General features: G+C 40.1%; 5 protein-coding genes across 6 annotated transcripts; 4 read left to right on the top strand and 1 right to left on the bottom strand.

Annotated features, from left to right (window-relative positions):
- The first annotated feature begins 1,914 nt into the window (after window positions 1-1,914).
- On the top strand, window positions 1,915-3,280 carry LOC120106250 (EPIDERMAL PATTERNING FACTOR-like protein 2). The gene is made up of 3 exons (XM_039119211.1): window positions 1,915-2,540; window positions 2,639-2,673; window positions 2,758-3,280. The coding sequence occupies exons 1-3, from the start codon at window positions 2,438-2,440 to the stop codon at window positions 2,992-2,994; spliced, it is 375 nt and encodes a 124-aa protein (XP_038975139.1). The 5' UTR covers window positions 1,915-2,437; the 3' UTR covers window positions 2,995-3,280.
- Window positions 3,281-6,466: 3,186 nt separating this feature from the next.
- On the bottom strand, window positions 6,467-13,865 carry LOC103713660 (cysteine desulfurase, mitochondrial-like). Of its 2 annotated transcripts, XM_026807180.2 has the most exons (3): window positions 12,325-13,865; window positions 6,689-6,860; window positions 6,467-6,590 (listed from the first exon to the last, which is right to left on the bottom strand). In XM_026807180.2, exon 1 carries the CDS (start codon window positions 13,812-13,814, stop codon window positions 12,459-12,461), a length of 1,356 nt encoding a protein of 451 aa, XP_026662981.2. In that variant the 5' UTR covers window positions 13,815-13,865; the 3' UTR covers window positions 6,467-6,590; window positions 6,689-6,860; window positions 12,325-12,458. The 2 variants fall into 2 exon arrangements, with proteins under 2 accessions (XP_026662981.2, XP_008798885.2); XM_008800663.4 differs by having other exon boundaries at window positions 6,467-6,860.
- Window positions 13,866-25,529: 11,664 nt separating this feature from the next.
- Window positions 25,530-37,223, top strand: LOC103713659 (ergosterol biosynthetic protein 28). The gene is made up of 3 exons (XM_008800662.3): window positions 25,530-26,007; window positions 29,151-29,357; window positions 36,976-37,223. The coding sequence occupies exons 1-3, from the start codon at window positions 25,893-25,895 to the stop codon at window positions 37,044-37,046; spliced, it is 393 nt and encodes a 130-aa protein (XP_008798884.1). The 5' UTR covers window positions 25,530-25,892; the 3' UTR covers window positions 37,047-37,223.
- Window positions 37,224-49,169: 11,946 nt separating this feature from the next.
- On the top strand, window positions 49,170-51,463 carry LOC120106249 (L-type lectin-domain containing receptor kinase SIT2-like). The gene has a single exon (XM_039119210.1). The coding sequence runs from the start codon at window positions 49,294-49,296 to the stop codon at window positions 51,283-51,285; it is 1,992 nt and encodes a 663-aa protein (XP_038975138.1). The 5' UTR covers window positions 49,170-49,293; the 3' UTR covers window positions 51,286-51,463.
- An 18,241-nt stretch (window positions 51,464-69,704) lies between these two features.
- LOC103715728 (L-type lectin-domain containing receptor kinase SIT2-like) lies at window positions 69,705-72,031 on the top strand. The gene has a single exon (XM_026807943.2). It carries the CDS (start codon window positions 69,866-69,868, stop codon window positions 71,855-71,857), a length of 1,992 nt encoding a protein of 663 aa, XP_026663744.2. The 5' UTR covers window positions 69,705-69,865; the 3' UTR covers window positions 71,858-72,031.
- Window positions 72,032-72,089: the final 58 nt, after the last annotated feature.

Below are 72,089 nucleotides of genomic sequence, written 5' to 3'. Positions count from 1 at the left end.
TGCTTGTCAATTCTTACATATTTAGTTACTAAACATCCATAAAAAGTAAAACTTGTGTTATGAAAATTATCAAGTGATTGGAGTAAACGAGAAAGACTTGAAATTTTATGAAAGCAAGAGCACATTTACAATTAGGATGTTTGAGACAAAACTAGGAAATAGACATAGTATCACTTCTCTACTTCTCTTCTATGTAGAAGTTGGGCATTTGAGCTAAACTGGTTGATGTTTCATATAAATGGATATTAACTATAATATGTTAGTATTATTTGGCACATGCTTGGGGACGGAGTTGTAGAACAATAGAAAAGCCAAGTGAGTTTGCAAGTTGAGAATGAAAGAAGAGAGGAAGAAAGTCCTTTGAAATAAAAGGGCAATGAATTATGACTTCGGAGGCCAAAGTAAAATTGCTGTGAAATCCAAACTAGGGCTGAGCTCCATCATGAACTGAAACTTGGGGGTCAAGATGCCCACTTTGAATTTGCATTATAATAACAGGTTTTAGATTATGAATCCTTATAAGATTGCATACAATGAAGGATTTGGTTCTAAAATATAATTTTTCGAAACCGAATGCTCCATGAACAGCTCAATGAAGGGCGGTACAAATTTGTGATGATTAAATACAAAGACATGAGGAAACGGTAAACAATAAGTTCAGAAGTAGTTTAATATTGTCTTTTGTTCTACCAACATAGCTTCATTTTCTCTCAAGGACATTTAGTCTCAAGGACCCTATATCTTTTAAATTTTTATCTTAAAACAACGATCTGTATCAATACTAATGTTGTTTGTCAATGGAACTAAATTTCAAAAGCATCATCCTATCACCATATATATCAAAACTGAAGTTGGTGCTAATAAGAGAGAGAGAGAGAGAGAGAGCAACTTTTTTTTTTTTGGTTTACAAAGAACGATGTATTTTTGTTGTGATAAAAAAATAACGGATCATACCATTGAAAACTTCCACGAAAGTATAATAAAGGAAAAGGTTGTTTGACACGTCGGTTCCGGGAGTAGAGCTGCGAGCTGCCTGGGCGGGTCTTCGATATGTGCGGATGGTGCTACAGGCCAGCTCAATCATTCTGGAGGGCGACTCGGCCACGGTTATCGGGTAGATTAAGAGGGGGTCGAAGGATGAGAGCACAGACCACCCTTTAATCCGCAATATAGAGATGATGATGAGAGATGGGGGACCGTCCAGGCCAAACATGTATTTAGAGAAGCCAATAAGGCGGCCGACTGGGGGCTGCCTACGTGACCCACCACTCAGGATACACCCTTTGGTCAGGGGAAGGGAAGCTGCCACTGACACGCTGCCACTGACACTCCGCCAGCTATTGTATTTTGATTTTGTTGGGTATATTCGTAAACGCACTGTATGAAGCATTTGTTTTAAGCCAAAAAAAAAAAAAAAAAAAAAAAAAAAAAAAAAAAAAAAAAAAAAAAGAAAAAGAAGGTTCTATGCACTTAGCACAGTATTCGATAGCATCTTTGTTGAAGTTTTTTCCTCAGAAAACTGTAATACAACAATTATAACAGTCTAAAATCTAATTGGTGCATGTGTTTAACCCTACCCCCGATGTATTCAAGTGAGTGGCAGTACACAATCCCCATGAATGGAAGGGATGCCACTTGGCTATGAGTGCAGGGAGACAGGAGACTGTGTATTGATTCCACACTCTCCCTCCTTGAGAAGAAGTGGAGGTCACCAGGTTGGCGTGTTGGACTGGGACTGCACACAGCCACGGCCACAAGCATACACCCTCACCACACAGAACAGAACAAGAGCAGTAACAATGGTTACAGTGTGAGGGTAAAGTGACAGCACCCAGCTGCTATCTCATGTCTGTTTGTGGGAAGAATCCCCACACCTGAACCCCAACCCCCCTCCTCTTTGCTGTGGGTTCCAGGCCCTTGGCTATTTCTGGGCATGTGTTCCTCCTCTCTCTTGCTCTCAGACACCCCTATATCTCTTCTCACACCAGCTCCCCTCTGTTGCTGCTGCTAAACATTTTGTATACATTTGTCTGCCCTCTTGCTTCTCCTCCTCCTCCTCCTCTTTTATCTTTTGGTGCTTGGGGCTCATAAATCCATGCAGCTGGTGTTGTTCTATGTTTTTAAAATTTTTGGTCCCTTTCTTTCTTTCAAGCTCTGCTTCGTCTGTTGTCCTTTTGGTGCTACTCTGTCTCGCACTCTTTCTTTCTATGGTTGCCAATGCATTCAATACCTGGCTCTACTCTACTGTACACTTCTCCACGTACCTCTTTGCCCTTCTGCACCACCAGCCACCATCTATTTAATCTCTCCTCTTTCTCTCTCATCCATTAGCCTCCAAAACCAAGAGTTAGAACAAGTTAGAGAACTGAACAGTCCCTCTCCTTCCATTTTTTCCCTTCTCTTTCCCTGTACTCATTCAATCATTTGACCACTTCAGATGGGTCATTTTCTCCACCGCATCAAAACTTGGAGACCTGTTCGCCTTGCCCTCGTAGTGCTTCTTCTTGTGAGCTCCAACCAAGTAAAATACTCGGTTGAAGGTAAGCTAGTTAGCAGCAAGTAAAGTCCTTTTTAGATTTCTTTGCGCTCTCTCTCTCTCTCTCTCATGAAATCTGAAACAAGTGTTTGCTGTGTTCAGGTAGATCATTGTTTAAGCTTTTAGAGGCTGCCAAGGTGGGAAGTTTTTTCTCGTCTTTCTCTTGCTAATTTACATTTCTTTATCTCCAGTTTTATCTTACGGCAATGGATTGGATGCAGGGGAGAGATGAAGAGGTGGTGACGATGAGAGCTTTGATAGGATCGAGGCCGCCGAGATGTGAGACGAAATGCAGTTCATGCGGCCACTGTGAGGCAGTTCAGGTGCCTGTAGTCCCACAAGACAAGAACGGATTTAGGTATTTCTTCGATACAATCACTTCCAGGGGGGGTGACAGCTCCAACTACAAGCCCATGAACTGGAAATGCAAGTGTGGAAACATGCTACTAAATCCATAAGCAAAAGAAACAAGAGAGAATTAGCTGTAATCTTTTCAATTTGTGGATAGATACTTGAGAGGAAGTGAGATTCTTTGATCACTTTTTAGTGCTCATGCTCTGTGTCATTTGCTTGAATGCAAAAATCACTTGTCTCCCTCCACTCATTTCTGTAATCATCATCACTTCCCCTTGTTTTGTTACCAGATCTGGGAAGTATAACTCATCCTTGGAATTTTGTAGAGTTTTTATTTACTCTGGCTGTCAAATTCTAATAACGCATGGTCACTTCTTTCACCTCTCCCTCAACCTTTCTTCTGTTTAATGTTTGATCTATTATAGATGTTCTCGAACTGTGTGTGTGTGAGAGAGAGAGAGAGAGAGAGATGTGACTATTTACGTTAGATTCTCTACAAGCTAAAATCCCTAGTATTTTGTTTAAGGCTGTCAAGTGTCAACTAACACGTTACAGGAGCAAGGCTCGTGAAAGGTGATGACAATGGCGTACATTGTGTGGGCTCGCTGCACGCCATTCCATCTCCATGGCATGTCATATCGATTTAAGGTCCGTAGTAATCCAACAAAATCACATGATCTCACACCCCACATTACAAGCAAATGATGGATGATGGCAAGATTTGGGGTACCACGGTCTCATCCAATACGTAGGCCTCGGGTAAAGAGCTGCCTAAAAAGAGGGATGGTAAACTTTTGTCTTGCTCTCTTACTCCTTTTAGCCTGTCGTGCTGGCTGTTGTCTTGAAGTGATATGTTAAAGTAAGCGCGCTGTTGAACTTTTTTTTGTTATCATATAGAGAAAGATATCAATCATCACCATGACTACTCTTCCGCCAGGTGAACTGAACTCATTCTTGTCCCTTTTTTGTTTTCTTGCTGAAGCAATTCCATTATAGAAAGAGTTGAAGACTGGGCCACTGCATATTACCATTTGAGAGTACCTCATTGTAGTGTGTGATCTCTAACACTATTGATCTACAGATCTCTATCCAATGATCGAATCACCCCACTTCACAGATCTTATGGTCATGACAAACTGGGACTTGGCATATTTACAGACAAGAAGAAGTTTGAAGGGAGGGATAATCTGGTAGGCTTCACAGTGGAATCTGATCAGCCATTCAACACAGTGATTGCGACTCTACATTGTGTTGCCTCCTTCAGTCCCACCATGTTTGGCCCATCTTCCATCATAGAAGGAAAATAAAAGGATGAATCAGGCAATTGTTAGGATAAAGGACAGAGAGATCCATGTGGCACAGTGGCCCCTTGTCCCTTCAAACCAAGGTTAATTTGAGATTATCCACATATAACTTGAGAAAAACTCCAGAAGAAGGTGTACAAACCAAATGGTTGTGCACTATAGTAACATGTCAGGATGGTTGATGTCCCATTGCTCATGACTACAAGATAAATTGGTTCCACTCCCAGGTAGACATGTGACAGTTCCTTGTACTATTTCTGAAGGGAACTGGACCAAATGGTAGAGCTAGCACTATATAATTGCAAAATCACCCAAAAAAAATACTTGGTATGTGGCTTGGACAACAGTCTTTACCTATAAGAAAGTAACTATGTTTGAAGCACTTGATTATGCTATTAAACTTGTTTCTCTTAGGACAGATGTAGCACTAGAAAAGGTGATGAACAGCAGTTTAAGTCCAAGCTACAGATGGAGAATCACATTAGAGCATGGATGACTGCTTGTCAGGCTTCAGGTATCCTACTTCGATTCGGTCGATCTTTTCAAGCCTGCTCGCTTCCCTCTTATCTCTTGGGTTTATTAGTTACATCTGTTATGCATAACCAATAATTCAACCATAGCCTACCTCGAAATACAAATAGCAGATTTCATTCCCAAGGGTTGTGGTACTTTTTGTTCAGCCTGAGAAATACCAATGAGATTATGAGAACAGCAGAACGGTTTGGAAGTAGGAGAAGGATATGCTGTTCTAACCATCTGCTACCACGGACACTAGCTCACAAGATTTCAGTAGATACACTCTCCCTTTTCACATTTGTTGTTAGCCTTCAGGCGGTAACAATTTACCTGGAACTGAGCCTTACAGGATCGTTTTCTGGTAGCATGTCCCACTCCATACCCAGGACCAAAAATAATTGAAACCGAAAGAAGTCTCTTCAACCCACCAGTCTTGGGGTATAGACAGGGTAGAATGCAACTCCCAAGTTTTCCACCTCGGGCACAACAGCCCTAGAAAGGGCTTTATTCCTGCCGCTTCTGATTTAGTTTCAAGTTCCAGCTTACAGGCATCTTCTGAAGTGGAGACTGGAGTGATTGATCTCGTTATGGTTTGAGCCCTGGAGAGTCCACTACCATATACTTGGTCCTTGGTCATAGAAACCATGGCATTCCGAATTGAAGCATCCATGCTTGCCTCTTCGCCTTCAATAACAATGCTACAGCAGTCAAACTTTACAAATTTTGCAGGGAAATGATTACCAATGACCCGAGCTTCATTAGCCATCCTATTCTCATGGCTTCATAAATCCTTGATCATCAGCTCAATCTCCACTGCAGCTGATATCATCGCTTAACTAAAATACTGCAATAAAACTTTCCGGCATCGATCATCAGAGAGCTGGCCTTTGCGATCCTAGATCATGATAGAATTTGTTTCACAATGTAGCACAAATCCAGCATACGGCGGCGTACATCAAGGTTCTGCTTCCACTTAACAGACAACATCAACCTAGAATAAATTTTATCCTAAAGGAATGCCAAATTAACATAACACCGACCGCTACAATGTTATCCAGAATGAACGACCAAGGAAATGAGAGTTGCATTCTCTTACAGCTGGCTACAAGCATACATTCCTAAACTTATTCAATCAAATTAAGGCCATAAGTAAGACAAGTTCATTTAGAATTGAGCATCTTCTATCTGGAGTAACAGTGGTCCAAAGATCCACTCCTCTATTAATCCAGCTTGAGATCCAATATAATTATGATTATCTTCATCAAAAAAAGTGATTGAATATGATAATGCAAGGAAGTCATACTCCCACGGCACTCCAGCCCTATTCGCAACAATATCACAAGTGGAGATTACTAACTGCTAGGTAACTTGGATTAAGAGCAGACTCTACATCCTGCCTTTCTGTTCATTTATATTGGGATGTTAAGAAAGACATCACTTACAAGAATATGATGTTTAAGATCCGTTATGAGATCATGAAAATACTTGGAATATAAGTCTGTACCATCATATGATCCAGTTGCAATTTGGACAGAGCACTACAGGGAGGGTGTTTGATTTTGGGTCAATTGCCGGATAACTGTCATAAAGCAAAATGATCCTACAACTTCACATTAAGAGTACAACTGACTATTAATTCTGCGCCAACTTTCAGAGGCAGATCCTTTCAAACAAACTAACTAGTAATCTAGCAGAGGAACAAACTGACAAGTAATCTCGCAGAGGAGCCAGAGTGGTGGAGAACGGACTCAGGTACTAAATTGAAGTTCCACTTAACCAGTATCATCAAGTCAGACTTTTCTGATTAAATTCAAGGAACGTCCTAGTTACACCCACAAAGTTTAGTAGTTTTTCTTTTTTCACCAAATCCCATTTTTTTCCTGCTTTATTTGTCAAATATCAAATTACGACAAGACATGAATAACTGCATTCTCCAAGAAACAGATACAAAAAAGAAAATTCAGATTATGACTCCAACCTGAATTCGATAAATTCTGCATTCAGAAGAACCGCAAGTAAGAGGATTTGAACCGCTACATATGAAGCAGTTACTTCGACACAATTCTTCTTGAACATAATTTAGTTGCCGCCGCTGAGAGTCAAGTGGTAGGTAAAGACATTAATGGGGAAGCATTATAAGAAGCTGTAGCCTGCGTAGACCATACAAAAGACATAACAACCTGGTCAGGTTTCGGAATATCTCAAAAGCCAAATACTCAGCTGATTGAGGATTGCAATTGAATGAGTAATGATTTAAGTATATTGCAGAGAGAGGTTGAGAAAGATTCAGGGAGAGAAGAAACAATGACAACAGACAAGTTTTCTTAAAATCAATTAAGTCATTGTTAAAATATAATAAATTAAAAATTTAGTAAATGTGTCACAGAAGATATGTTCTTTTATTGTATTTATATTTTAAAGTCGTATATTATCCACTATTTAAAATATGTTCTTTTTAAGCATATTTCCTCTACTTGTATCAAGGTTCCCAACCAAACAGATGAAACACACCAGATAGATATTCTTAAAGTAACCAACCAAAATAATAATGGACAATCTAATAACAAGATCATGACTTTTTTGGTATAATAATAACAAGATCATGATGAAAAGTAAAAAGAATAACTAAAAGAGGCTAGTATGTAAATTCATGTTATTGTTTCAACAAAATACTCTATATTGTAACTTGAACTTCACAGTGATAGAAATTCAGTGATTGGATAATGGTTTTGAGTAGGTGGTTTGTATAGAAGTCCACTCTTTTGGGTAATTATGATCATGACTTTTTTAGTATAATAATAACAAGATCATGATGAAAAGTAAAAAAGAATAACTAAAAGAGGCTAGTATGTAGATTCATGCTATTCTTTCAACAAAATACCATATATTGTAACTTGAACTTCACAGTGATAGAAATTCAGTGATTGGATAATGGTTTTGAGTAGGTGGTTTGTATAGAAGTCCACTCTTTTGGGTAATTATGATCTCAATTTTTGAATCAAGCAGGATACAATTTTCTAGGCCCAGCTAGAAAAGGTTCGTGATGTTTACTTAGCTTATGAAACTCAAACCTGATGTCAATTTATTTTATTACACAAGATGTGTCTAGGAATCAATCATGGAACCAGGACTAATTGAGGCCGCATCATGTCAGACTTATCCGTAGCTTAACTCATTAATTTTGTGTTTCACCTCTGAGAAAGGGTGAATTCAATAGGAAATGGAAAGAAATAATTCAAACATTCATGCTGTATGCTAAATATAAGCATAAGCCTAGGATATGATTTCTACATACCAAAGAACGTACTTCTTATATAGCATGGAAATAAATGTCGTGCATGCTGTTGGTAGGCTGGACCAATACAAACAGCCCAAAGAGCCAGCCGGAAAAAAGTCTGAGTTCAGGAGAAAAAACTCTTTAGTCCAGTATCTTGAGATTGATGTGAAATGAATTACAAATATGAAGTATGACCTAAATTGGCTGTCTTGAGAAGTCTTGGCATGGTTAGGTTTTTGGGTCCTAAACTAGGACTTGATTCATTAGCTGAGTCACATGCAAGGTGTAAGAAATTTCACTGATCTGCATATATTTAACTACAGCAAATTTAAAAATTTCTCACTGATTTTTTAATCAAATCAGACATAACCAAACTCCAAAGATAAAGCCACAATATGAATAGTTTTTGCCTCAGTCCTCTTTTTTCTTTATTTTTTCCCTATTCCAAAAACTCTGAGCATGTTTATTTGAATTATCTGAATTTAGATGATTTTTATTATGAATACATCCAGATGGAAAGACCTTGTTTGACAGAGACTTGAATATGTCTATTAGTATGTACAAGTTAAGGCTTGCAAACTATCAATCTTTAGGAGAAGCATGATTCTTGGATACTGTGCATCGAAAACCATCCATGAAAGCTAGAAAGCTTGCTAAACATCACACTCAATTTGTTTGAGTATCTATACTTGCATTAGCAACAAGCGTGGAATCATATGGTCATCCTCTCCCGAGTACCATTAAATAGGCAACAGATTCTTCCCCTCTTTTCCTAAGCATGAAACCTGATGCCCCTAAGTCAACATCACTTATAGATAAGAAGAAATGTTGTTCTTATTTTTCAGACAGTTAGCGTCTCTTCAAACACAACCTTGCTGCCGACCACCCTACTTCTCTATCCAGACCACCTTGCTTTGGTACAGGTGCAAACAAGCCAAGTACCAGGCTGCTCAAGCTCAGCTTGGTATTTTAAAGGGCTGCTTGAGCTCATCTTGAGCGAAGCTTAACACAGGTTCTTCAGGCATGGCTCACATTAGGCTCAAAGCCGAGCTTTTATCGAGCCAAGCTGAGCTCTCCTTTATTTTATTTTAAAGCCAAATATGTTCGTGCTCGGCTCATTTATAAGCTAAGCTCTGAATGTTCAAACTCAGCTTGTTTTCTAATTGAACTGAACTCAAACAAGCTGCTATGGAGCCGATCTCATGCTGCACATGAGCAGTCCAGATAGTTTGCATCCCTACCTTTGAGATAAACAAAGGGATGAAGGGTACACTAACAATTCGCGGCTCGTTAATGAACCAAACTCCTTTAGTTGCCTCTCCAAAAAATTAATCAACTTCAACACACGGTACCACAACATTCAGCATTCGAAACAAAAGCTCTATATATAAAACTTCTAGTCCCTCACTCATTTTGTTTGGAAAATTAAAATGCCCCCAAACTAGAAACATAGTTGCAACAGACAACTATTTCACTGCACTGGGAAGATCACAGGGAGTCATAGACACAACCCCTAATACCATTACTCGCCTTGAACCATTACATAATTATCAAATGAAATTTGGCTTGAAAGCTATGTAGCCTAATTAAGGATGTAGAAGCAGCCAAAGTAACGATGCAGAAGAGCACTCAGTGTAGAGCAGACAAGTTGGCCTTAGTAATTACTGGTAATAGTATCACATTACAAAGTTGAAACCATGAGGAAGTGGATATAGGATGCTTGTGAAGTTAATGTGCCACTACAAGTAGAAGATTCTTGCTCCACAACAACTAATCAACTTTTCTTTGTCTTTATGTTTTTTCTGCTTTAGTGTTTCCATACGTCCAACAAGAAAGACGGAGTGCATATAAAAACTAATGCCTCTTGAACACAAAAATTATGTTCCTTATGTATAAAAGCACGTTCTCTCTATACCAAGTCTATTCAAGACTCTATATCAGAAAAGAGGGCATTAATTTCTTTAATTTGGAAGAGAGTGCAGACACTGAATCACAATATGCTAGAAAGCTACTTCTTTAAATAACGTAAAATTGAAGTAAAATATTATGGGGACATTGTTGCCTAGGACGATGTGTTTTATAGAAGAAGTATTGTAAAGGACTTGAACAAAAACATCTCCTTTGTGCATGCCGCACCCCCCCCCCCCAAAAAAAGAAAGAAATATTTGCAAAATGACTAGAAATTTCCATCTTATTTATTATAATTTCAATATAATCATTAACAATATAAAATTCTTTGCAATTTTCTCCAAAATGTTTCTTATGACATCCCTTATGTTACTGGCTTCAAGTCCAAAACTTCATGTTTTAGACCAACATGCCAAAGCAGTATGTATGATTGGTCTTGTTTCTGGCATGACCAGAATTTCCTTGAAAACCCATCACACTAATAGTTTAGCATCAAGGCTCATTCAAAACTACAAAAACAAAAACAAAGATAATCAAATTCTATGCTGTAAGAACATTAATGGACATCCCTAGTCCCAACTATGCAAGATAAGCTTTTCATAAAATCCTTTTTTTCATTTCAAGTTAGATTAGGACTACATCCTTTCTCAATGCAATCTTAGTCAAACCCTTTCTCATAACTGCTTTTTGAGGTTTTTCAAAGCTTGTTCTGCTCTGAAACCTAAACACAAATTTGTGCCCTTCAACTTACCAAGGCCTCCCTAGGTGCCATCAAAATTATTTCTAGATTGCTTTACCCTCCTTCAACTTCCAACCTTCCATCAATATACTCAACTCTAATCACACCCTAAACATACGGTGCATTCACTTTAGTTATAGCACATGCAATGATCATATGGCACTAAAATCCCCTTAAATGTTCATCAACCTACTTTAATTTAGATGTGCCTTCACATATATCTCTTCTGTTCAGCAGTACCAAAATAATGGAGAGAACAACATATTCCATAATGAATTGGCTATCTATGTTGTCTAGGATCTCATTTTCATTTTTATTATAAATATTACCAAATATTACCCCTATTTACATCTCATTGATTAATATCTGTGACCCACAAATAACACAAAACAAGGCTCGCCTCCGTAAATAACAACTATTTTTTGCCCATCATATATTGATTTGTATATATAATATGAGCATTAAGCTGGCTTTTTATATAGGCTCAGGCCTATAGCAACTCTAAGTCTCACTTGTCTTGACAAATTGCTAGCCACTGGGAATTGTTCTTGCTTCCTACCATGGGAAATTTCTAATTATTAGAATCCTAAAACTATTTGACCCTTGATATCTTCGGTGATTCATCCTACAGATAAAGGTTGTAAAAAGTTTTATCAAGAATAAGCGATGAGTTTTAACATTTTGTAAAAAGAATGGATCTCTTTACAAGTTACTTGGTTATTTTTCCCCTAGAATTCTGCTGTAGTTAAAGGTGATGTACCTCTCTATAAGAGAGATTGGTCTCAACTGTGCATCAAGAAATCAGACAGGTAGAAACTTATAGCTCTAATGTCACAAGCACTTCCCCCACAGCTTCATCCCCTTATATCCAATTTGTTGTAGGACTTAACAATGACATCAACCTATTTTTCACATGAATAAATAATCTCAAGCACTTTCACACACTTCATTCTTGATACCCTAAGTTATTTCTAATACAGTAATTTAAATTTACTCTTCCACTTTAGAACAAGTCCTTTTCAGCATCATCCTTATCTTCATCTTATACATGGACCCTCATCCACTAATATCTTGATTCATGAAACCTCTCAACAGCAAGCAAGTGGCCTAACTGCTAGCAAAGGTTGCATATGTGATTTAGCAAAAAGTAAATCATATATAGTTCATGCATAAAGTCATGTAAGTGGAAATCACTTGACATTCATGCAACTGGTATGTGACAGTGCGTGATTTTAAGAAAAAATCAAACAAGTTTTACATCAATCACAATTATGCAAGAAGAAACTCTAGGGAAGTTACATCATACTAGCATGCCACTATTGACACCAGAGACCTACTTCCTCATACACCTAACAAAGATGAACTGACAATTTCATTGCCATTGAAAAGATGAGAAGAAACAGAACATGGAGCCAATTCCTTCATCCGAGCATAGCATTCAAATCAACAAGCCCCTCCGCAGACATTCCATGGTATAGATAAACGTACCATCCCTACACTTTCATTACTTTTCTACTACTAAGCAAACATTCTATATTTGTAGCCTGCTCAATCCAAATTTAGACATTTTCATGCAAAGGTGGGATAAAAAGAGAAGATTTTCATATATGTGCAAAGTGATTCATCTGAAGCAGTCATTCTAGTACATAAATATGCACATTAAACCAAAAAAAAGAGGAGGAAGTAGAACCTGGATGGACAAGGAGAAAGCAGTCACATTCAATTAGTTCCAGAGCTCTAAAACCCCAGACTCTTCTTTCTTCTTCTCCTTCCATCTTCTGTCTCCAATCATATCTATGCTACGGCTAATCCAATCCCCTGTTCTCAATGTTGTGCCCACTGGATGCTCTTGAGATCAATCCCTTCCTTTACCATCTCATATAGCGGGCTCATCTCCCTCAGCTTCTCTACTTGCTTCACAGTGAGCTCTATCGCCCGGTCGATCTCGGCCTTGGTGGTGAACCTCCCAATACCGAACCGGATCGAGGTGTGAGCCATGTCCTCGTCCACCCCGAGCGCCCTTAGCACGTAGGACGGCTCGAGGCTGGCGCTGGTACACGCGCTCCCGCTCGACACCGCCACCTCCTTCAGTCCCATCAGCAGGCTCTCCCCCTCCACGTACGCGAAAGAGATGTTCAAATTCCCCGGATACCGATGCTCGACGCTCCCGTTGATCACCACGCCATCGAGCCGCGACCGGATTCCGTCAAGGAGCCGCTCCTGGAGGGCGGCGATGCGGCGACCATCGTAGTCCATTTCCTCCATGGCGATCTCGCAGGCGGCGCCCATCCCGACGACAAGCGGCGTAGGGACGGTGCCGCTCCGGATGCCGCGCTCCTGGCCGCCGCCGCTCATCTGGGGCTCGACCCGGATCCGGGGGCGGCGGCGGAGGTAGAGGGCGCCGACGCCCTTGGGTCCGTAGATCTTGTGCCCGCTGAGGGACATGAGCCCGATCCCCATCTTCTCGACATCAATAGGAATTTTGCCGAGCGCCTGGGCGGCATCGGTGTGAAAGGGGACGCCTTTTTCTTTACATATGCGGCCGATGTCCTCGAGGGGCTGGACGACGCCGATCTCGTTGTTGATGGCCATGACGGAGACAAGGCCGGTGTCGGGGCGGATGGCAGCGGCGAGGCGGTCGAGGTCGACGAGGCCGTCGGGACGGACGGGGAGGTAGCTGACCTCGAAACCCTCTTGCTGGAGGTGGCGGCAGGAGTCGAGGACGCACTTGTGCTCGGTCTGGGTGGTGACAACGTGGCGCCTCTTGTCGCGATAGAAGTGCATGACGCCCTTGATAGAGATGTTGTTGGACTCCGTGGCGCCGGAGGTGAAGAAGATCTCCTTGGGGTTGGCGCCGACGAGGGCAGCGACCTGGGAGCGGGCGGCCTCGACGGCGGCGTCGGACTCCCAGCCGTAAAGGTGGGTGCGGGAATGGGGGTTGCCGAAGCGGGAGAGGTAGAAGGGGAGCATGGCATCGAGGACGCGGGGATCGACGGGGGTGGTGGCCTGCATGTCGAGGTAGAGGGGGCGGCCGGAGATGCGGACGCCCTTCATGGAGATGACGTCCTCCGCCGCTTCCTCCGCCCGGGGAGGAGCCGCGGTGGCGGCGGCGGCGGTTGAGAGGAGGCGGCCGGTAGGGAGGGCACGACGGAGGACGGAGAGGTGCTTCGCGGTGGCCATGGCGGCGGCGGTGCTATTGGAGTCGGGGTCCCACTTAAGTGGACTAGAGAGTAATTTTAGAATCGGTTTTTTTCCGTATATACTCTCTTAAATATATAAAATTACTTAAATATTCTTTTGATAAATTTATTATATATATATATTTATGAAAATATTTCAGTTATTTTAATTTTAAGATGTTTATTTATTAATATTAAATAAAATCTATTAAAGAAAATCAAAACTCGGTTGACATTTGCTCAGTTTTTTGTAATTAAGTTGGATTGATAAATCAAAAAAAAATCGAGTCAAATTGTCAACTTTCTTTTTAAAAATTTTGACTTTGTCAAGTTTGGCATATTAGGTAATCATTTTGGTAATGTTATTTTTTATTTGATTTTGATATAATTATTATTATTTAATGTATGACATTTACCTATTCTACATTATTTTAAAAAATTCAAATATATCAAATTTAAATTAATTATATGCTTAAATTAGTAAAATATTTTTTAGTAATTTGTTAATATTAATTTATTTTTATTTGCATATATATTGATATAAAGTTTTTTTTATATATACCGGTAAGGATATTTTAGTTATTTTAATTTTAAATTATTTATTTTTTAATATTATTAGATAGTATGAGTACATATATAAATATATATATATATAATAAATATTTTATAAAGATATACATATAAATAATAATTTTATGAAAATATTTATATAGTTCTATATATTTTAGAATGTACGCATGCAATATATATATATATATATATATATATATATATATATATATATAAAGAATTTTTTGAAAGAAAAGAAAACCCGAATCAAGTTGAACGATAGACGAGAGGAATGCGGCCACATTGGCTTTGCTACGCGGGGCACCGGTAACTTGATCGTTTCTAGACCATTGGATTAATGGATAGGGTTAGGCTAGGCTCCCGAGGGCAGAATTTGGGTCCACTGCACTCCGTGGAGCCAAACCCGTTAACGAAACCTTGTCTCGATTCAGATGGAACGTGGGCTTCTGGGACTTGGCATGTTTCAGTTACGTATTTGAATAATCACCTTGGAATTGCCTCTATTTTTTTAGTGCAAACCAGGCACAAGCCAGAGTTAAAGAGTAACGGACACGTTCCATGGATATATCTTTCCATAAGACGGTCCCTGTAATGCAGAAAGCATCATTGAGTCCGCCAGTTGCTGCTGCCCAATCAGCTACTGATTTATCTACTCTTCTTATATATGTAGCTGTAAAAGTGAATAGGGTACGCCTTCAAGCAAAGATATCCTGCAATAGTGGGTTAGAGAGAGACTTGTGCTTGTGTGGTGAGTTCAACAGTGAGATTATAACAGCTGAACCTCCTTCAACCCATAACTGTGAAACATGATAAGTCAAGACAACACATTTAATTCCCTCCCATGCTGCTACCAACTCAGCATAAGAAACAGAGCAGGGAGATAATGGATAAGGTTGGTATTGCAGTCCCTTAGCACAAAACTCGCTGCTACCATCAGTCCTTTTAACAACCCATCAAAGTTTAGTTTCAGAACATCCAGGGAAGGGGGAATCCATTTAGTAGTTGGACAAAGAAAATTGTCTACAGACCAAGGTTTTCCCCAGTTCCTGTGTGTTCATAATGGGTTGTTGCAATTAGAAGGATCATCATCCAGCACATAGCAAGTGGAAGACCTTACCAGCTGCATAACAGTATAGTGATGGTCCTGAAAAATCCTGCCATTTTGAGCTTGCCATAATTGCCACGTTACACAAGCTGCAAGAGAAACTTGCCACTTCTCTACCTTGGCACTCCAAGAATGCCGGCAAAGGGACCATGAGTCCAGGTTGGCAGCGGCAGTAGGGTGGCACACCTTCGAGACTTCAGTTCTTCGAGCAGAACTCAGAGCTGCATGAGAGGAAGTCTTCTATGCGAGATGAGTTCTAGAGGCGGGACGCATCATCCAGGAGGGTGACTTAGAGGAGGTGATTGAGCAGATTCTACTGGAGAGGCTGGGGGTGTCCGATCACCCACTTTTAGATAACATCCGGAGGCTGCTGAGGGAGTGCGATGCCTACCAGGTTGTGCATGTGTTCTGGAAGGCGAATCGAGCTGCTGATTGAGTCGCTTCCTTTGCTATTCACCAGTCTAGAGAGATTCTCTAGACCTGCTTTGTATATGTTCCTCCACCTATGTGGAGTATGTTGTCCCTTGACTCTGATGTGCTCATACGAGACTAGTATGAGCTGCCGATGTACCAAAAAAAGAAAAAACATAAATCTTCAACTTTTTTAAGATGGAAACCGGCATCAATGTGGTTGTCATCATATAGACCGGCAACATGATAGAATAGATTGCAACAAGGTTGCCCTACTTGCGAAGGAAAGAGCCTTCCATTGCCACCTTTCAATTTTATTAGCTACCTTGAAAGAGTTGGCGAATTTGGGTCTTCACATGCATGGGAGTCGATGGGCTGAATTTGATAGAAGATTTTCTTAAATTCACCAACTGGCCTGATAGATTGCAAAATAGATCCAACAATAGTTTCAGGCATAGGCCATTTCGAAGAGTGGCTCTAGCCACTAGGAGGCAATCATCAGAAAATAAGAGATGAGAGATGGGGGGACTAGAGAAGATCTTAGTGCACATAAAATTGAAAAAAAAGGTGAAAGCGAGCAGCCTTGACGTAGACCCATTGATGGATAAAACCATTCCCATTAACTAAAAGTGCAATCTACAATGAAAGACACATTGGTGGATCCATGCAATGAAAGTAGGGTGAAAACCTAGCTGGAGCAAGACCGAATTTAGAAATTGCCAAACTGATTTTATCAAAAGCCTTTTCCATATCTACTTTTATGGCCATGAGGCTTTTGGTCCGTGGAGCTCTATGAAAAGAATGCATAACTTCCTGTGCTAAACATAGGCTTCGACTATATTCCTTCCTGGAACAAAGGCACCCTGATTTAAAGAAATAATGGCAGGCATAATAGGTTTAAGATGGTTAACAAGAATCTTGGCAACAATCTTATAGAAGGTGTTGCATAAACTAATAGGCCTATAATCATGAACATGCGAGGGGGAAGGTTTTTTAGGAATGAGGGTGATATAAGTATCTTTCCATGATTGTGGCATGGAGGCATGCCTGAAAAAATGCTTGATGGCTAAGCAAACATCATGGTCAATGATGTACCAAAATTCCGTATAGAAGAAAGGGGGAAATCCATCAAAACCAGGTGCTTTGTCTGGATGCACATCACTCAAAACCTCCTCGATTTCTTCTTGAGTCACTGTCCTGATTAAGGCTTCATTTTGGGCTGAAGAGACGATATTAAGGAGGCTTGGTAACTAAGATCACGATTGTTGAGAGGATTGGTGCCATCTAGCTTGGAAGTGATGAAAAAGAACAAACTTCATCATTATTTTATTCATGTAAGTACATATTAACAACATATACAATCTAGAAAATGAGATAGTTGAATCGGAACAAATAACAATCATAGAATGGATTCCAAAGGTTGGCTTGAAATTTGAGTAAGATGCATACGATTTCTATAATAAATATGCCTATGAGATGGAATTTGGTGAATGGAGGAGTTTGAGACATAATCTGAAAAATTTTATTGAAGTAAAAGATAGAATTTTCTATTATATTCATCAGTCTATTATGGGATGGAAAAACAAGATGAAAATATATGGAATCCCTATTGTGATACTAGGCCGAATTGTTTGCCATGGATAAAACAGCTCTTCTAAATGGTAGTTAGCCATGGATAAATTTTTTTTCCAAGTGGTAGTTACTTTGTATCTGAACTTGTAATAGAGCATATATAATCATGAATTAACAACTCGTAGTCACGCTCATCCTTTAAGATTGCATGGGCAAATAACTAAAGCCTGAATTCTTTAAGCTGGGATTGCAATAAACAATGGAATTAGTCGAAAGGCAATATCTGATTTTATATCTAGACAAACTATGGTCGTTAAAATCTTAATTTTTGCTCAAAGATTTAAGAATCATTTGCATAAAAGCAGTCACTGAAAGCAAATGTAGGTGATATTGAAAGAGTCTTGGAATATCTTGAGACTATGGTATTTGAAGATCCAATTAGAGCCTATTTGGAGGATTCTGTTGAAAATTCTATGATATCCGAATATATACCTTAGGAGGTTTTTTTTTCTTCCTTACGGGATTTGGGCCGGCTCACTCTTAAACTACTCATGGATATTTATGAATATAGACCTAACCCAGCCTGTAATCCTATAATTTTACTGGTTGTACTTGTCCAACATACTAATCCCATAAAATTTTCATCCCAATCATCTAAACAGGCTCTAAATTTTTTTTTTATTCTATTCAAGTTGGTAAGAATGATATTATAACATTAAGCATGAGAGAGATTTGTGAGAGGAGACACGCATCGAAGATAAGTTCAGAGAGGTAGGAGAGAGGGTTTTAAATAGAGTAAAAAAATCGAAAGAGGAAAGAAATCAATCAGAAGGGTTGGTAGCATGATCACTTTCTCCACCTTTCTTTCTCATTTCCTTTCCTGTGCGGCGAAGAGGAAAGTCCTTTGTCAGTGTTGTTAGGCCCTATTTTGGGGTGTTGATCAATAGTAGCACTATGGAAGGAATGGCAATAAATGCCCTCACAGCAGCGGACCCAACCCGAATTTCTCAAGCAGAAATTTCAATAGTTGTGCACATTTTGCAAGAGAGGTCAATAAGATTGATTTCATGTGGTCTTCATTGTGCCTGCACCAAGTATGAGCATGCATTGCATGCAACTCTAGTATGTCTAGTTTGCATAGCATGGTTCTTCTCTTATATTGCTATGCCATTGATGTGTGTTATGATTTCTCGCATCAATATATATATATATATATATATATATATATATATATATATATATATATATATATATATATATATATATATATATATATATATAAAAGTATCGGCGATAAACTTGACAAGGAAGGTAGCCAAGATTAAAAATAGGGTAATTGACTTTCCCATCCCTCTAAAGACTCCACTGTAACAAAAAGTCCTTGTTAATTAAATCTAAAACAACCGGTCCAGAAACTTTCCAAACTGTAATTCCTGGTCCCTGAGCCCCTTTTATTTTGAAATAAGATACCGAAAATGCCCCTTCCCTCATGATCTCCCATCCTTCCGAAGAAGAAGAATTTCAGAGACTTTCCAAACTGTAATCTCCCAGCCGCGGCTGCTGCCGACCGCGGCCTGCCCCCTCCCGCAGCCGCCGCCGGCCCGGCTCGCCTCCTCCCGAGCCCCCTCTCGCGGCCGTGCCGCCGGGAATGCCTCCGCCCCTGCCCCCATGGTGGGAAGGTGCCGAAGAAGAGGAAGAAGGGCGCTGTCCCGCGTCCTGCGGCTGTCGCCGGCCACGGCCCGCCCTCCTCCAGCGTCCGCCGTGGCCCAACCCCTTTCCGGCGCCGCCGGCCTTGCGGGAAGAGAAGAAAGAAGAAGAATGGAAGAAGAGAAGAAAAATAAGAAAAAGAAAAGAAAAAGTTTGAACTGGGGTCGACTCCTGCTCTGCTGGGGTCGACTCGTGTGAATCTTGGGTCGACTCGCTCACTTCTACAACAATTTTCTAAGAACACTTAACTGTGTGCACAGTCCTGTTAACTGTGTTCGCAGACAACTTAACTGTGTGCCGCCAGCTCGCGGAAGGAGAAAAAAGAAGAAAGAAGAAGAAGGGAAGAAGAGAAGGAAAAAAAAGAAAAAAAAAGAAGAAAAAAAGGAAAAAATAAAAATAAAGTTAAATAAGTTTGGAACAATTAAATAAGTTTGGAACACACTTAATCTAACATGACACACGGTTAAATAAGCTTGGAACATATTTAAATCATCCCGGAACACACTTATTCTACCCCAGAACACAGTTATTTCGACTGTGCACACGGTTAAGTGTTATTAGTTAAGTCTTAGTGAAGAGCTGGGGTCGACCCCTGAAGAGCTGGAGTCGACCCCTGAAATCAGGCAGAAAAACAGCTCTCTGGAAAGCCTGAGAGAGTCGACTCCAGGTGAGCAGGGGTCGACCCCAGGTCTGTGAACATAGTTAAGTTGTCTGTGAACACAGTTAACTTGTCTAGGAACACAGTTAACTTATCTAGGAACACAGTTAAGTTGTCTGTGAACACAGTTAAGTTGTCTAGGAACACAGTTGTTTAGGAACACAGTTAAGTTGTCTAGGAACACAGTTAATTTGTCTAGGAACACAGTTAACTTGTCTAGGAACACAGTTGTTTAGGAACACAGTTAAGTTGTTTGGGAACACAGTTAAGTTGTCTAGGAACACAGTTAACTTATCAAGGAACACAGTTGTCTAGGAACACAGTTAACTTGTCTGTGAACACAGTTAAGTTGTTTAGGAACACAGGTATCTAAGAATACAGTTAAGTTGTTTGGGAACACAGTTAACTTGTCTAGGAACACAGTTAATTTGTCTAGGAACACAGTTGTCTAGGAACACAGTTAAGTTGTTTGGGAACACAGTTAACTTGTCTAGGAACACAGTTAACTTGTCTAGGAACACTGTTGTCTACGAACACAGTTAAGTTGTCTGTGAACACAGTTAAGTTGTTTAGGAACACAGTTATCTAAAAATACAGTTAAGTTGTTTGGGAACACAGTTAATTTGTCTAGGAACACAGTTAAGTTGTTTGGGAACACAATTAACTTGTCTGGGAATACAGTTAAGTTGTCTAGGAACACACTTAACTTGTCTGGGAACACAGTTAAGTTGTCTGGGAATACAGTTAACTTGTCTGGGAACACAGTTAACTTGTCTAGGAACACAGTTAAATTGTTTAGGAACACAGTTAACTTGTCTAGGAACACAGTTGTCTAGGAACACAGTTAAGTTGTCTGTGAATACAGTTAAGTTGTTTAGGAACACAGTTATCTAAGAATACAGTTAAGTTGTTTGGAAACACAGTTAACTTGTCTAGGAACACAGTTAATTTGTCTAGGAACACAGTTAAGTTGTTTGGGAACACAATTAACTTGTCTGGGAACACAGTTAAGTTGTCTAGGAACATACTTAACTTGTCTGGGAACACAGTTAAGTTGTCTAGGAACACAATTAACTTGTCTAGGAACACAGTTTTTTAGGAACACAGTTAAATTGTTTAGGAACACACTTAACTTGTCTGGGAACACAGTTAAGTTGTCTAGGAACACAGTTAACTTGTCTAGGAACACAGTTGTTTAGGAACACAGTTAAATTGTTTGGGAACACAGTTAACTTGTCTAGGAACACAGTTGTCTAGGAACACAGTTAAGTTGTCTGTGAACACAGCTAAGTTGTTTAGGAACACAGTTATCTAAGAATACAGTTAAGTTATTTGGGAACACAGTTAAGTTGTCTAGGAACACAGTTATCTAGGAACATAGTTAAGTTGTTTGGGAACACAGTTAACTTGTCTGGGAACACAGTTAAGTTGTCTGGGAACACAGTTAACTTGTCTGGGAACACAGTTAACTTGTCTAGGAACATAGTTAACTTGTCTAGGAACACAGTTGTTTAGGAACACAGTTAAATTGTCTGGGAACACAGTTAACTTATCTAGGAACACAGTTAACTTGTCTAGGAACACAGTTATCTAGGAACACAGTTAAGTTGTCTGTGAACACAGTTAAGTTGTTTAGGAACACAGTTATCTAAGCATACAGTTAAGTTGTTTGGGAACACAGTTAACTTGTCTAGGAACACAGTTAATTTGTCTAGGAACACAGTTAAGTTGTTTGGGAACACAGTTAACTTGTCTGAGAACACAGTTAAGTTGTCTACCCCGGAACACACTTATTCTATCCCAGAACACAGTTATTTCGACTGTGCACACAGTTAAGTGTTATTAGAAAATTATTGTAGACTTATGCTGAGGTCGACCCCTGAAGAGCTGGGGTCGACCCCTAAAGAGCTGGAGTCGACCCCTGAAATCAGGCAGAAAAATAGCTCTCTGGAAAACCTGAGAGTCGACTCCAGGTGAGCAGGGGTCGACCCCAGGTCTGTGAACACAGTTAAGTTGTCTGTGAACACGGTTAACTTGTCCAAGAACACAGTTAAGTTGTCTAGGAACACAGTTAAGTTGTCTGTGAACGCAGTTAAGTTGTCTAGGAACACAGTTGTTTAGGAACACAGTTAAGTTGTTTGGGAACACAGTTAACTTGTCTGGGAACACAGTTAAGTTGTCTAGAAACACAGTTAAGTTGTCTGGAAACACAGTTAAGTTGTCTAGGAACACAGTTAAGTTGTCTAGGAACACAGTTGTTTAGGAACACAGTTAAATTATTTGGGAACACAGTTAACTTGTCTAGGAACACAGTTGTCTTGGAACACAGTTAAGTTGTTTGGGAACACAGTTAACTTGTCTAGGAACACAGTTAACTTGTCTAGGAACACAGTTAACTTGTCTAGGAACACAGTTGTCTAGGAACACAGTTAAGTTGTCTGTGAACACAGTTAACTTGTCTAGGAACACAGTTAAGTTGTTTGGGAACAAAGTTAACTTGTCTAGGAACACAGTTAACTTGTCTAGGAACACAGTTGTCTAGGAACACAGTTCAGTTGTTTGGGAACACAGTTAACTTGTCTAGGAACACAGTTGTCTAGGTACATAGTTAAGTTATCTAGGAACACAGTTAACTTGTTTGTGAACACAGTTAACTTGTCTAGGAAAGCCTGAGAGTCGACTCCAGGTGAGCAGGGGTCGACTCATGCTGTTAAGGAGTCAACTCCAGGTCTGTGAACACAGTTAAGTTGTCTGTGAACACAGTTAACTTGTCTAGGAACACAGTTAACTTTATTTTTATTTTTATTTTATTTTATTTTCTTCTTTTTCTTTCATTCTCTTTTTTTCTTTTCTTTTTCTTTTTTTTTCTTCTCTTCTTCCCTTCTCCTTCTTTCTTCTTCCTTCTCCTCTCGCGAGGCCGGCAGCTACGGAAGGGGGTCGGACGGTGGCGGCCGCAGGATGGGGCCACCGGGGGGGGGGGGGGCAGCGGCTCCTCGATCTTCTTTGGCACCTCCCCACCGTGGGGGCGGAGGTATTTCCGGCGGCGCGGAAGGGGGCAGCGGGTGCGGGAGGGGGCGGGCGGCGGGCGCGGCGGCAGGCGCGGGAGGGGGTGGGCCGTGGCCGGCGGCAGGCGCGGGAGAGGGTGGGCCGTGGCCGGCGGCTGCCTTTTTCTTCTCCTTCTTCGGTGGGAATGGGAGAGGCGGGGGCATTTTTGTCCCATAAAGCAATGTTAAAATATATATGGACCGGTTGTTAAACAACCGGTCAACAAGGATTTAATGTTAAAGTTCGGTCAATAAATGGACCGCTGAGCAAGTTCCCCTTAAAAATATTGAGAAGGTGAAACCAAAATACTTGCTTAGGTCTTGCAAAGAATCGGGTAGGATTGGATTTGGTAGAGTTAAGACGTAGGTTTTAGAGAAAAATTGTAAACTCGAATTTAATCTACTTATTAATGGCCCAAAATCAAAATTTGAACTTGATGCAGTTGATAAATAAGTTTTTCGGTTTGATTCCTATAAGTTTAACAAGACACGTCAAGTCAGGACAAGTGTATTGTGACTTATGAGCTTATTTTAAAACAATTAAATAGATCATAAATGAGCCACAAATAGGTCATAAATGAGTCAAATTAATCTAGTTCAATTATTAAACAAATCTAATTAGGTTAAACAAATCAAATTTTAAATATGAACTTGATCTCTTTGATAATGGATTCAATCATATTGATTTGGTTCCAATCCAATCATATTTATGCAAGCACAATCGCAACTCTATTTGGATTGGTGGGTCAGGTCTTGGACCGCCACCACTGGCTCTAAAGTAGCGTTTGGTGACCCAAACGGGATCACTACGGTGATTTGGGATCACTGATGATCATTATCCCAGAGCAATTTGATCCCAATGATCTAAGATCACTGTATCTAGTATGCTATGTCCTAGTAATTAAAGATTTCTGGTTTTTACGAGTAACCTCTTTAGTATGTCATGGGAATCCAAGATTACTCACCATATAATATCAAAACTATCCCTAATATATTTCATATATTCTACAATTACGAAACAAAATTCTCAAATAAATCATAGAAAAACACATACAAATGGATAGCATCAGTTCCATGCAGTTTATATGTACAATTGTTTGCACAAATTAGTTCTAATTTTGATAGCCAAATTATTAATCCTATAAAATATATTAATTATTATTATAGAATTAATATCTTTTATTTACACTCTTGTACATTACTATTTTGATATTATTTTTTTATTTTGATTAAAAAATAAGGCAAATATAGTAATTTATTAAATAATTTTATAATATAAATATAAAGTAAATAATATATTTCTATTTTGTTGGCGATCTTTTCATTCTGTCCGGACGTGCCGCAAGATCCATTAGCAGAGTTCTATTTGGGTGTGTCGGAAGAGAGTGGTGACAAGCCAAATGGCAAGGATAGATGTGCGTGGGCAAACCACCGATGTTGGATCAGCTAGAAGGATGATGATGATGATCGAAGGAAAGATAGAGAATAACGTAGATCCATGTGCCTTGACCGTTAAGGACTTTTGCCACCGCTATACCACAATTCGAAGGAGATAGATACCGATAAGGATAAGAAGTGTAACATTGGAAAACTAAGTTACATCTACTTATAGGGTACACTCTATTGGTAGATAAAACTAAGATAGATAAAAATGCACTGGATTGATTGTTGAAGAATTTTTACAAAATACAATTTCATTTATTTATACTAAAACATAATAACTTCCCTACAACATGATAGCTACCCCCTTTGATGGTTGTTATCTATGTCTAGCCTCCATGTTTGGTGGTTCTGGTAACTACCGCCAACTATCTTCCCGTTATGCATGTTCACTAGCACGGCCACTCTACAACAATTGCCAGATCGATAATTGTATTTTATCGGCCTTAGCATAGTTCTCATGGACAGTCTCTCCTTTCTCAACCTACAATACTGTTATATACACTTGAGATTGATTTAGTTGCCTCGTTCTTCCATTCACCAAATTTATATACTTTGTAGTTAATCACATCCAACATTTGATCTTTTAGCTTGCGTATCCATGTCTTAATCAAACTCTACTTGTTTGGCATGCGTCTCCACCATTTATGATTTATCTGAGTTGAACTCTACTCAGTCTAGCAAGCGTCCTGTGATTCTTGCCTGCTTTGGTTTGGTTTAATCAAATAGATCCATATGGTGCATGCTCTTAGCCATGAGCTAGATTATTGAGATAGAGCATAAGTACTATTATAATTATAAACTATAACTAATTAGTAATATGATTAGGAATATATTATAATATAATATATATCATAAATACTATATATGTAATATTATTATAATATAATATATAATATTGATATAGTATATTAATGATATAATGATATACCAGGACTAAGATATTTTTGTCCCTGCTCTAAGGTAATCTTGGAAACCTATTAAGAAACCATCATCAAAAATGGGTTTAATATCACTAAGGGCATGTTTGGATAATTGGGATGAAAATCATATGGGATTTGTGGGTTGGGCCAATCCAACCAGCAGGTCATTTTTTTTTCTATGGGATTGGACCGGTCTATTTCAAAGCTACTTCTGGTCCAAATAAGCTCGATTATCCAAATTTAGTAGGTTCTATGATTTTGTTGGTTGCACTAGCTCAATCTACATAGAATTTAGCCCAATTATCCAAATAAGCTCTAAGTTCGATGGTGATTTTAGAGGGTGATTTGGGATCACTATTTTATAAAATCACTAGGATAGAATCAAATAAGATGATCTGATCACCTCCGTCCACCTTCAGGCCGTCGCCCCGTACCACATGCCCCGGAGCAAAACCCGACTGCTGTGGCGTCAATGTCACTGTAGCCCGTAGGAGCAGGGGCCTCACGTGTGCCACTATATAAAGCAACGTGCCATCTCAGCCCTGACGCGTGAAGTGGACGCACAGATCTCACCCTCCGATACACCTACCCCTCCTTTTCTCCGCTCGCTACTTGTTTGCGAAATTCCCTCTGAGAGAAAAAGTGAGAGATGAGGGCGCTGGGTTTGTGGCTGATGCTGGTGGGCTCGCTTCGTCTCGCCTCCGTCTGGTTCGGCTTCTTCGACATCTGGGCTCTACGCCTCGCCGTCTTCTCCCAAACCCAGAGTATGTATTATCTCTATCTTGTTGCCCCCCTCTCACTAATGTAGCTCTTTTTGTGTACCCGTTACATCCATAGCTTGGTCGAATGACTTCTTAGATCTCCCAGATCTCACGTAGATCCGCTACATTTGTCCACTATGGTGTATATTTTGTGTGCTCAGCTTCGCTCTACACTTGCACTTCTGTACTTTAAGCTTTTAGCGAGCAATCTTTGCACAGTCTGGTGACATTTCTGAATTTCTTGCAAATGTGTGCAGCACTTACTATTTTGTAGTTATCTACCGTTCGCCAAATTTTGATGCTATTAAATTATAATCACGGACGTCATTTTGGGAGTATGTGTTCTTATTTTATGACACAATGTGTCAGTAAATACCGCGCAATGAGTCAAGCTACTCTAGAAGAAGGATTTTAAGTTCTGAGAAAGGAGATTGTCAAGTGAAGCATGATATATTTGAGGCAGGAGGAGCATGGGATTGGATGCTTTGGTATAGCTCAACCAACAAATATGTATGAATTTTGGAATGGGAATGATCAAATGGGATGGATAAATTTAAATGCTTGGCAAGGTTCATAAATCATAATCAACAGTACTTTGCTTCAGTTGCCTCATAGAACATGTTCTTTCTATGAACTGCACTTTGGCTATGAACTATGTAATGCTTTTACTTTGCAGTTTAACACAAATTTCAAGGGAGGTCTCTTTGCAAGCAAGGTAATTATCAGCACTTTGCAGGTGAAGTCTGTTTGGAGGAGTTAGTTGAGAGCGTGGATACAACCATGTTCTCTTTATTTAGGCTTTGGAAAGCCATGGAGGAAGATCTTAAAATTAATATAAAAATATTATAGAGGTTTTGTTCAAAGGTTTAATAAAATTCTTATCGCATTTATGACTCTGGGACAAGACTGACAGAATTATATCAGTTATCAAAGTTGCTTGAGGTATGCAATATTGTTTTGTGTGGAGATACAAGTGTCTGTGGTCCTTAGGAGCAGCCCTTTTTAATTAAGCTTCAAATTATATTTGTTTAATTACGTGGCTGCAGATGATAAGAGTGAGGAATCCTTTATTGTGGTAGATTTGAAAAAGGAGAATTAGTAGTAGACTGAAGGTTTAAGGTAGTTAGCCTAAAAGAACAAGAAACTGATGAAACCTGTTGCTCTTTCTAACGCAACCGCGTAAAATGCAGGATGTTCCCTTGGTTACCTGAAGGTAGTTTGGAATGACAAATCATCGGGATTCGGTGATCAGATCACTACTGCATATGCTTTATTTATGACATGTGGACTAACTTCCGAAAGTACGGGTTTCTTGGGTTTAAATTTTATTGCTTCCATCTGGCATATTCTTCTACCTCACCTGACTGTCTTATTTATTTAACAAATGAGTGCAAAATGAGATATACAACATAATGGATCAAATAAGTTGGCCTTGGAAATTATTCATTAGTACTGTAAAACAAATTTGCAGCCAGATGCCTGAACTGTAGGTTGCTTTTTTTTTTTTTTTTTTTTTTGATCATGGATAGAGCAATGATTAGAATGTGAAGAATTAGGTGGAAGCTGTTATACTAGTAAAGTTTATCCCACTTTAAAGAAAGCAAATAACCTTCTGTATTTTGTGAGGTTAATATTGATAATGTTGCTAGTCTTTAATTATAACCATAATGAACTTGCCTTGTTGTCTGCTAGAAGTTCAAGATAAGATGTAATGCTGAAAATTTTATAGCTATTTCTGTATTTCATGAAACAATTTCTCAGGGTGTGAAGAATATCAGGACAAATGGCATTGCATCAGTGTTTTCATGTAAACATAATTAAAACCTCTCTTCTACTTGGATTCGGATTTTGAGTCTTATTTTACTCCAAATGCATCAAAAGCCTCATCTTCAGCATATCAAATTCCACCTTTATTTGTATTATTACAGTATATGAGATATGGACCAGGAAAAGTCAAACTCCTGGACCAGGAAAAGTCATACTCCACCTTTATTTGCATTACTCCAGTATATGTGATATGGACCAGGAAAAGACTAAAATGCTATCAAACAGGAGTCCTTATGAACACAAGGAAGGAGTTGTTCAAGGCATCCTGGTGCTTACATTTTTCTCTGATAAAGAAAAAAACTGCCATATGATAAATGTTGTTACAAACCTCTTGAAAATACAATTTTAGGGCCAGCAATAGATATAACTTCACTAGGATGATGGCAATCTCCAAGATTTTCTTGCATTTCTCTTCCAAGCAACAATCTTCTTTCTGATTGCCTCCCTAATAAGTCATTCAAGCAACAATTGAGCTTTTTTACCTTTCTCAAGGATGAGGAATGGTCATCTTCCTTACTTCTTCTTTTAAAGCTTTCCTACTGGGATGATTTAATAACAACAAGAAGGCTTCACTTATTTGTTTCTCTAATAGGTGGTAATAGGTCTTTGGGGATCTTCTAGGGTTAGACTTGAATTATTAGGGTATTCCATGATACTTTTTGACACTTTATATTGTCAAACCATTATGACATAATCTTTTCATTTAATTGCTTTATGATTTCACATCTACTGGAAGCCCACTATTATTTTTGGTTAGGAGAATTCTAGATTTTAATATGAATATGCATAAGTTTGATGCATTGATTTGTGAGGTTTTTGAATGCATTGGTCTAAGTTGAGAAGGCTTATCAAGGGATTGGGCAAATTTTTTATGACCAGATGTCATGTTGAATAGTTTCATAACTTTTTCTATATAGCACCAAGACATTTATGTATCAATTAACTGTAAAGAATAGCGTGCTTCTTGATACAATCTTCTTCATAGTACTAAATAACAAAGCACCTTTAAATCTTTCCTATGTCATGTGCCTTATTCTTTGGACTTCCAATAATATCTATTTTGCTAATATAATGGTGCTAACTAACTGGTCAAACAGACTGGTAAGCAGTATAACTGTCACTGGTCGGTGCTACATTGGGAAATTAGTCATTCAGCTTGCTTTTTTCTGAGTGCATGACTAAATTTTCATGAAATATTTTCTTCTTGTTTCAGGAAATAGTGTGCATCTGCCTTATAATTCTGTACCTGTTTTATTTCTTTTGTTTGATGAATGATAATTTATAGTCTTTTCTAACTGGCATTTTGTTTTAATTTGTAGTGACTGATGTCCATGGGCGGACATTTGGAATTTGGACCCTTCTGACCTGCACTCTCTGTTTTCTTTGTGCATTCAACCTTGAGAATAAGCCCCTTTATTTGGCTACTTTTCTATCATTCATTTATGCCTTTGGTCATTTTCTCACTGAATATTTGATATACCATACAATGGCTGTATCAAACCTTACAACCGTTGGAATATTTGCAGGTACCTCACTATCATCTTTCCATTGCATTTGCTATCAATTCTGTGTTGAAATCTATAAAATCCATTTCCAATACTTTTTAACATTTTTGCTTTTTCCATGAAATGATAACATTTTGTGTTTTGTGATGCTTAAAAGCAAACCAACTTGTAGATTTGTATGTTTTAAGCAAACAATGGAACTTCATGTTTTAATTCATGATATAAACATATACTCACTGAGAGACTTCATGTTTTTTATTGTATGAAATTCTTGTTAAGATATGCTTACCAACACCTGATAGCATCTTAAAAATTTTACACCTTTAAGTTTTCCAACTATGTATGTTGAGATCTGTGACAGATTCTATTTTCCTTTCTTTTAAAATTTTAATTATTTTTCCTTAAGCCTAATCAGCAATGTGCACTATTCCTTGCATATACTTCAATGCTCTAAGCTAAATATTCCCAATTGACTTGCAGTCTGTAGCCATCTGTTGAAAACATCTAACCTAAAAATATAAGATGAATAAGGATTGCTGAACCGGTATCGGTAGGCGTACTGGTCGGCCACTGGACTGGTTCGGTACCGGTTCGGACTGAACTGAACTGATACCACTGGTTCGGCCTGGTTTACGCATCCAAAAGCCCCAAAAAATTTGGAACCGGTGCGAACAGGCCGGTTTCTAACCAGTATGGGCCGGTTCAGGCTAGTACGGGCTAGTATCATTTTTTAATAGTATCGACTGGCTTGCACCGATTCCTAGCCGGTACCGGCCGGTACCATTTTTTAACGCCGAACTGGACCGGTCAGAGAGGACCGGTTAGGTACGGGTTGAACCGGCTGGTATGGAACGGTTCAGCATTTCTTGAAGACGAATAAGTGTATTTTTGTAAAAAAAACATACTTTAGCTAATCTAGTTGCAGCAAGTTCGATTTTTGTGTATCTTAAAATCCTTCTAAATCTTTCTTATTGATTCTATAGTTATTCTTGAAATGTTTCCAGATGGGCTAACCTGCTATAAATGATAACTAGGCATGAACTTAACATCACCAAATTAGGCAGCTGGCATGAACTTAACATTACCAAATGGTGCCAACAGACATCAACTGCTCTTACTGGCCTAGCATGAAATGCCGGTTAGTATTTTGATACTCAGCTTTGTTTGAATCGATGTGTATGATAGAAGTTAATCAAGGAAGGCCGAACTGGACCGAACTGTCCAGTTTGGCCCATACCGAGCCGACCTTGTGAAAAATTGGGTCGGTTTGCCTATTGGAGTTGGTTCTAGCCCCGAACCGACCGGTATCGATTCTGAACCGATTGAAATCAACCAGAAAAGGCCCGAACAAATCGAACCGGTCCGAACCGGCTTGAACTTTTTGGAACAGGCTGGTTCCGTTCAAACTCGGTAACTATCCGGTACCAGCTTTTTCAACATCGTTTCTAAGCTCTCCGGCTTTTTCCTTCCCCTCACGGTAAAAATTACACCGATTTAGCACGATTGAAGAAAGATCCAAGCCTAAATAAGGCGTGCTTTCTCTCTCCTATCTCATTCTCTCTTTTTTTGGGGCTTGAAAAAATAGCTCGCAATTTGCAAAATAAAGAGAGATTATGCCAAAATTTTTGATTTGGGCTTGATTTTATTATATGTTGTAGATCTATGGATGATCTACACGATGACATAAAATTTTTTAATTTTTGAATTATATATAATTTTTAAAAACTAAAACTATATTTTTAGATTAAAAATAAAAATATTATATATAAAAAATATTTTTTTAAAAAAATTGTAAAATTAGATCGTATTTAGGGTATGAAAGCTACTCTTCAACAAATTTAGTGTCCATTTATTCAAGTTTTGATGCGATTAGCATAGACTTAAATTTGAAAAAAAAAAGAAATAAGTAACTTTTGATGCATGCCCACGGATCTAGAAAAATACATGTAGCATCCATTGTTGGGTCTTACATGGATTTGAGCTGAAATTAATTTTTTCAAATATTAATAGAATAAGTAATGTGATTTATAAGATGAAACCTGATCCAGAAGTTGTGGCCCTATGTCTAAAAGAGGTAAGTTAACTTAAGTGATGTGTAAATTAACTGGTATCTTCAATTATTAACATATTACAATACGATTTTTTCACAGACCAAAATATTTAGAGAGGGCACTGACAACTTTGCAGTCTCGACAGTTGTCGTAAGTAAGAAAAGTATGAATGCAGGTATATTATACATCAGGAGGACATTTACCTGACGTTACATGGTTACTAACATGGCTATCTATCCGAATCCTCTTCGAGACAGTCTCCTTGAATGGTTGTGAGGGCAATTGGTCTACCTTCGCTCTCATCCACAACAAGCAGAGAAACTGTTTGACACAGACGCGCCTCAACAACCTTATATATGTTCGCTACAATCTGAAGTTGAAGCTGAAGTGCATTCAGGAGGAATTGGAGCTAAAGTATACAGATCCGATGAATAGTGCTTTCGTTGACGATGAGAATGATCCTATGATTGGATGACTTGTGGGCCAAAAGCAAGAGCTAGAGTTTGATGAGCAAGGATCGTCTCCACAACCGACTAGTTTCGTAGCCAACAAGGCTAGGATCGATGCAAGACAATAGGCAGGGAGCAATATTTTACGCATCATTCTAGCTGATCAGCTACAGGAGAACCGATTACTATATGACTCTTTGTTTGAGATATCCTCTTAGAGATATGATCGAGAGATGTTTAGAAAAGGCCACTCGCTACCAGTCAATTCAAAAAAGAGGGCGATAGATATCCTTCCAACTTAGCCAGATAGAGAGGGGTACGAAGGGTAAGCAGACAGCGAGTGGCACGAAGGGTAAGAAGGCAGCTTTCCAGCACACCAAAAATGAAAAACAAAAGGCACCTGCAGCCCTAATAGAGAGTATCGAAAAGTCAGTTCACTCAGATTCATAGACCAAAAGCAGTAGCTTTGGTGGTCATGGATCTGCTGGCCAGAAAGAGAGTGGAAGACATGAGTTCACTGTTTATGAAACACAACCGCAAGCTGGTCTTTGATTCACCGGTGAGTTTCTATTTATGCATGCTACACAAGATAGAAATCACGTTGCACGATTTGGTGCAGCTCACAAAGATCCGATTGTATATAGGAGATGGGCTCCTCGAGATCATTCAAGAGGACACGATGCAGCTGCTGATGATTTTACACGTGGAGCAGGATCCATGGACGTATCAGGTTCCGAGTTGTATATTGCATCCTATTATCCACGGCCACAGGCAACCTATGACCAATATGGATACGGATATGGATATGGTGCGTCTGAGACATTTTTCGGTGACTGCTATCCTACGTAGCTCGGAGCATCTTACGAGTCAAATTTTGCTGTCGGCTTACTCGGATGGGCTCCTTCACAGCCGTTTTATCAGCCAGTTTATTAGCCAAAGAATACTTCTCAGAGCTAGAGCTTTAGCGAGAGATCTGAGAGTGTTTATAATCCGTAGTGCGTTTCTTGAAGGATGAACATACTAGACTATAATGCCGCTTGTTTAGAGGGGTGGGCTGATGTGCCTCCTGACTATGCTAATGATGCAGATATCTACCAGAGATATCACTACTCAACGAGATTTTAGATATTGGTATGTATGTTGTATTTTAAATATATGTAATTGATTGTATTATTTTATATTTTTCATCTCACCACTTGATTTGAGGATATTTTATGTTGCTTTTTGTAGCATGCAATATCTCACTAATCATTTTATGATTTGTATCATTTTAAAATAATAAGATGCATGATTTAGGTTTAAACCGGAATTATAAAAATATCAAAAAACATCAAAAAAATATCAAAAAAACATCAAATTAGACTTAAAATCATTAAAAAAGTTTAAAAAGATTGATTACCAATTAAATCAACTTGAAAAATTCCAAAAAAAAGGGTGTGCCGGTACGGAACCTACACACCCAAACATATCGTGTCGGTACGGTACCGAACCAGTATCGAGCTAGTACCGTACCAACCCGTTTCCGACCAGTACAAGTACCGGTACTGGTTCGGCAGACCTTAATAATTAATAAAAGGCAAAAGAAATTATGAGGGTACATATGCCATTTTTTATAAGCATGGAAATTTTTGAAACCAGCAATTCTTTGATCTTATTTGTGACCTATTTGAGAAAGGAATTCTGCTTTATCTTAATATTTGTCCAATATCTTGAACAATTTAACTCACCCTGTAACTCTTATAAAATTTTAACGGATAAAGATAATGTCTTTCTTAATTGAATACTTCTCAAGAGACATTCTTAATCACATCAATATCAAATTTTGAATTTGATTTTGTAGAAAGTGTGCACTTCATGTTAGTCTTTTATGATTACACAATCATGTTTGATATATCTGCACATCCATATCCACGCGAATGAGTTTGCCAGTTACTAGCAATATTAGTTGCTTCTCAGTACATGTTCTGCATGCACGCATGCATTAGTTACAGGCATAGATAGGTGCTCTACTTGTGTTAGTTACAAGCATAGCTCGATACTTTATGATTGGTTTTGTGCAAAGGATGGAGTCATTTCTTCATGGTTGCAACTTACTAGCTGGCTGCACTGTTGTTAATGTTGCTATACCCATATGAGCTTCTTTTCCTAGATCACTTGTAGATAAAATGTGAAACATATCTCCTACTTTTGAGTCATCGGATTCTCTCTGACAGCTAAAAATGCAAAGAAGAAAGATATTTAATGTAAGGTGTACTTTCAGTTTAGGTTCTACATGTGGATATGGCTCTAGCAAAACTTTCTGAGGGCACCTGAGAAAAAGCATATTTATCAATGTACTATAAAATGAGATCCGACTTTACGGTATGCTTAGCCATTTACCGCTATAATATTTCATGATATGTTCCAAATATCACTGTTAAATGCTAGTTGTGTCATATTTCCTTTCACAAGGGTGCAGTTAAAATTAATTTGCTAGTTTGTCTTTCTCTCATTCTTATGAGTTTTTATTAGCCATGAGGCCCATGACACCACATTTTGATTTAGCGTGGGTTAATGTTGACCTTCAGTAAACCCTTTTTTTTTCCTTGCAAAACCATGCCATTGGTGACTGGTCAAAGTGCTGAACTATCCCGAGGCTAGCTTCTCAATAAGTCCCTTATGTGAAGCAAATCTCCAACTAAGTCTGATATCACCAGTAGGGTTAGGGGGTGAGGAAAGATAGTGTCCAAAAGGATGTTATGAAATGTAGACCCCTTTGGCATGGCTTTTGGATGGCCAAAAGCACTTCTTAGAGGGCTAGAATCTTTTTTGGTGATTTTGATTTTGAAGCAACTTTTTGTCTCTTCCAAAAGTTGAAAAACATCTACTAGAAAAAAGCTCCAATTTGTAGCTTTTGGGTAAAAACTCTACTTGTGATGCGTCCAGAAGCTATTTTCTTGTAAGAGACCAGGGTTTGAGACCCAACAATGATTTTTTTTTAAAAAATAATTTAAAAATTGCTTATGATTTAACAATAGCTTACAATAATAGTTTTTGATGGTAAATATAGCAGGTTATTATAATACAATAAAATGATATAATAAAATATAATAGCATAATAAATTTAAAATTTTGTTATTTATTATATCATTTAGGTTAATATCAAAAAATAATTTACAACTAAAAATATTTTATAATGACACTTTTGATAGTTCAAATAAGTAGATAATTGAAAGTACTATATAATGCCTTTTATTATTTTTTAATACTAAAAGCATTTTCTCAGTTTGATTACCAAACAGATGTTAAAGTTTTACAGCACTTCAAAAGTATAGTTTCTAAACAGTAAAGCTTTTTATTAAAAGCCCTACAGTCCAAAACTCTATAGACAAAAGCTTTGTAATCTACAGCAATGCCAAATGGGGCCATGGTGTCTTATGTGCCCCTTTCCCTCATTAAGAGTAGAAGCAATCTTATCATGGCCTCTTTTCATCCTTAAGTATTATTGTACTGACTCAGTCTTCACATTTCATCCCATATCAAGTACCTGTCAGCTAAGACATTATACAAATATATTCTGAAACTGCATAATGTAGCACATTAGAGTCTTCAAAGTTGTGGGCATAAACTCAAAAAATATGTATATATGCATGCATAACATACCTAACAAGCCATTTATCCACTTGTTGTTTATTCAGTTTCCTGTTGTTTTATATTTACTGCTATTATATGGATGAGGCAGAAAATATAAAGAAGCCATAACCAAATTGTGCTAAAGGTGGATCTCCAATGGCGAGTTTTGCAGCAGAGGGCATTGTGGTCTAAAACCTGTAAAGAAGATTTAGATTCCATTCCTCCGAATGTCTGAAATTTTGTCCACAACAATCCAAGAACAATCATCTGAGCTTAACTCATGAGAAAACAATAGAAGCTTGTGTAATGTGAAGTACTAATATCCTCTCCTCGTGCCCACTATTGATTGGTGCTTCATCTTAACCATCTTGCTCAGGCTCTCTGTTAGCGTAAAAAGTAAAATGCTTGCAGACTAAATGTTAATTTAATAAGTTTCTTGTCTTTACTGAAACATGCCATTAATGGTGTGGCTATATGACATAAATTTCAGCTGAATTAACATGTTATATTGAATGCTAAATCAACTCAGTTTTGGCATGTAATATGAATTAAAGATTGCAAAACTATTTTCCTATAAAAGTACCAGATTTAATGGTATCAGAATTAGATCTTTAATAATTGACTCAATTCAGATTACCTTCTTTTTTTCCTCCCCACTTTCTCTTCTCCACTTGAGTAGAGGTATCTTGTCCTGAACTAGCTGATGTTAAGTTCCCTCTGTTTATGGGTGTGGTCTGAAAAATTGCTGGGATTTGTGGTCTATGGTTTCCTCTCCATAGGTTTGCTGTGTTCATTTCCAGTAAAGATCTCTTGCAAGCAATCATGAGATCTGAATCATTTGAGAGATGCAGCTTTTGCAAGAAAATACAAAACCAGAGGAAACCCTTACAGATGATCATGTATTATGTAAACTCAGATAAAGGTGTATAATCATGATGCATGTCGGGGCCAGATCTCCAAGAAAAAAACTATAATTTGGGGATTCATTCATAGAAGTTTTCTCATATATAGAGTAACACACGCATATGATCTCTGATTTCTATTTTGTACTTGGGCGCTTTGAAACCATATAGTTCTTAACATCATACGTTTGCCTTTGGCATCGCTTATGGAGTTAATATTATGCATACTGATGACTCCATGCATTTCCAATGTTCAAGTTTTCGCCATGTTTCATCTCGTGGACACTCATTGGCTTGTCCTATTTGAGTTGATTTGTCTATCCATTCAACATTGGTTATCTATTAGTTCTCATCCACAAGCAACCTAGTTCCAGAGATGTCATCAACTATTTATAAAATTAGGCTAGAAGTTGAGATGACTGATTCAGCAGCAAGCAGTAGTCCGGTTCCAGAGAAACTGTGTATTCTCTGGTGTAATTGCATAATGGTTCTTAATATTTACTCAATTCTGTTGGATATTCTCTCAAATCAGTATTTATGCCTCCACAATGATTTTATTTGTTGTTTTTTTAGCTTGTTGCATCGTCTTTTTTATCTTGTGACATTGTCTTTCTTCTTCGTTTAGGCACATCAATTGTGTGGATGTTGTTACAGTGGAATGCACATCAACCTCGGGCTACTTCAAAACTAGAATGAACCATTTGCATATGATGCAGATGTACTCAGATACCAATTAATGTCATTCTCTCTGTTAGGCAGCAAACTCTCATTTGCCCAAGATGATTATGATCATGTACTCTTCCTTGAGATGGGTTTTCAGATATGTATTTCCAGAGAATTTTCTTAAAAAGTCCATTAGACTTTTTTGATCGATGCTGGCATGAATTTTTGCATTCATTTTAAAAATTAGTATACGACATCCAGAATACAAGAGGGGAAGGGCACACCTAATTTTGAATCAACAGCAGCATATTAGATTAAAACCGATCTTTAACTTTAAAGGTCACTTTTAGTTTAAATGCTGCTGTTGATTCAAATTTAGTTTTGTTATTTGGTGCGCCCTCGCCCTCTTATAGTCTGGATGTTAGCTTGTCTTACTTGAATCAGATAGCTTGCAAATCTGTCACATAATGGTATGCATATTTTCTTTATATAGTCATGCTATTAGAACTTGGTTATATTTAACATAATCTTATAATCATCAAATATGCTGGCAACTTGTGAAATGCTTTTTTTCGTAGAGCCTTCCTGTTTATATTTGTGCCATGCAACTGATCCATCTTCATGGGATGAGATTTGGTTGTTGTCATTATCACCACTATTAATGATTATGAAGGTTCTCATATATGGCAAAATTCAAAGCATGCAACGTTCATCAGTCATGTCATGAAATTAGGTGTTTCTCACATCAAAGGTATTTATATCTTACACACGATGTGATTTTTTTTTTTTTAAATTTTTATTGAGGTAAGTAGTCCTTTCCATCTAGGGGCTAGATATGAGCTCGGGCCAAGCCGACTTCGGACTAAGCCCAAAAGAGTTTAAACGAGGTTTAGGCTTAAATATAGCCTATTTGTTTTTTTGGACTGGGCTTGAGTATGTCATTGGCCCGAGCCCGAGCTTGAGCCTGAGCCCAAACAAGATCCAAAAAAGAGCTCGAATTTAGGCCTGAATCAATTTATTTTTGTATGTTATTATTTAGAGGAAATAACAAGCAAGTAAAGGACAAAATAAAATGAATTTAGTTGAGAATAATGTATCATGCATCATTTACATTTATCATAGGAGAGTCTAATTTTTAACTAGCTCATTTTTTTTATGAAGCAATATTATAAAATATTAAACTTCTATAAGACTTGGGCCGGACTTATTTTTGGCTCATATGGGTAATTCGGGTCAGACCCAACAATGGGTAATTTGGGCCAGCCCACTTGTGTTCAGGCCTAGGCTCGGGCTGGGCTTGGGCTTGTATTATCCAAATATTTTCGGGCCTAAGCTCGTCCCAAAGCTCGAAAAAAATTTGGACTGGGTTCAGTTAAGGGCATCGCCCGGCCTACTTCCAGCCCTATTTTCATCCTATGTGTGTGTGAATGTACCTAAGCTTGTATGTTTAACTCATGCTGAGAGGTGTCATTAGCCATTATGTTTTATAGTAAGGAACGAGCTTTAACCGATCTTAAAGCTCGTTTTAGATTAAGAAATTGATGGTTTTTTGTTGCTTCAAAAATCCTATTTTCTCAATCTGAAGATTTAATGGTCTGGTATTATACCCCCCTTCGGCCTCCGGCCTCGTCCCCGTCGGGGGGATATCCGGTCCATAAATGGACCTGTCACCTGGGAATTGGTCGTTACCCCCCTTCGGCCTGTGGCCTCGTCCCCCTCGGGGTCAATTCTGGGATTCAGAACTACGAAAGTAAGAGGTCGGAAATGGTCAAATTTCTCTTTGCCAAGGAGAAGATGCGGGTTCGATCCCCGCTATCTTGGCTTTGGGGTGGTTTCTCCGTGGACAATGCCACCTTAAATCGTTTTTTTAGTCTCCATCATTTACTCTCCCTTATTTTAGTAGGCGCCAGTCTTCTTCATCTGGCCGCATTGCATCAATATGGATTATTTCGATTTTATCATCAATCCAATCACCGTTCACGTTTTTTCTTTTTCTTATCAATGAATAGATCTGATTCCAGCCTACCTGAAAGATACACTCGAATGTATACACCTGATAGCAAAGCTTTATCGTAATCCTCAGCTTTTCAAATTATTAATTTCCTTATAATAGCGTTCGATTCAATGTGGGAATACCCAGCAATCGTAGATCTACGAATAGAAATTTTTTTCGTGAGGACGGGCTTCGCTATCGCTCATGACTTGTATTGTAGTCGTAGTCTTGTAGTCGGAACCACCTCTATTCTTCGGGTTTCTTGCCAACAGAAGAGTCTGATGTTGATGTGGGGTCTTCTTTGTAATTCTGGAGAAGCTCCAACTGAAACAGTTTTGCTTTTGTCTCATCAACAGAATTATCTAATCTGTAAACTTCATAAACAGCATCCCTAGTTTTGATCTGTAATGATTTCTGGAATTATGTCGATACTGAGGCAAAGCTTGAAATACTCGTTATGTTGTTATTTTTTGTGGAAAACACACGTTTTTGGTTTCTCAGAGAGACTTTCTATTTAGTTTTTTTGTCTCCAATCCAGGTATAGTCAATATCATCTTTCTTTGGATCGCCTGCATTCTCTCAGAAATTATCCTTCGTATTTCTATTTAGTTATCTGTAGTCCCAGCATGATCAACATCATCTTTCTTTGGTGTGGTCTGCATTCGCTCAAAAGTTGTCCTCTGCAACTTTGCAAGCGTAAAATGATGCACCGTTCCGTCCAATTCAAGTTGATCAGGTTGTACTTTTCATCACACTTTATTTTATTCTTTTGAAATGTTCAACTGTAATTCCTTTTAATATTTATTGGAGGAAGAGGTGGGCAAGTCCATCAAACATTTCATTAGGGTAAATGAGGTGCAAAAAGATACAAATCTACTCTATTGCAACCAAAACTTCCGGACATAATAGTTCCTGATCAGATTGATTTGGATTAGAACATATAGCATATCATGCTTTCCAAATTCTCCACCAAATTACTGTGGCTGTAAATTCTACTCTTTTCTGAACTTCCTTCTAATTCTCTTAGATCTCCAAAATCCTCGGATTCAAGCTAAAATTCTGCAAAAATGCACATTAGGTAGTGTAGATTGAACGCTTAGTTCTAGGATCCAAAACAAACATCCATCAAATCAAGTAATAATAGTGAAAAAAAAATTGAGAGCAAAATAAATTTATTTATGAAAAAATAAAAGTTGAAACAAAGAGTTTGACTCTTTCTCACAAAAAAGTCTCATCTTATCAAAAATAGTTATCTCCAATCTCTTCGCATAATTCTCTCATCCTATTATAAAACCATACTTTCTCTCTCGTTAGAGGGGCAAAAGCATCACCATCTTCCGCTAAAACACAAAAATATCAATATCCCGCTCTAACTAAAGAAACAAACTTAAATATATTAAGTCTAAGGCTCAACCAAACTAAAAGTATGCTAAGATTAACTATTCTAACTAATATTAGAATAGAAAATAAAGATAAACTAGAAATAGAATCCTAATACAAAAAAAAAATACGTAATATACTTCCAACACTATCCCTCATTACAAAGTTCATGCGGACAATATTAGATTTGTTGATGTTGTGCAAACGTCACGATTGTTATTGTCAATATGACAATGCTAACAGCAACGGGCAATATCTTACCGAACTAATTAAACAATAAAGCTTCTTTATGAGCTTAAATAATAAGTCCTTCATTGGTTTGGCCTCGTCAATGTATGTCCTAGAGTTAGTGATATCCTCCAATACTCTCTCAGCACTGACTTCACAGTCACTATGCTGGGATTGCACCCAGTTCTAGATTGAACATCAAATTGCTTACTACAATTGTTGCTTATTAAAATATTAATCATTATCTGCACAATACAAGCCCATTGGCAATAAGGCTCTTAGCTGCCTGCCTCGGAACAAAGTTATCCGACGTTTTGACTCATCCTCATTTTTCAGGACAGAGAACTTTATTAGCACTAGCAGGAGCATTGCCTTCATCACCCTTAAATCTAAAGCCTCTACATGATATTCCGCAGCAGGAGGCTGCTGCTAGTCTGTCAAGCTGGCCCCACCATGAAGTTCTTTGTCAATGGGAGGACAAGAGGGACTTTCTTAAACTGCCAGCTTCTCAATTTTTCTAGATGGCATAGCTTTTCAAACTCAGAAGCATCAGCCAAGGAACTGCAAACAACACCAGAAGCGCACATATTGCCGTCTCGAATCTTTTTACGAGCACAATCAAGGGGTTTTATCCAATCTACTTGGACTTTTCATGTTCCAAATTTTCTTCTGGAGTTGATTCATCTTTGAGCTGATCACACTTGCTAAGCTTTCAGTTTTCAGAATTTGATTCGGTCTCTAATTGATTAAGCCCCTCCTACTTCAAATCGTCATCTCTAAACTAATTATGCTTTTCTTTAATATTTTTAGAGAAGCCTAGAACTAGAATCCAATCTTTGGGTAATTTTTGTTTATGATATCTCACCTTGCTAGAACTTGAGTGGATCACTACAACAATATCCCATGCTTTCTTAGGCTCATCTATATTTTAGATATGGAGATAATTTTCTCTATCAATCGCAACTTAAATAATCCATAGTACCTTTATAGATTTCAGATACCACTTTCTTCTCACATACATTACTCTAAAAAGTATCTGTTAACATCATTTTTGACTTCATTTTTGACTCATCCAAGATATTCAATAAATATTATCATATTAAAAAGGATTTGATATTAAACTTCCATATTGGATAACAAGTGTTCAACTTACGGAGAGAAACTGTATTAACAAAAGCACTCATATTAATATTAGTAAGGTTAGGCATGTTGAACCCATCGAAATGGATGATAGTAGCATCAGCCATGATGATTCATTTTTTCAATCATCAAACAAGAGTCCACACGTTTGTACAACTGCAAAGTAAATTACTAGAAGTCCTTCAACCATACTGAGCCCCAAATATACAAACCATTAATCTCAAAACTTATGACTTTAATACCATGTATAATGGCATGCCACCAAAGTAGATCGACTATGTCAACTCAGGATTAAGAACAAACACCAATTAAATCAAGAAATAATAGTAGAAGAAAAAAAAAATTGAAAGAGAAAAGCAAATTTATTCAAAACCAAATAAAAACTAAAATAGAGAATTTGGATCCCTCTCACATGAGAGCCTCACCTTGCCAAAAATAATTCTCTACAATTTCTTCACACCACTCTCTTCCCCTATTTATAAGATCATACTCTCTTTCCCACTATAAGAATATTATCATCTTCTATTAAAAGATAAAAATATCAATATCTCACTCTAGCTAAAAAACAAACTTAAATATATTAAGCCTAAGACTGAACCTAACTAAAGTGATCAAGCACTAAAAGACAAACTATTCTAATTAATATTGAAATAGGAAACAAAAACAAACTAGGAATAAAATTCTAATACAAAAAGGACGAGCAATAAACTTCCAACAAAATTATAACGAATCTGACTTATAAATTCCTTCTAATTTTCTTAATTCTTCATTTCTTTTTCCAATGATTTAAGCATTCTTTTTCCACATGTACACTGAATTTATAAATAAAGCACGAACAATTTCACCAGTTTCACCTCCCTCACGCACCCCCCCTCCTTCTCTGTTCACAAGTAGGTCATCCTATGAATTGATTTTTTACCTAGACAAATTTTAATTTTAGATAATCTATTAATACAATCCGCCCAAGGTTCCTCAAGTTCTCTATTTGACAAGCTTTCAGGATAAAGTTTACATGGTGAAGAATTTTCTAAGAAGGCATATGGCATCATGCATGGAGCTTGAGAAGGACCATTTTAGCATTTTTCTAGTTACAGATGACTTGACTTGCCAAACGCCATGTCATATTCCCACAGTTGTCATTTTGCAAGCCAACTTAGAATCTTCAGCCCCTTCTTTTGCCTAATGAGAGATTGAGAGATGCAGTTGTTAGCTATAACCATGAAATGGTAAATGCTAGCGCTCGATGATGCAAGCCAAACAGCAGGAAGACTTGGTCAGATGCATGGTTTGGATTAATTATTGCGTCACCATTGCTTCTATTGTAACATCTCCATTCCATTCTCGTCAAGGAAATTAAGTGCTTTGGGGTCATTGGTCAGCGCACGCTTAAGATTCTCTGGCCCACCATATATTAGATTTTATGATCGATAATTCTTCTAATCAACATCAATCCCCTCCTTCCACATACTTGGAGGAACTTTTTTTCATTTCATGTGCATTAAACGGACACACCTAAGTATGCTATGCGGGGCACACCTTGGAAGCGGATTACATTCGTTTTGAAGGAGACTTTGCTAAGTTGATGGGGTGGATCAAGGACGATTTGTGGGCATCCGTTGCTGCAGGACATTCTTAAATTAACGAAAGACTGTGTTATTTTTCGGACAACTCATGTATATAGAAAGGCGAACAAAGCAACTAATTGGATCACCTCCTATGTTTTTATCATTCTAATGGTATTCTATAGGACAACTACGATACCATTTTTTTTAGCCATTTTTTATTTTCTGATTTTATTGGATATAAATGTACTAGAAGTATATGATGTTTTTATGATTCGTCGTGGCAAATAACTTTATATTAAAATTTAAATGAGGCAGCAATAGCATGATCCAATATTTTTTTTTAAAAAAAAATTAATAGCCAATAATATTTATTTTGTCAAATTCTTTTAATTTAACAAATTAAAATCCAAAAGTTTACCGGGCACAGTAATGTTCCAAGGACGGTAAATGGGAGTCGTCCGTGCTAATCCAAACCGAAAAATAATAAGTATATAACGAGCTGCGAGTCTTCACGGACAACGAAGTCACGTCATATCGGGTTGTCGGGATGGCGAATTTTCCACGGCGGTGGCTCGTGGCCGGTGATGGTCCGGAAACCATGGGGTCCTCCGAGGCGAACAAGAAGGCGGCTGCGTCCGTATATACATTTGTCCTGGATTGCAACTTGATAGATATTTCTGTTCTTTATTATTCAGTGCACTTACACCGTAAGGTCGTGGTTTTTCTCTAGACCACATGCACGCGTCATACGTTTGGGGAGGTGCAGATCGGTCGCTTTCCGTTGTTTTCAACTTGATGCTTGGATCCTAGCTAGCTTATATTGCAAGTCTAAAAAAAATTATCGAGGTAGCAGAGTAGGCACAATATTTTTTTTTTTTTTTAATGATAGGCATACCAACCATGGTGGTTGCAATATGTACGAATTGTTAAATAAAATCTCTTGTAATGACTCCACACTAATCGAAAAAATATTGAACATCTCGACTTTTGATCAGACCGACCTCGACAACCTTGATACAAACCGAAATAGGCAACTTCGGCTATAACCGAGGAGCCAACCGACCGAAGAGGGCAATTTCATCTCTAACCAAGGAGCCTATCGACACGTAATAAGGAATAATAGTCTTGGCAATCAGTCGTCGTGATAACGACCAGCCGATACAACAACTCTGCATTCGGCGCGCAGTCAATACCATATGCCGCCCACGTCAAGGCTGTACTACTGGCCGCTACTGACCAATGGTGCACGTCAACCTTGGTAATGATAAATTCGACTCTCCTATATAAAGGGGCAGTTCAAAAGACCTCAGGTACGCACATGCAATTTCAGAACCATATTCTACAAGAAATTTTCTTCCTTCCATATTGTTGTATCTCTATTTTGAGTTAGACATCGGAAACTCTTCGATAGATGGACTTTCTGCAAGCCGTTTTCGGAGGAAACCAGCGCCCGACACTTCAACCAGCCTGCTCAGATAGTCTCCAGCCGACTTCAGGGTCATCCGAGCGGTGCTCTGACCTCGATTTGGATCTGGCGACAATAGATAGGCGAGGAAGGGCCCTGCCCCAGCTACATTAGTATCAAATGAAGGGAGGAATCATTAGCATGAGGTCGCGAGGGGCACACGCTATGTCTCATGGCTCGCAACGCCATGCTCCAACCTCGCGAGGATCATTGCAAAGCTTGAAACCCGCTCTGCTGGAATAACCTGCCGCATCTGTGGATAATAAGCAGTTCAAATTGCTCATTCAATAGGTAAAGGCACTGACCACAGTGGTCCAGGGCCTGCATTAAGTAGTAGCATGACTGGAGCCAATCCGACTGGAATCCAGTTAGCTTGGCCACTAGCCTCATTCGCCAGCGTGCCACATGTGACTAGTTAGTCACCGCTCTCAACACCAAGATTCAGATCGCCCTTCAATCTTGCTTTTGGAATGGAGGCAGTAATCCTACTGGAGATCAGACTTCCGTCGCTTCGGGTGGAAAACTTCGATGACCAGACAAATTCAGATCAGTTTCGGGCCAACCTCAACCTATTGGAAAAAACCAAAGAACGAGTTCAAATCTATATGGTGGAGTACCAGCAGAAAAGCAGCTCGGTACTACAACTCAAGGGTCAAAGGTAAGCTTTTCCGACCTGGCAACCTCGTCTTGAAAAGGACTGAAGCGTTCCAACTAGGACCTTCACAAGCGGAGCTCACTCGAAATCCCTCTGAAGCAAGACTCTAGAAATGACCAACAAAGGAAACACTTCAGGTCGACCTGCGACCTTCTCAAGCCGAGCTCACTCGAAATCTCTCTCGAGCAAGACTCTAGAGATCACCAACAAAGAAGACACCTCGGGCCGACCTGGGACATCCTCAAGCCGTGCTCACTTGGAATTCTTTTGGAACTGAAGTCTGGAGAATATCAATGAAGGAGACACCCCAAGCCGACCTAGGTCCTCCTCAAAACGAGCTCACTCGATCTAAAACAAGACACTATATATGACCAACAAAGGAGGCAACCCGAGCCAACCTAGGACCTCCTCAAGCTGAGCTCACTTGGAATCCCTCTGAAGCAAGACTTTAGAGATTACCAATAAAGGAGACACCCAAGGATGACCTAGGATCTCCTTAAGTCGAGCTCACTTGGAATCCCTTTGCAGAAAGACACCAGAGATGACCAATAAAAGAGACACCGCAGGCCGACCTAGGATCTCCTTAAGCCGAGCTCACTCAGAACTCCTCTGGAGCTGAAGTCCGGAGAAGATCAATAAAGGAGACACCTCAGGTTGACCTAGGACCTCCCCAAGCTGCGCTCACTCAAAATTCCTCTAAAGCAAAACTCCAGTGATGACCAACAAAGGAGACTGACCTAGCACCTCCTTAAGCCGAGCTCACTCGGAATCCCTATAGGGCAAGACTCTAGAGATGACCAACAAAGGAGACACTGCAGGGCGAACTAGAATGCAACTCGGCTTCGAAAGTGGAGGGCAAGTGACTGGAGAAATATTGAATACCTCGACCTCAAACCAGACCAACCTTGACAACCTAGGTACAAATTGAGGTAGGCAACTTTGGCTCTAGCCAAAGATCTAACCGACCGAGGTGAGCAACTTCATCTCTAACCTAAAAGCCTATCGACATGTACCAACGAGAACTGATAGTTTTGGCAATCAGCTGTTGTGATAGTGATTGGACGTTGCAATAGCTCTATATTCGACACGTGGTAAGTACTGTATGCTAGCCACGCCAAGGCTGTACTACTGGCCACCACCTGACCACTGGTGCACGCCGACCTAGGTAACGATAGATCTGACTCCCTTATATAAAAAGGCAGTTTGGAGGACCTCGGATATGCATGACACGATATCAGAACCACATTCTGCTGAAATTTTTTCTTTCCATATAGTATGGTTGCCTCTCTATTTTGAGTTAGGCAATAAAAGGGTCCCCGGCCAGATACTCTCCGAAAGCGGACTTTCTACAGGCTGTCCCCAGAGAAGACCAGCGCCTAACACCTCAACATCCTGATCAGCTTGTCTCCAGCCGACTTTAGGGTTGTCCGAGCCACGCTCCGACCTCGGTCTGAATCCGGCGGCAACACCTTCTATGAGGTATCATGCCTTATGTTTTCATACATGGTAATAGGCTACAAAATGGAGAGTAGCCTTCTCTCGGTACCTCTAACCTCTCAAATTTTGTGAAGGCCGGTTTCGATTCCAAATCACTTGCTATACTTATAAAAGACTTCCATAACCTAGTAAGCTAACACATTTTCTCTATATCAGAGCTCATTTTTCAAGCGTAAGAAGAGATCGTAAGATTCACTTCAAGCTAAGTTATTTTTTGAATTAATAAGGTCTATTTTTTTTTTGGTTTTGTAGAATTAAGAATGATATTTTCTTAGTTGTTCGTTTTAGTTCAATCCAATGAGCTCTAGTCAAGTTTCAGCAAGTGCCTGGTTTTTGAGAAATATAATGTGGAATGCATAGTAAGTTGCAGCTTTCTAGCTATTACGAAAAACAACTAGGGTTTGAACCTTGGAACTCTCTAAAGCGAAGATAGGTGCCAACCAAATAAAATTTAGCAAACGGCTTCACCAAGCCTCTTGATAATTACTTGGCTTATTTCATATCTAGTTTGAAAGGAGACTTCTATGCTTGACTTATAGACTAAATTTCATATCTTCATTGGTTTGGCCAAATGGTTTGTCGGTCCTGCTGCTTGTTGGCAAATATATGGCTAGAGAGAAAAAGGAAGGGTGTTTAGGAAAGTTTTTTTGGGAAATTTGCTGGTGGAGACTATTGATTGGTCAAAAGGATTTTGAAGCTGTGACAGTTCTTCAGAAAAACCAGAGTAAAATCATGTTAGGTTCCTTTCTGGGGGACTTGGTTTTGTTTCTTTTCTTTGTAAAGCAGCTTAGCCTCTATCAGTGAAAAACCTGTAGGCACTCAGTGCCTATTGTTGCCTTAAAAAAAAAAACAATAGGTTTGCACTTTTTCTTCTCTTTTAATATTGCACAGCTTATATATTTTGATACTTCAAGGCAACCCACTAGAGGTTGTGAACGGTAGTTTTAGCAATTATTTAGAACAATCACAAAAAAAAATGTCTTGCGCAAAGATCTAATCCGATGGCTTTGGTAGCTACCTAATGTTAGACTTTTGTGCAACTTAGGAGAAACGGAGTGACTTGGATGTCCAGCTACAGATGGCACATTCAACCCAACCTGATCAAGCCTTAACCATATGAGCTTAAAATGACTTGCTTTCATGGGATGTGACCCCACCTCCCTATTTTCCATTTGAATTGATTGCCAGAACATTCCATGTTAAGATCTTATCAAATTTTGTCAAAATAGTTCACTTATTCTCCTCCCTTTACCAAGCTTTGGCGCCTTTTTTGGACTTACAGCCCGTTTGGGTTGACAATTTGGCATAAAAAAAAAATTTCATGTCAAATTACCATGTTTGGTACGCAAGTGAATGAAAGAGATAGTCAAATAAACGATAGGAATAGGTCTCATATCTATTTTTCTAAAAAAAAAAGGTAAAACAAATAACACCAAAAGGATGGCATTAGTTTTTTTATGCTAGACTACCGAATGAAGATAATTTAAAAATATCATTTTTTGATGAAAATATCCTCACTTATCTTATATTAATATTGTATTAATTATATTATATAAATTTATATTAATTATATTAATATATATTTTATTAATATATATATGATTATTAATATTTATAAATAATAATATATTATATATATATTTATATTCTTATTTATATACCAAAATATATTAAAATTTATTTATAATAAGAAATATATTTTCTAATATACATACAGTTAACTTTAAAGTATTTATTAACTCATGCAAATATTTGAAAATTTAAAAATATTATTGCTTGAATTGTTTACTCAAGGGTATTATTAAAAATTTGGCAATATTCTCATATATGATTATCTCTAACTGAATATAGTAATTTTTTTGATGTTATTTTTTTAGTAATTTTTTATTTTATTTTTTAGTAATTTTTTAACTAATCAAACGTAGTAAAATTTATTTTCTCCTGTAATTATTTTTTTAAATAGATAATTCTAAGAAATCGTTTAATTATCGCGTAATCTAACATACCACAATCAAAAGAACTCTTAGGGGAATGTCCAGAGCTGTTCGTGTACCAATTACGGGTGGCTGGTTAAACAGAAGATGTAATGATATATGGCAAAGTTGCACTAATGGGTTCAGACCCATCCAGTTCACCATCGAGAGAGATGCCCACGGTCATTAAAGATTGGAAGGTTCTAAGATCCCACCTTGCCAATGATCGTCAGCCATCCATATATTTTTTCCCACTGACCCCTTGAGACACCACCAAAGAAGGAAAGTCCTCGGAAAGATCTGCTTATGAATGGCACAAAAATCTCAAACTACTTGTGCCTTCAGATTTAGCTTCCAATCTTGAAGGACTGGAAAAAATCAACAATGTCTCAAAAGACTCTAGTCCGCCTCCTCTTCCTTCTCCTCCTAAATCTTGCAGTTTCCACCAGCGATGATGGCTTCACCTTCAATGGATTCACTGGTGCCAACCTCACCCTTGATGGCATCGCATCGATCACATCCAACGGCCTCCTGATGCTAACCAACAAGACGAAGCAGATGAAAGGTCATGCCTTCCATCCATCCCCCCTTCACTTCAGAAAGCCTCCAGATGGTAAAATCTTCTCCTTCTCCGCTACCTTTGTGTTCGCAATAATCTCAGAGTATGGCGATCTTAGTGGCCATGGAATTGTCTTCTTAGTCTCCCCCACTACAGACCTCTCCACCGCCTTACCAAGCCAGTACTTGGGCCTCTTCAATTCAAAGAACAACGGTAATTCGACCAATCATATCTTTGCAGTTGAGCTAGATACAATTCTTAGCTCTGAGTTCAAAGATATCGATGATAACCATGTTGGAATCGATATTAACAGCTTAACATCCAACAGTTCTCATACTGCTGGTTATTATGCTGATGATACTGGTTCGTTCAAGAACCTGACCCTCATTAGTGGCCAACCCATGCAAGTATGGGTAGACTACGATGGCGAAGAGATGCAACTCAATGTTACCATGGCTCCCATTGGGATGTCCAAACCCCGCCGGCCGCTCTTGTCTTCCACCATCGATCTCTCGAGCGTGCTGGTGGATCCGATGTATGTCGGATTCTCTTCATCAACAGGCTCCGTTCTAACATCTCACTATGTCCTTGGATGGAGCTTTAAGATGAATGGAATAGCCCAAGCGCTTGATTACTCGAAGCTACCCTCGCTCCCCCGTATAAAACAGAAGGGCAGATCGAAGGCTTTGGACATTTCGCTGCCTTTAGCTTCAGCTGCATTTGTGCTGATGATCGTTGGAGCTGCAATATTTCTCGTGAGGAGGAGATACAAGTACGCGGAGCTGCTTGAAGATTGGGAGCATGAGTATGGGCCTCATCGGTTCTCGTTCAAGGATTTGTTCAGAGCTACTAAAGGCTTCAAAGACAAGGAGCTGCTCGGGATAGGAGGCTTCGGGAGGGTCTACAAGGGGGTGCTGCCCACTTCTAAGATGGAGGTCGCAGTCAAAAGAGTTTCCCATGAATCGAGACAGGGGATGAGGGAGTTCGTAGCTGAGGTTGTGAGCATCGGCAACCTCCGCCATCGGAACCTCGTCCCATTATTGGGTTACTGCCGGCGCAAAGGAGAGCTCCTCTTGGTATATGATTACATGCCAAACGGCAGCCTCGACAAGTTCCTCTATGATCAAGAGAAGCCTGCTCTTGACTGGAATCAGAGGTTTCGAGTCATCAAAGGAGTGGCATCAGGTCTCTTATACCTGCATGAGGATTGGGAGAAGGTGGTCATCCACCGAGACATCAAGGCAAGCAATGTTTTGCTGGATAATGAAATGAACGCAAGATTAGGTGACTTCGGCCTTGCTAGACTATACGATCATGGAACCGATCCTCAGACCACTCATGTTGTCGGAACCATGGGCTATCTTGCTCCAGAGCTTGCCAGGACTGGAAAAGCAACCACAATCACCGATGTGTTTGCTTTTGGAGCCTTCATCCTAGAGGTAGCCTGCGGGAGGAGGCCGATAGAGGTGAATGCGGAGGGGGAGCACGTTGTTTTGGTGGACTGGGTTCTGGAGAACTGGCGGGGGGGCACAATTGGTGAGACAAGGGATCGAAGGTTGGAAGAAGACTATGCCGTGGGGGAGTTGGAGCTGGTGTTGAAGCTTGGATTACTCTGTTCGCATCCGCTGCCAGCAGCCAGGCCGAACATGCGACTAGTGATGCAGTACTTGGATGGTGATGCGCCACTTCCGGAACTGTCACCAACTTACCTGAGCTTCAGCGTTCTGGCAACGCTTCATAATGAAGGATTCGATGGTTATATCTTGTCATATCCCTCTTCGGCGTATCCATCCTCTACTATCTCAGGAGGTAGATGACAGTAGACGCGGACTCTTTTTACAAGTATATGGGTGGTAGGATATTAAGCCTCCTCTTTTCTTTCCCCTTTCTTAGGTGAATGTAAAGTAATCTTTTCAGTAAGACTTGTAGCACTGTATAAAGTAATGTATATTTCGCCAATAGTTAATAATCCGACGGCGATTGAGCTCCTCTGCATCCTCGATTCACAGATTTTCTAATCAGACATCACCATCTATCTATGTACCTAATTGCCTCGAAGCAAAAAAAGTGCAGCATGGATTAAAGAAATATATGGGAGGTCTGCTTTGGCAGCAACAGACCGAGACGCTGAAGAGTAGCTTGGTGTCTCTGAAGTCATTTTCCACTACTTATGATCCCCCAATTGCTGAATGTTAGCAGGACCTTGTGGAGAACAGTGCTAATTGAAGAATTCTTGTAAAAAACTATATGGGAGTTTCTTTCCATCCCTTACGTAGATCACCTTTGAATCTCTTGCTTCTCCAAGTTGTCCAAGGTTCTCGAACATCTCTTTGCCAGCCCAAGTCAAAAGCAAGTTATTAGATATCAAAGGAAAGCCCCGCTAGTACCACACGTGCAAGTTTCTTTGCATGTAGCTTGTTTGTGATAACTTCTTTGAATATGCGTGAACTAGTAGACCGATCACTTCAATGCGAACCATAAGCTTCTTGCAAAGGGACATTTTGCAATGATGTGGGAGATAGTTTCAGTGGGCAGCACAAATAAAAATTAAGGCATAATTAATTTGTTGTTGAGGAGAATAAGTACTACAGTAATACATTGTTTTGCCTTCTTGTGTCTTAACTATTAACAAAAATTGTTTTAATTCAAGGTTTTTCAATTCTGCTTGCTAGTGGATCAACTAGGCCAACTAAAAGAGAATATGAAAAAACAAAAGAGGAAGCAAAGGGAAGAAGAGATGACAGAAGGAAGGGGGGAGAGAAAGGATAAGGGGCACTTAGCAATAGCGGGATAATGGGCCCAGGCCTAGCCCAACTATATTTGGACTTTTGAGACCGCGAAATGAGAGAAGATTAAGTACACTGGAATGGTGACCTATACTATTTTGTCCATCTATGACCTCTCCAAGGGCCATCCCCACCATCTCGACTCCCCATAGTTGTTTTTTCTGATCATTTTTATCCTAATATATTTTTTGCTAGGTGAAAGTTTTTCTTTTTTTTGTTGTAATTTGTATATAATTGATGAGTTTTTAGCTAGTTGTTATACTCTGAAATCAAAAGAAAAACAAGCACAATAGAATGGTTCCTTAGTTATTTTAATTGACATGTTTCAATGTTTGCCATGACCTATCTTATCTCACTTTCAATTGCTCTAGTAAATGTTGGAATAAAATGCATCTAGAAATTATTATTTATGATTTAAAATAATAAATTGAAATAAAATTTAATATCTATAAAAATGTTTTTAAGATTAATTGGTTGAAAACTTGTCTAGATCGTGACGTGGAAATAAGGAGGTGGAGGAGACGATGGGGATGGCCATGTCTCTCTCAATGGTCCAGCTTGATAAACCCCTCTCTTAATTCTCCATTTTTTTTAACCCTCTCTCTCCCCCTTCCCCCTGTTGCGGATGAAAGCACTCATCCTTGGATCGTACTATTCCCTATCCTGGTTCCAAACTGCGGAAAGACGAATCGAGAAGAAGAAGTAGTAGAGAATAAATCAAACAATCACAAAGATAACAATTTTACGTAGTTCACCCCAATACAGGTTACGTCCACAGAGGCCACACACACAGATTCAATATATTCAGCAAGGGTTACAACGATCTCTCTTCCCCATTGGAGATTGCACAACTAGGGCTTACAAGAGAAATCCAAACCTTCTAGGGTTTACAAGAGAGATAGGAATCAAAAAAAAGAAACTCTCTCCTCTCTCATCTCACCTAGGGTTCACCAAAAAACCCCTATTTATAGGTTTCCAAAACATAAGGAGACTTCCCTAACGAAATCTTAAGTCAAAAGCCCATCTTGCCACCGTTTGAATCAATCCCGTGATCAGGAGTCGACTCTTCACTTTCAGGGGTCGACTCCTGATAAGTTCGAGTCGACTCGGATATCCTCGGGTCGACTTCAAGTATCAGCACTGAAAACTGGCACGCTCTGTCTTCCTGAGAGAGTCGACTCCTTCAATCTTGGAGTCGACTCGTATCAACACCGAAAACTGGCATGCTCTGTCTTCCTGAGAGAGTCGACTCCTTCAATCTTGGAGTCGACTTGAGCGAGTCGACTCCTGCAAGGCTGGAGTCGACTCCTGCAAGCGATCCCAAAAACAGCTCTCTATTTTTTCACTGTGGCACATAGCGAGTCGACTCTCTCATCCTTGAGGTCAACTCAAGCTTCACACGAGTCGACTCCTAGATGCTAGGGGTCGACTTCATTCAGTTGGCATAGATTTTTTCAAGCAAACTTGGGTCGAATTCAATTACAGTCGTTTCGAGTTTCGGGGTACATTTTTTCACGACCTTCCTTCCTCCCTTTCTTTCACCGTAAGATCATTGTGACACGGGGGCACCAATTTTGAATTAAAAAATTTATTTAAAAGATAACAATCTTTTTGGACATCGACATTCGACAAGTGGTACTATAATATTAAAACATTTTACCTTGTGCCGTCATGTTCATGAAACAATTGGTGCCATGATATTTAAAAATTTTATCTTGTGCCGTCATGTTCATAAAAAAAGTGGTGCTATAATATTTAAGTACCTTACCGTGTGCATGAAAAAGTGGTGCTATAATATTTAAAAATTTTATCTTGTGCCGTCGTGTTCATGAAAATGTGGTGCTACAATATTGAATTTACCAAATTATGCCTGAAATTAGAAGCGAGTTACCGAGATGGGGGAGAAGCCATGGTAACGTCACATCAAGAACGGGTCAATTCATTTCTCCAAAAGGAGGATGGGGTCCGAGAAAGAGAGAGGAGAGAAACTGAAGGAGGATTAACTAAAAGCAGGGTAACAGGAAACAGTCTCGTCTACCAGTAATGCATGGCAAAGGACTCCTGCGCTAGGATGGAAATGAGCCTGGGATGGGAAGGGACGAGGTTTTTTTTTTTTTTTTGTGAAATGGGATGAGGGTTAAAAATGAAGTGGTAGTATGGTTGGAATGGGACTAAGATTTTACGGAGGTGATATAGGTTCGAAACGCACGGGCGTCGATTAAATATGGAGACCAGATGTCTCCTACCTAGTTTACCCAGTGGAGTCGCCATTTGATTGAACATTTTTTGGTGAAAGAAGGCCGAGTAGGGGCTGCTATGCAGATGGGTTCGTCCCTCCCCCCCTCCTATCCTTTACCAAAAAAAAAAAGAAAAAGAAGGAAGGCATGGCTAGCGACATTACGAGGGTAGCAACATGATCAAAGATGCTATCTGAAGCGAACGCTACTTAAACATCGCAGATGCAGAGAAACCAACGTCTGTGCACTTTCCGACGACCGGGACGAGCCGCGAGCAAAAATTATTTAATAAAATTACAACGATAGAAGAAAACTGGATGGGTTGGAGCAATGAAACATCTAATTATTGAATATATTTGGAAGGGGGAGGAATAGGAGAGGCGAGAACTTAAGGAATATGACATCTGGGGGACCCCTTATTCTTATTCTTAGTTGGAGGTGGAAAAGTAGTACCATAAGTGCTGTTTATTTGGAATAAGGGGTCTTCTCTTTCTAGATGCCTGGAAGAGTTTGGTCAAATAAAGCTGTTGAGCCATAACTTGGCTCTCATTGGGGGTTCTTTTTAGCAACTTTTTAATGGAAGGAGGAACATGGAACGAAGAAATGGAACGGATCTTGATAGGTATTTTCTTAGCGCGGGCGTGGGTGGGTAGGGAAGGGCATAGTTGGAACTACAAATTTTAGGGGAATGGGATAGAAACCGGCACTTAGAGAACCACAAGTAGGTCATCCTATGAATTGATTTTTTTCAATTATTTTGGATAAAAAAATTTACTTAGACAAATTAAATTTTTGACAATCTATTAATACAATCTTTGACAAGCTTCCAGGATAAAGTTTATAAGGTGAAGAATTTTCTAAGAAGGCATATGGCATCATGCATGGAGCTTGAGAAGGACCATTTTAGCATTTTTATAGTTACAGATGACTTGTCAAACGCCATGTCGTATTCCTGTGAGGCCCAATAGTCCCACATCGGAAAGACTCGTTCCAGAGCCTGGGCATATGAGGCGGGTGTCTCCAAATCCTGCAGACGCGTTTTGGGTGGAAAACAAAACCGGGGAGGGGTGAAGGACGCTTGCGTGAAGCCCCAGAACCGGACAATATCTGGCAGGGGAGCCTTGTGTTCCCCCCTCATGTGGCCCCCACGTGGGCACTAGGTGCCTCACGTGCCTCGCAGAGGCGGAGGCGTGACATTTGGTATCAGAGCCGAGGACGGCTCTTGTCCGATGGTGGGAAGGGTGTGAGGCCCAATAGTCCCACATCGGAAAGACTCGTTCCAGAGCCTGGGCATATGAGGCGGGTGTCTCCAAATCCTGCAGACGCGTTTTGGGTGGAAAACAAAACCGGGGAGGGGTGAAGGACGCTTGCGTGAAGCCCCAGAACCGGACAATATCTGGCAGGGGAGCCCCGTGTTCCCCCCTCATGTGGCCCCCACGTGGGCACTAGGTGTCTCACGTGCCTCGCAGAGGCGGGGGCGTGACAATTCCCATAGTTGTCTTTTTGAAAGCCAACTTAGAATCTTCAGCCCCTTCTTTTGCCTAATAAGAGATGCAGTTGTTAACTATATCCACGTAATTGTATATGTCAGCACTCGATGATGCAAGCCAAACATTAGGAAGAGTTGGTCTGATGATGGAGAGCATCAGCTATGCGAGGCTCATCTTGGGAGTAGAATATATTTTATCTTGAAGGATACTCTACTATAGTGGTGGGGTGGATCTAGGGCGGCTTGTGGGCATCCATTGCTGGGGACATCTTTAAATTAATGAGGACTGTGTTATCTTCCGGACAACTCATATATACAGAAAGGCAAATAGGATAGCTGATTGGATCACCTTCTATATTCTTCTCATTCTGATGGTATTTTGTAGGACATCTACTATACCATATCTGTTTTTCTTAGCTATCTCTTATTTTTTAATTTTATTGGATATACTTATATTAGAAGTATATAATGCATCCTGACCTATATATATATATATATATATATATATATATATAACCTATGGCCCAATTCAGGTGATATGATGTTTTTATGATTCATAGTGACAAATAATGTCATATTAAAATTTAAATGAGGCAACAATAATATGATTAAATATTTTTTAAAAAAATTTAATAACCAATAATATTTATTTTGTCAAATCCCTTTAATTTAACAAATTATAATCCAAAAGCTTACCGGGGACAGTAGTAAAGGTCGAAGGAGAAAAAAGGGGAGTTGTCCGTGCCATCTAAACCGAAAAATCATAAATATATAACGAGGGGCTGCGAGTCTTCACGGAGGACGAAGTCGCGTCATATTGGGTCGTCAGGATTCCGAATTTTCCACGACGGTACTCGTGGCCGGTGATGGGTCCTGAAACACCGCCATTTCACGGCCTTTCGTCGTCGTCGGCGACCCTGGGGTCCTCCGAGGCGTACAACAAGGCGGCTGCGTCCGCTTCCATATTTGTCCTGGATTGCAACTTGGTAGCTATTTCCAAGTAGACTTTTGTCCTTTATTATTCAATGCACTAACACCGTCAGCTTGTGGCACATGCACGCGTCATACTTTTGGGGAGGTTCAGATTTGTCGCTTTCCGTTGCTTTCAACTTGGTGGTTGGATCCTAGCTAATTTATATTGTGAGTCTGAAAAACGAAATTATGTTGGTAGTAGGGTAGGCACAGCAATCCTTTTTTTTTTCTTTTATGAATAGGCAAACCAATCACTGTGGTTGCAATATCTGGGAATAGTTGAATAAAGTCCCTTATAATAGCTCCACGACTTCCAATGAAAAAATATTAGACATTTCGACTTCGGACCAGACCGACCTCGACAACCTCGATACAAACCGAGATAGGTAATTTCGGCCCTAGCCGAGGAGCAAATTGACTGAGGCAAGCAACTTCACCTTTGATCAAGGAGCCTATTGACACATGTCGACAAGGACTAACAGTCTTGGCAATCAATGCTGTATGCCACCCACGCCGAGGTTGTACTACTGGCCGCAATGTGACTATTATTGAACACCAGCCTAGGTAGTGACAAGCCTGATTTTTCTGTATAAAGGGACAGTCTGGAGGACCTCAGGTATGCATGATGCGATATCAGAACCACACTCTACTAAATTTTTTTTTCTTTCCATATTGTTGCATCTCTGTTCCAACTTAGGTATCGGAAGGTCTTTCCTGGAAACTCTCCAGCAAGCGAACTTCCTGCAAGCAATATCCGGAGGAAACCAACGCCTGATACCTCAACTAGCCTGCTCAGCTAGTCTCCAACCGACCACAGGGTCCTCCAAGCTACATTCCAACCTCTCGGTCCGGATTCAGCGGCAACAGATTGGCACTAGAGGAATTAAGGACCCTGTCCTAGCTACATTGGTTTCAAACGAAAGGAGAAATCGTTAGCATGAGGCTGCGAGGCGCACGTGCTATGTCTCATGCCTCACAACGTCGTGCTCCGTCCTCACGAGATCGTTGCAAAGCCCAAAACTTGATTCGTCGGAATAATTGTCGTGCCTGTGTACAATGAGCAGTTCAACCTTCTCATTCAACAGGTACAGGCACTGACCATAGTAGTCCAGGGCCTATAGCAAGTAGTGGCATGACCTGAGCCGGTTTGGCTGGAATCCAATCAACTTGGTCACCACTCTCGATCGCCGGTGCGTCACATGCGCCTAGTCAGTCACTGCTCTCAACACCAAGATTCGACGTACTCAGTGGAGCAGTCCCGACCGGGACAGAAAACGGCATACTCCAAGCCGCCATTCCGGTAAGGACTTTGTTTAGAGCCTCTCACCTCCTCGCCATGCAGAGCCCCCACCCCGGCAAGATGCCGACCCCAATAGGAGAATCGAGGAGATGGGCCAACAGATTCAGGGGATAAGCTCTAAGGCATATATGGAGAATGTGAGAGCCAACCTACTATCGAAATTGGCCACCTCATAGACTGTCGAGCTGACCAAAGCAACCTATCACGAAGTCCTAGAGATACCGAGCATCATGTGCTTGAGATTGTGCTAAACACTACTGTCGAGCCGAGTTGGATGGATCCTCTTATTTACTTGTTATAGGATGGAAAACTGCCTGCAGATCAGGCTAGAGCTCGCCGGATAAAGTGCCAATCCTCGCACTATGTCCTCCTTGACAACAACTTATACCTGAGATCGTTCTTGCTGCCGCTCCTCAAATGCCTCCATTGGACCGAGACAAACTATGCACTTCGGGAGGTACACGAGGAAATTTGTGGCATTCACCTAGGGGGCAGGTATCTAGCTTACAAAATTATACGACAATGATACTACGAGCCAACCCTACAAAAAGATGTGGCCGACTTCGTCAAGAGGTTTGACCGATGTCAATGCCATGTAAACATCCAACGACGACCAGCGGTGCCACTGATGCCGATTAGTGCCCATTGCCTTTCGTGCAATGGAGGATTGACAGCATTGAATCTTTTCTGGTGGCCACTAAACAACACAAGTTCCTTTCTGTAGCGGTGGACTATTTTACCAAATAGGCGGATGCTGAATCAGTGGATCTAATTATCGAGATGAAGGCTTGAGACTTCATTTGGCATACCATTATTTGCAGGTTTGGACTCCTCCGGATAATCATTACAAATAACGGGCATTAGTTCGACAATGCCCAATTCAAAGAGTTTTGCACCAAGCTCGGAATTGACCACCGATTCACTTAGGTGGCACACCCCCAGTCCAATGGAGAAGCCAAAGTGACCAATCGGAGATTTTTGCAGGGACCGAAGGCAAGACTGGATTGCGCGAAAGGGCCGTGGGTTGAAAAGCTCTATAATGTCTTGTGGGTGTGCCGGACAATGTCTCGAGTCCCTACTAGGGAGACCCCCTTCAACCTTGCTATTGGAACGGAGGTAGTAATGCCACTGGGGATCGGATTTCCATCGCTTCGAGTGGAAAGCTTCGATGACCAGACAAATTCAAATCAGCTCCAGGCGGGATTCAATTCCAAATCACTTGCTATACCTATAAAAGACTTCGATAACCTAGTAAGTTAACACATTTCCTCTATATCACATCTCATTCATCGTAAGATTCTCTTCAAGCTACGTTATTTTTTGAATTAATGAGGTCTAATGTTTTTTGGTTTCGTAGAATTAAGAATGATATTTTCTTAGTTGTTCGTTTTAGCTCAATCCAATGAGCTCTAGTCAGGGTTCAACATGTTTCTAGTTTTTGAGAAATATAATGCAGAACGCAAAGTAATGTTGCAGCTTTCTAGTCATTACGAAAACAACTAGGGTTGGAACCTTGGAACTCTCTAAAGTGAAGATAGGTGCCAACCAAATAAAATTCAGCAAACAGCTTCACCAAGCCTCTTGCTAATTACTTGCCTTATTTCACATTTAGTTTGAAAGGAGACCTCTATGCTTGACTCATAAGACTATATTTCATATCTTCATTGGAATTGGCCAAATGGTTTGTTGGTCCTGCTGCTTGTTGGCAGATATATGGCTAGAGAGAAAAAGGAAGGGTGTTTAGAAAAGTCTTCTGGGAAATTTGCTGGTGGAGACTATTGATTGCTTAAAAGGATTTTGAAGCTGTGAGAGCTCTTCAGAAAAACCAGAGTAAAATCATGTTAGGTTCCTTTTTTTGGGAATTGGTTTTCTTTGTTTTCTTTGTAAAACAACTTAAACTTTATCAGTAAAAAGCCTTTAGACACTCAGTGCCTATGGTTCCCTTAACAAAAAAAAACAATAGGCTTGCACTTTTTCTTCTCTTTTAATATTGTACAGCTTTTATATTTTGATACTTGAAGGCAACCCACTAGATGTTGTGAACGATAGTTTTAGCAATTATTTTGAACAATCCCAAAAAAAACAAAAAAGGTCTTGCACAAGAATCTAATCTGATGGTTTTGGTAGCTACCTAATGTTAGACTTTTGTGCAACTTAGGACAAAGGGAGTGAGTTGGATTTCCAGCTACAGATGGCACATTCAACCCAATCTGATCAAGCCTTAACCATATGAGCTTAAAATGACTTGCTTTCATGGGATGTGACCCCACCTCCCTATTTTCCATTTGAATTGATTGCCAGAACATTCGAAGTTAAGATCTTCTCCAATTTTGTCAAAATAGTTCACTTATTCTCCTTCCTTTACCAAGCTTTGGCACCTATTTCTGAACTTAGGGTCCATTTGGATTGACAATCTGGTATGAAAAAATAAATCTCATGTCAAATTACCATATGTGGTACGAAAAATGAATGAAATAGATAGTAAAATAAACAATAGGTCCCATATTTATTTTTCTAAGAGAGAAGGTAAAAGAAATACCACCAGGAGGATGGCATTTGTTTTTCTATGCTAGATTACCGAGTGAAGATAATTTAAAAATATCATTTCTTGACAAAAATATCCTCACTTATCTTATATTAATATTGTAATAATTATATTATATAATTTATCTTAATTATATTAATATATGTTATATTAATAATATATTATATTAATATAGTTATGATTATTAATATTTAGAAATAATAATAAATTCTATATATTAATATGCTTACTTATATACCAAAATATACTAAAATTTATTTAAAATAAGAAATATATTTTCTAATATGCATAAAATTAACTTAAAAATATTTATTAACTCATGCAAATATTTGAAAATTTACAAATATTATTAATTGAATTGATTACTCAAGGGTATTGTTGAAAATTTAGCAATATTCTCATATATGATTATCTCTAACCAAATATAGTAATCTTTTTTCAATGTTATTTTTTTTAGTAATTTTTCAACTAACCAAACGTGGTATGATTTATTTTCTCCCATAATTATTTTTTTAAATAAATAATTCTGAGGAATCGTCGGATTATCCGGTAATCTGACATACTCAACCAAAGGAACCTTAGGGGAATGTCCAGAGTTCAAACCCTGGTGGGGGTGGTGGTCTCAATTGCTGAAAAAGAAATATTCTTCCCCATCTCAGTTGTTCATATAACAATTATCGGTGGGTGGTGTCACGCCCCGAACCCAGCACCCGGGTCCGGTACGCGACCGGCCGCATGAGCCCTAGAGCAGTGCCCTAAAGATCATGCAAGGCCTATGATTAACAAGAATTCCAATAAATCCACAACTAATTTAGAAATTCAAATAGACAAATCCGACATGTCCAAATAAACAAATTAGTTCAATTACGAGCTCTTCAAATATTCATCGACATCAAAGAAGGATAAACAACTAACTAACTAATGACTCTGGTGCTCGCACTCTGCGCCCATCCCATCCAAAACTATGCAACCTGCAACTCTGGTAAAGAAAAAGAAGAAAAGGGGGTGAGCTTTACAGCCCAGTAAGAATCCCTACACATCCATACCAACACAATAATAATATGAATTTGAAAGCCACGACAAATCGATGCACATTTCATGAAATCATAAATCGGCTATCAAAAGACTCAAATAATCAATATAAGTATGTACGTCAAATATCAATGAAAGTCCAACCACGCAAGAATGATATAGCATACGATAGCTCATAAATCTTCATTAATGTTTTCAATGCTTTTTCTTTCCATTCTATATTAACTTGATCCGGATCAATTATCTTTCCGACTTTGGGCTACATCCCGGTCACGTTTCCGGCCCGTGACGGGGCAATCGATAGTATCACATTTCCAGCCTGTGATGGGGCAATCGATAGTATCACATTTCCAGCCTGTGACGGGGCAATCGATAGTATCACATTTCCAGCCTGTGACGGGGCAATCGATAGTATCACATTTCCAGCCTGTGACGGGGCAATCGATAGTATCACATTTCCAGCCTGTGACGGGGCAATCGATGGTATCACATTTCCAGCCTGTGACGGGGCAATCGATAATATCACATTTCCAGCCTGTGATGGGGCAATCAATAATAACGAGATAAGCCCAAAGTCCCTGTTCATTTAATCAATTCACAAACACACATCCATTCCCTTTTCCACTTTATTTCCGGCCTAGACTAACCATGGTCACGTTTCCGGCCCGTGACAGGGCAATCGCTATAACATGGTTAGTCCATACCACCACATCCATAAATTCAATTATGCAGGTATAAGTTATACACATACAAGCATCCATCACACTACCAACCACAAGCCAACACGATCAAAATATAATTAAATATAAAACTATTTTGCTTTGTCTGGATCATAGCATATCAAACATATATAGTGCAAAAATATGTATATCATGTAGGATTGGCGTACAAGGATTCTTACCGAAATTGTAGACAGACTCAAATACAGATCTGGATCACAACCTACGAGCTGGGGTGCTAAGTCCCCTGATCAAAACCTCCTGGCACCGCTGACTCTTCCCCTACAACATCAATTACAAATCACAAACTAAATCATTTAATATTTAAATATTCCAAACCATAATTGATATTTACTATGGGGTCCATAACCAGATCCCCAAACATCTCAATCTCTCCAAGTCTAGGGCAGTCGGGGTGGCCCGACTCCCACCCTTGTACCACCGGCCCATGTCGTCGCCAGCCGTGGCCGCTGCCACGCCGGCGACGATGGCCGGTCCCGATGAAAAGACCAAAAGAAGGAATGATTCCTCTCTCTTCATGGTTGGGAATACATCTCCCCTTCCCCATTTCTTGGCCCAAGGGCAGCAGCCGCCACCTGCCCAATCCTCGGCCACCACCCTCCCGACCCTCGGCCACCACTGGCCGAACCATCGCCGGCCGCCTCTGCTGCAGTCGCCGGCGATGGTAGTCGGCCAAAAGAAAGAGAGAAGAGGAGGTCCCTCTTCTTCATTTTTTTTTTCCCTTCCCAACACCTGAAAGAGCCCCAATATTCTTCTTCTTTCCAACCGAAGATCCACTGGCAGTGGCTCGGCCCCCACCCGACAGCAACCCCCGTGGCCACGATCGTCGCCGCCGTCACCGCCGGTGGCCTGCTGCCGTCGCTGCCGCCGACGTGAGGGAAAGGGGAAGGAAAGAGGAGATGGAGTCTCGAGGAAGAAGACCCCGGAATCATCTCTCCCCTTCTCCCATAAACCCTAGAAATCCCAAAATAATTCTCTCACAGTCCCGACCGACCACAATGCCATGGTTCTCGGCTAATCCCGGCGGCCGGCGGCAGCCAAAAATTGGTAAGAAGAGGCCGAAACAGGGGTACCCTGTTTCGGCTCTTCTCCGACGATTCACCAGCTAATAACCCCTCCATCTCCACCCAAAATCCCGGACATGAAGCATAAGGAAGGAGATGTACTTACCTCAGCCCAACGAGGTGCTCCGGTGATGTTTCCGGCGAGGAACCGACGGAAAAACTTGTGAGCAACTAGCGGAGGGTTCTCACACCAAAGGAAGGAGGAGGGCTTCACCGCGGACGGCCGGATCTCGGATCTCCGGTGCTCGGTCTCCTCCGGCGAGCCTTCTCCTCCGGCAGCCAATCCCTCCGACGCCGCCACCATCGGTCCCCCCCTTCTTCCCCCTCTCTTCCACGATCGTGCCCTAGGCACGATCGTTTTAAGGGGGATGGGCCCGGTCTTTTCGGGCCAGCCCATCCGCCCTCTTTTTTTTTTTTTGTTGCTTTTCTGGGGTTTTACATACTCTCCCCCTTAAAAAAAATTTCGTCCTCGAAATTAACTTACTTGAAGCCTCAAACTTTAAAAAAAATATACATCCATCATATCATTCCTGAGATCTCAAATAGTCTCCCTCTTGGAGTACCACTCTTAAGATTTTGACATACAAAAATCACAGCATCTCAAAACTTGATCCTTTTTATTTACCACACATAGTAAGTTCTTTTGATCTCCTTCAAAAGAATTCCAAACTTGCAACCTTAGATTAAAATGTCATAATTATATCCCAAGAAATTAATTTCTCTTGATTCTACACAGAGATCATAATTGGCTTGACAGAAATAGGAGAAATCTTTAGTATCAAATGCTCTTAATATTCTATAATCATTTTTCTTTTCTTAACTTTGCCTGTGATTAAATAATCAACCTTTATCCTAGGAAAACCGCAAACCTGTTCAAATAGGCATATTAACAATGTCAGAGCTAGGAGTCGAAGAACTATGTTAAATCATTCCAGGCCCAAGCTTAATCACGAAGCTATCAATCCGTCAACGCTAAATTTGAGATGCCCCAAAATTTTTCTTAGAATTATCAAAAATAGGAGAGCCCACAACTACTTTCAGTAGGCAAAGAATCAACGACATTCCCCTCTACTAGAAGACTAACTCAAGTCTTCCATAATAATACCTTTCAGATCAAGGTATTATTATTATTATTTTAATCGGCTTCAAAATAACTCAAACCACTACACTTCCGCTGCGCACTCTCTGATTTAATTCATTTAATTCTCTAAAGCCATAAAATGATTTCTGACTAAAGTATCATTTTGCATTGAGACTAAGAAAATCCAAATTTCAATTTTTCAAGTAAAACTAGAGCAAAACCTCTAGATCTTTTTGTCCTCAATTTATATAGAGTGTACTTACCATAACTAACCCCCAATCCTTTAGTCAAGTTTAAGGTCACTACGTGATCTCCACAACCTTCTTAGAATCCAAAATATCTAGGCTTAATTTAAAGGGGGTAATTCTTGTATTCCCTTTGCAATTTAATTAGAAAAGCTATATTGATTTTTCTTCCAACAGAATTTACTTCAAACTCAATGGGTTAGAAGTCATTGAGCCAATACACTATGATTAGAATTTAACTCGATCGATCTCCAGATCTTCCTTCACCAAGATCCTTAACATCCATCAGTAATGCTATATATGATAATTCATGTAAGCATCTCATAACCGAAGTCTCTACTCAATATGACATTTATTAGTTGCTTCATCAACAATGACAAAAGATCCCTGCTCAAATCTTAAACCTAGACTTGAGTTTTAAATTAACGCATCAAATAGTCTTTTACAATTATAAGTAAAATCCAGTAGCCCAATCCAAACATGAGAATTCAAATAATTAGAATTTCCCCATCAATATGCATACTCTATGGCCTCAAGATAATCAAATACATCAATAGGAAATAGACCTATTTGCAATATCCAACATACCAACATCAGATATAATCCACATACATATTCAACTTCGAAGAACATTCCTTTCAATATTATGAAATCTTCTTAGCTCATTCCAATACTATGGAAGATCTACGTACAAACCCCACTCTAATAATTAGCAAAACTAAAAGTACGATCGCATCAAAACCCATATCAAGTTTGAACTTCCAGGTCATTTAAATAACATCTGCACATGATATAACCGATATGCCATTGTTGACCTTTCTACACTTATCTTAGGTCAAACCTCTCTTATCATGATCAAAAACAATTTATACTTTCCTTCTACACTCATCGAAAACCAAATCCGATGCATATATTTTATCACAATGCCCAGTGATCTTACACCTTAAGCACTGAATTTAATTGTCATATCCCAAGTGATCATAACCTGAAGCTATGATATATTTCTGTCACGATCCCTAGTGATTTTAAACATATGCTCAGATTCCAACTGGTCACATTTTTCAATAATCTTAAACCTCAAACTTTAATGCCACTAAGGCCATAGTCCCTAGTGGTCTTAAAGCTTAGATTACAATATCATTCCTATTACAATCTCAAGTGATTATAAACCAAGGCTCTGATAGTTTTCCTATCACATCCCCACTCACACTCACCTGAACATAAACCCTAGGATACCTTAACCTGGCTCTGATACCACTCTGTCACGCCCCGAACCCAGCACCCGGGTCCGGTACGCGACCGGCCGCATGAGCCCTAGAGCAGTGCCCTAAAGATCATGCAAGGCCTATGATTAACAAGAATTCCAATAAATCCACAACTAATTTAGAAATTCAAATAGACAAATCCGACATGTCCAAATAAACAAATTAGTTCAATTACGAGCTCTTCAAATGTTCATCGACATCAAAGAAGGATAAACAACTAACTAACTAATGACTCTGGTGCTCGCACTCTGCGCCCATCCCATCCAAAACTATGCAACCTGCAACTCTGGTAAAGAAAAAGAAGAAAAGGGGGTGAGCTTTACAGCCCAGTAAGAATCCCTACACATCCATACCAACACAATAATAATATGAATTTGAAAGCCACGACAAATCGATGCACATTTCATGAAATCATAAACCGGCTATCAAAAGACTCAAATAATCAATATAAGTATGTACGTCAAATATCAATGAAAGTCCAACCACGCAAGAATGATATAGCATACGATAGCTCATAAATCTTCATTAATGTTTTCAATGCTTTTTCTTTCCATTCTATATTAACTTGATCCGGATCAATTATCTTTCCGACTTTGGGCTACATCCCTGTCACGTTTCCGGCCCGTGACGGGGCAATCGATAGTATCACATTTCCAGCCTGTGACGGGGCAATCGATAGTATCACATTTCCAGCCTGTGACGGGGCAATCGATAGTATCACATTTCCAGCCTGTGACGGGGCAATCGATAGTATCACATTTCCAGCCTGTGACGGGGCAATCGATGGTATCACATTTCCAGCCTGTGACGGGGCAATCGATAATATCACATTTCCAGCCTGTGATGGAGCAATCAATAATAACGAGATAAGCCCAAAGTCCCTGTTCATTTAATCAATTCACAAACACACATCCATTCCCTTTTCCACTTTATTTCCGGCCTAGACTAACCATGGTCACGTTTCCGGCCCGTGACAGGGCAATCGCTATAACATGGTTAGTCCATACCACCACATCCATAAATTCAATTATGCAGGTATAAGTTATACACATACAAGCATCCATCACACTACCAACCACAAGCCAACACGATCAAAATATAATTAAATATAAAACTATTTTGCTTTGTCTGGATCATAGCATATCAAACATATATAGTGCAAAAATATGTATATCATGTAGGATTGGCGTACAAGGATTCTTACCGAAATTGTAGACAGACTCAAATACAGATCTGGATCACAACCTACGAGCTGGGGTGCTAAGTCCCCTGATCAAAACCTCCTGGCACCGCTGACTCTTCCCCTACAACATCAATTACAAATCACAAACTAAATCATTTAATATTTAAATATTCCAAACCATAATTGATATTTACTATGGGGTCCATAACCAGATCCCCAAACATCTCAATCTCTCCAAGTCTAGGGCAGTCGGGGTGGCCCGACTCCCACCCTTGTACCACCGGCCCATGTCGTCGCCAGCCGTGGCCGCTGCCACGCCGGCGACGATGGCCGGTCCCGATGAAAAGACCAAAAGAAGGAATGATTCCTCTCTCTTCATGGTTGGGAATACATCTCCCCTTCCCCATTTCTTGGCCCAAGGGCAGCAGCCGCCACCTGCCCAATCCTCGGCCACCACCCTCCCGACCCTCGGCCACCACTGGCCGAACCATCGCCGGCCGCCTCTGCTGCAGTCGCCGGCGATGGTAGTCGGCCAAAAGAAAGAGAGAAGAGGAGGTCCCTCTTCTTCATTTTTTTTTTTCCCTTCCCAACACCTGAAAGAGCCCCAATATTCTTCTTCTTTTCAACCGAAGATCCACTGGCAGTGGCTCGGCCCCCACCCGACAGCAACCCCCGTGGCCACGATCGTCGCCGCCGTCGCCGCCGGTGGCCTGCTGCCGTCGCTGCCGCCGACGTGAGGGAAAGGGGAAGGAAAGAGGAGATGGAGTCTCGAGGAAGAAGACCCCGGAATCATCTCTCCCCTTCTCCCATAAACCCTAGAAATCCCAAAATAATTCTCTCACAGTCCCGACCGACCACAATGCCATGGTTCTCGGCTAATCCCGGCGGCCGGCGGCAGCCAAAAATTGGTAAGAAGAGGCCGAAACAGGGGTACCCTGTTTCGGCTCTTCTCCGACGATTCACCAGCTAATAACCCCTCCATCTCCACCCAAAATCCCGGACATGAAGCATAAGGAAGGAGATGTACTTACCTCAGCCCAACGAGGTGCTCCGGTGATGTTTCCGGCGAGGAACCGACGGAAAAACTTGTGAGCAACTAGCGGAGGGTTCTCACACCAAAGGAAGGAGGAGGGCTTCACCGCGGACGGCCGGATCTTGGATCTCCGGTGCTCGGTCTCCTCCGGCGAGCCTTCTCCTCCGGCAGCCAATCCCTCCGACGCCGCCACCATCGGTCCCCCCCTTCTTCCCCCTCTCTTCCACGATCGTGCCCTAGGCACGATCGTTTTAAGGGGGATGGGCCCGGTCTTTTCGGGCCAACCCATCCGCCCTCTTTTTTTTTTTTTTTTGTTGCTTTTCTGGGGTTTTACAGGTGGTGAGACAGAAGATGTAATAATATATGATAAAGTTGCACTAATGGGTTTATATCTGGTTCGGTTATAGAAATCCGAACCAGATAAAATCCGAACTGACGAAATAGATATTATATCTGGTTCCGTTATAGAAATGGACTAGGTTTGGAATTATGGTCTTGATCTGATTAAACTATGAGTCGAATTGTGGTTATGTCATTAGGATGTAAGCAAGGGGAAAATGGAGAGCTTGATGTAGTCTTCTTTTTCTTTCTTGTGAGGTGGCGGGGTTCAGTGGATCTCACTTCACGTCTCCCAACAGCGAGCACCGCCGGATTTGCTCATGTTATACCCAGGTTCATGTAGTTTCTAAGCTTAATTCTCACGGTAATTCATTGCGGCGAGGTCATTCGTCTCTAAAATGGGAAAAGAAGGATAAAATACGACTTGCTGGATTCCATAACATCATATCCTCACACACTTCTACTAAGAGCTGCGATGTTGTCAATGCTGGATTTAAGATCAAACAACGTTGCTCGCACGTAGCACATAGAAGTTTTTATTTATTTATATTTATTTTTGAGAGAGGATGGGGAGGAACCCTATTGAGTTAAGCTAATGGGAGATCTAAACCAACTTCAACTCGACTCGCTGAAACACGAAGACTTCGTTATAGGTTTAAAGAATATCCCGTAGAGTAGGTCAGGAAGAAAAAATTGTCACATCTAAAGGCAGCTTGAGAATAGAGAATTCGTGCTGTTCAAGTTCTTGAGTTAGTTTAATGAACCAAATACGTCACCTATTCAAAGTGAGAGCAACACAAAATAATCGTCCTCTACATTGTACCACGTGACTAGGCACATCCTGTTCACCATCGCGAGAGATGCCCACAGTTATTAAAGATTGGAAGGTTCTAAGATCCCACCATGCCAATGAAATACAGCCGGTTATTGTCGCCAGCCATCCACCTGCTTTCCCACTGACCCCTTGACACACCACCAAAGAAGGAAAGTCCTCGGAAAGATCTGCTTATGAATAGCACAAAAATCTCAAACTATTTGTGCCTTCAGGTTTAGCTTCCAATCTTGAAGGACTGGAAAAAATCAACAATGTTTCAAAAGACTTTAGTCTGCCTCCTCTTCCTTCTCCTCCTAAATCTTGCAGTTTCCACCAGCGATGATGGCTTCACCTTCAACGGATTCACTGGTGCCAACCTCACCCTTGATGGCATCGCATCGATCACATCCAACGGCCTCCTGATGCTAACCAACAAGACGAGGCAGATGAAAGGCCATGCCTTCCATCCATCCTCCTTTCACTTCAGAAAGCCTCCAGATGGTAAAATCTTCTCCTTCTCCGCTACCTTTGTGTTTGCAATAATCTCAGAGTATGGCGATCTTAGTGGCCATGGAATTGTCTTCTTAGTCTCCCCCACTACAGACCTCTCCACCGCCTTACCAAGCCAGTACTTGGGCCTCTTCAATTCAAAGAACAACGGTAATTCGACCAATCATATCTTTGCAGTTGAGCTAGATACAATTCTTAGCTCTGAGTTCAAAGATATCGATGATAACCATGTTGGAATCGATATTAACAGCTTAACATCCAACAGTTCTCATACTGCTGGTTATTATGCTGATGATACTGGTTCGTTCAAGAACCTGACCCTTATTAGTGGCCAACCCATGCAAGTATGGGTAGACTACGATGGCGAAGAGATGCAACTCAATGTTACCATGGCTCCCATTAGGATGTTCAAACCCCGCCGGCCCCTCTTGTCTTCCACCATCGATCTCTCAAGCGTGCTGGTGGATCCGATGTACGTTGGATTCTCTTCATCAACAGGCTCCGTTCTAACATCTCACTATGTCCTTGGATGGAGCTTTAAGATGAATGGAATAGCCCAAGCGCTTGATTACTCGAAGCTACCTTCGCTCCCCCGCATAAAACCGAAGGGCAGATCGAAGGCTTTGGACATTTCGCTGCCTTTAGCTTCAGCTGCATTTGTTCTGATGATCGTTGGAGCTGCAACATTTCTCGTGAGGAGGAGAAACAAGTACGCGGAGCTGCTTGAAGATTGGGAGCATGAGTATGGGCCTCATCGGTTCTCGTTCAAGGATTTGTTCAGAGCTACTAAAGGCTTCAAAGACAAGGAGCTGCTCGGGATAGGAGGCTTCGGGAGGGTCTACAAGGGGGTGCTGCCCACTTCTAAGATGGAGGTCGCAGTCAAAAGAGTTTCCCATGAATCGAGACAGGGGATGAGGGAGTTCGTAGCTGAGGTTGTGAGCATCGGCAACCTCCGCCATCGGAACCTCGTCCAATTATTGGGTTACTGCCGGCGCAAAGGAGAGCTCCTCTTGGTATATGATTACATGCCAAACGGCAGCCTCGACAAGTTCCTCTATGATCAAGAGAAGCCTGCTCTTGATTGGAATCAGAGGTTTCGAGTCATCAAAGGAGTGGCATCAGGTCTCTTATACCTGCATGAGGATTGGGAGAAGGTGGTCATCCACCGAGACATCAAGGCAAGCAATGTTTTGCTGGATAATGAGCTGAACGCAAGATTAGGTGACTTCGGCCTTGCTAGACTCTACGATCATGGAACCGATCCCCAGACCACTCATGTTGTCGGAACCATGGGCTATCTTGCTCCAGAACTTGCGAGGACTGGAAAAGCAACCACAATCACCGATGTGTTTGCTTTTGGAGCCTTCATCCTAGAGGTAGCCTGCGGGAGGAGGCCGATAGAGGCGAATGCGGAGGAGGAGCACATTGTTTTGGTGGACTGGGTTCTTGAGAACTGGCGGAGGGGCACAATTGGTGAGACAAGGGATCCAAGGCTGGGAGAAGACTATGCCGTGGGGGAGTTGGAGCTGGTGTTGAAGCTTGGATTACTCTGTTCGCATCCGCTGCCAGCAGCCAGGCCGAACATGCGACAAGTGATGCAGTACTTGGATGGTGATGCGCCACTTCCGGAACTGTCGCCAGCTTACCTGAGCTTCAACGTTCTGGCAACGCTTCATAATGAAGGATTCGATGATTATATGGTGTCATATCCCTCTTCAGCGTATCCATCCTCTACTCTCACAGGAGGTAGATGACAGTAGACAAGGGCTCTTTTTACAAGTATATGGGTGGTGGGATATTAAGCATCCTCTTTTCTTCCCCCTGTTTCTTAGGCGAATGTGAAATAATCTTTTCAGTAGGACTTGTACCACTTTATAAAGTAATGTATATTTCGCCCATAGTTAATAATCCAACCGCGATTGAACTCCTCCGCATCCTCGACTCAGAGATTCTCTAATCAGACATTACCATCTATCTATGCATCTA

The sequence above is a fragment of the Phoenix dactylifera genome, unplaced genomic scaffold (assembly GCF_009389715.1).
Source record: "Phoenix dactylifera cultivar Barhee BC4 unplaced genomic scaffold, palm_55x_up_171113_PBpolish2nd_filt_p 000503F, whole genome shotgun sequence".
NCBI classification, from domain to species: domain Eukaryota; kingdom Viridiplantae; phylum Streptophyta; class Magnoliopsida; order Arecales; family Arecaceae; genus Phoenix; species Phoenix dactylifera.
The sequence above is the reverse complement of the archived record's forward strand: the minus strand, read 5'-3'. Positions and strand labels throughout refer to the sequence as shown.

What these genes read in the sequence shown, in the direction of transcription:
- LOC120106250 (XM_039119211.1), top strand. Translation starts at nt 2,438, where the DNA reads ATGGGTCATTTTCTCCACCGCATCAAAACTTGGAGACCTGTTCGCCTT. An exon ending in AGTAAAATACTCGGTTGAAG is followed by an intron (nt 2,541 to 2,638) that starts GTAAGCTAGTTA and finishes TGCTGTGTTCAG; the next exon opens with GTAGATCATTGTTTAAGCTT. An exon ending in AGCTTTTAGAGGCTGCCAAG is followed by an intron (nt 2,674 to 2,757) that starts GTGGGAAGTTTT and finishes GATTGGATGCAG; the next exon opens with GGGAGAGATGAAGAGGTGGT.
- LOC103713660 (XM_008800663.4), bottom strand. Translation starts at nt 13,814, where the DNA reads ATGGCCACCGCGAAGCACCTCTCCGTCCTCCGTCGTGCCCTCCCTACC.
- LOC103713659 (XM_008800662.3), top strand. Translation starts at nt 25,893, where the DNA reads ATGAGGGCGCTGGGTTTGTGGCTGATGCTGGTGGGCTCGCTTCGTCTC. An exon ending in CGTCTTCTCCCAAACCCAGA is followed by an intron (nt 26,008 to 29,150) that starts GTATGTATTATC and finishes TTTAATTTGTAG; the next exon opens with TGACTGATGTCCATGGGCGG. An exon ending in AACCGTTGGAATATTTGCAG is followed by an intron (nt 29,358 to 36,975) that starts GTACCTCACTAT and finishes TTCTTCGTTTAG; the next exon opens with GCACATCAATTGTGTGGATG.
- LOC120106249 (XM_039119210.1), top strand. Translation starts at nt 49,294, where the DNA reads ATGTCTCAAAAGACTCTAGTCCGCCTCCTCTTCCTTCTCCTCCTAAAT.
- LOC103715728 (XM_026807943.2), top strand. Translation starts at nt 69,866, where the DNA reads ATGTTTCAAAAGACTTTAGTCTGCCTCCTCTTCCTTCTCCTCCTAAAT.